Source organism: Rhinoderma darwinii, chromosome 5, assembly GCF_050947455.1.
Source record: "Rhinoderma darwinii isolate aRhiDar2 chromosome 5, aRhiDar2.hap1, whole genome shotgun sequence".
Lineage (NCBI taxonomy): Eukaryota > Metazoa > Chordata > Amphibia > Anura > Rhinodermatidae > Rhinoderma > Rhinoderma darwinii.
The window spans coordinates 176,271,564-176,343,652 of NC_134691.1; positions in this window are offsets into that span (position 1 = coordinate 176,271,564).

The following is a 72,089-nucleotide window of genomic DNA, read 5'->3' on the forward strand; positions in this document are numbered from 1 at the left end:
TTGGTCACCATCCCTTCCGAAATAGAGAATAAAAAGTGATCAAAAAGTCGCATGTACCCGAAAATAGTACCAATAAAAACAACAACCTGTTCTGCAAAAAACAAGCCTTTACACAGCTTTTTGACTAAAAAATAAAAAAGTTATGGCTCTCAGAATATGGTGACAAAGAAAATAAATTATTTGATAAAAAAGTGATTTTATTGCGCAAACATAAAAAAAACCTATATACATATGTATCGGCGTAATCGTACCGACCCACAGAATAAAGCAAAATTGTCATTTATAGTGCACGGTGAACGCCGCAAAAAACATTGTCAGAATTGCTTGCTTTTGGTCACCCAGCTTGCAAAAAAATGGAATAAAAAGTGATGACAAAATCGCATGTACCCCAAAATGGTACAAATGAAAAGTACAGATTGTCCCGCAACAAATAAGCCCTCACACAGCTCCGGTGGTGAAAAAATAAAAAAGTTCTGGCTCTCAGAATATGACGATGCAAAATGTGCAGAGTGTTCCAAAAGCGAATAAGATCGGGCGCAATTTATCAGTGCGACACTGGCCACACATCTATGAATTATTATTTATTTACCGCATTATTATACCCTCTTATTTTGCCCTGATGTACTCCACACAGATTACATATACCCCCACATTATAAACTGAAATACCAGCAAAACACCAAACAGAGCTACTACTAAGCAAAATCTGCACTCCAAAAGCCAAATGGCGCTCCCTTCCTTCTGAGCCCTGCAGCATGACCAAACAGCAGTTTACACCCACATATATGGCATCGCCATACCCGGGAGAACCCGCTTAATGTTTTATGAGGTATTTGTCTTCAGTGGCACAAACTGGGCACAACATATTATGCACTAAAATGGCATACCAGTGGAAAATTGCAATATTCACTTTGAACCATTCGCTGTGCATTAACCCATTTGCGCACTATGACTTAATTCCACATCATGGTGCGGGGGTTGATGTATGAAGCGAGCTCACGTGCTGAGCCCGCACCATACGCTGCGGGTGTCAGCTGTGTATTACAGCTGACACCAGGGACTAACGGACAGGAAAAGCGACCATGCAGTTACAGAAGCCTGTAAAAATAACAATATACTGCAAAACATTAGTATTGCAGTATATTGTGCCAGCGATCAAATGATCGCTGGTTCAAGTGCCCTAAGTGGACTAAGAAGATGTGTAGAAGAATAAAAGTTATTAGTAGTGAGAAAAAAAAATTTAAGTTAAAAAAAAAACTTTTCCCATTTTTCTTCTAAAGTAATGTAAAAAAATAAACAAAATTGGTATTGCTACGTCCGTAAAAGGCAGAAATATTACAATATACCATTATTTAACTCGCACGGTGAACACCGTAAAAAACGTAAATAATTTAATCCGCCAAAATCGCAGGTTTTTTTGGCACCTTAGCTCTCAAAAAAAATGTAATACAACTTTTTGACCACTTTTTATGTAAGACCTCCCACCACTCAATCAACCGAAAAAGAAAAAAGTTACGTCTCTCAGAATGTGGTAAAACAAAACAATTTTTATTTTAACAAATAGATATTTCTTTGTAAAAGTAGTAAAATATAAAAAAACTATATAAATTTGGTATTACCGGAATTGTATTGAGCCGCAGAATAAAGTAAAGTTTTTGTTTTTCCCGCACGACGAAAGCTGTAAAAATTAAACCCCCAAAAAATGGAATCTGATTTTTTTCCAATTTCAGCCCGCAAATAATTTTTTTTCAGTTTCCCAGTACATTTTATGGTACTTTAAATGGTGTCAATAGAAACTACAACTCCTCCCGCAAGAAATAAGCCCTCACACTGCTCTACTGATGGAAAAAATAAAAAGTTATGGCTCTTGGAAGGTGGGGAGTGAAAAACGAAAATAAGAAAGTAAAAAATGGATCAGTCCTGAAAGGGTTAATTAATTTCTAATGAAAAAAACCGTATGACCACATGTGGGGTATTTCCGTACTCGGGAGAAATTACTTTACAAAAATTGGTTGTTTTTTTCTCCTTTATCCTTTGTGAAAAAGAGAAAATTCAACATTTTAGTGGAAAAAATTGTGATATTCATTTTTGCGGCCTAATTCTAATAAACTCTGCAAAAGACCCGTGGGGTCTAAATGCTCACTATACCCCTAGAAAAATTCCTTGAGGGGTGTTTCCAAAATGGGGTCAGTTTTGGGGTGTTTTCACTGTTTTGGTACCACAAGACCTCTTCAAACCTGACAAGGTGCCTAAAATATATTCTAAAAAAAAGGAGGCCTAAAATCCACTAGGTGCTCATTTGCTTCTGAGGCCTGTGTTTCAGTCCATTAGCGCACTAGGGCCACAGGTGGGATATTTCTAAAAACTGTAAAATATTGAGTCGCATTTCTCAGGTAAAACTTTCTGTGTTAAAAAAAAAGTATTAGAAATGAATTTCTGCTTAAAAAAAATACAATTTGTAAATTTCACCTCTACTTTGCTTTAATTCCTGTGAAACGCTTAAAGGGTTCAAACACTTTGTGAATGCTGATTTGAATACCTTGAAGGGTGCAGTTTTCAAAATGGGGTGATCTATGGGGATTTTCAAATATATAAGGCCCTCAAAGCCACTTCAGAACTGAACGGGTCCCTGAAAAAATAGCCTTTTGAAATTTTCTTTAAAATATGAGAAATTGCTGCTAAAATTCTAAGCCTTGTAACATCCTAGAAAAATAAAAGGAAGTTAAAAAAATGATGCAAACATAAAGTCGACATATGGGAAATATAAACTAGTAACTATTTTGTGTGGTATTACTATTTGTACGTTTACATTTAGAAAAATGCTACTTTTTGCAAATTTTCTCTAAATTTTGGTGTTTTTCAGAAATAAAATTTTTTCACTAACATAAAGTACAACATGTCACGAGAAAACAATCTCAGAAACGCTTGAATTGGTAATAGCATTCCAAAGTTATTACCACACAAAGTAACACATGTCAGATTTGAAAAATCTGCTGTGTCCTGAAGGCCAAAACAGCGTGCGTCCTGACGGGGTTAATGCAGTATTTTTAATTAGTAACTAAATGCATGTCAATATTATTATACAAATTGTTATATAAAGATAAATGATAAAGAAATGTTTGCATCAGAGCATGTTAACAGTACACCAATATTTTAAATAAGAATTCTAGAGGAGTTTGTGTTGTATTGTTGTTTTTCACTGCAATAATTCATTGTATAAGATTGATATGCCAAGGCTTTGAGGTGTGAAGAAGTGTTCACAAACTTTATCATGACTACATTGCAGGTGTTTTATTTTTCATCTGGAAAATCAATATTCCTAAATAGCATACTATGGCAATGTACTCAAACTTGTCTGCATGATTTCTCCAGCATCTGCTGGGGAAATCAATTTAGTTTTTTTTGCAATGGGGAGATATTCGAGTCTATTTATTAGTTTCATGAATAGATATGTTCTTAAGGCAATTAAAGAAGGAAATCTCTCTAAATCTGAGGTACAATTAAAAACAGTACAGTTTATACAGTTATTTTTTTATTTAATTTAGTGCCATCTGTGTCTTCCAACATAAAATAAATAGCATGCATCAAGAAAATATTTAGCTTTCTGTTATCTCAAGAGCACTACTTTGTGGTACTTTGAATAATAATAATGTGACAGTTATTTAGCAAGTAACAGTATCGTATTAAAAGTATACACCATTCAGCCATAACATTAAAACCACTGACAGGTGAAGTGAATAACATTGATTATCTTGTTACAATGGCGCCTGTCAAGTGGTGGGTTATATTAGGCAGCGGGTGAACAGCCAGTTTGTGAGGTTGATGTGTTGGAAGGAGGAATAAAGCGCAAGCGCAAGGACCGGAGCGACTTTGACGAGGGCGAAATTGTAATGGCTAAACGACTGGGTCACAGAAAGTCCAATATAGCAGGTCTTGTGGGGTATTCCTGGTTTACAGTGGTTAGTACATACTACAGACTACTGTATTGGCACCTGTATTCTGCTGATGGATCTGCAAGGCAACTACTTGGAATCTGGATAGTCCACAGGGTTGTTATTGAGTCTGTCAAGTATGTAAAAGGAGAATTTCCAATAAAAACATTTTACTGGTGGTTCGCTATTTATGCAATTATATACCAATCCATAAGTGGTAATTTACTTCCAAAGTGACTTTACTTACACAAAAGATACATAGATATAAAGGACATTGTTTTAGGTACCGAGTATGGTGACAAGAGGACAGTAATGTTAATCGGATCAGGTATAATTACCCTTCTAAGGCCTTGGGTGAGGCCAGTGATCATGCTCCAAATGCAGATTAGAGATTTGACACTTCACTCCTCATGCACAGGCAGGTTCTAAAAATCACAAATACAATAATGGGTTACGGCCAATTGCACACAAAGCCCACAGCCCATAAACTCACAGTCTAACCACCTCTTTAGCTGTATCACCTTCCCATGTCCCAGACTGCTTTCCAGTAGTATCCAGGATTGAATCCTGACAGTACGCTCCTCCTTCCAGGATAACCTGGATAAGGGGTTGTTAGTCAGGATATCTAAGAGGAAACTTTTTTGCAGGCCTAGACGTATGAACACCATCCCCTGGTTTCCAAGAATTCTGCTAAGAGCCATACTCCTTCCACTGGATTAACCCCTTTGTGACATTTCACGTACAGTTACGTTGCTGCTGCTGCCAAGGGGTTAGTGCAATGTCAAGTAACTGTATGTGACAGGTAATGGAGCAGGCTCAGCTTCGGGCGCGCCATCGCCTGCGGGTGTCAGCTGTATATGAAAGCTTACACCCTGCTTTAACGGCAGGGACTGGAGCTATGGAGCTAGTTCCGATCCCTGCCGTTTAACCCCTTAGATGCTGCGGTCAATAGCAACCGCGGCATCTAGGTGGTTTGCAACCGATCGGCACCCCCATGACGCAATCGCAGTAGTTCGATGGTTGCTATTGCAACTAGAGGCCTAACAATGTCCTCCTGGTCTGCCAAGTGCGGAAGCCTATTAGGCCTCACCAGAGGCAGGACCTAATAGGCTTGCGCTGTCAGTGTATAACTGACAGCTCTAATACATTGCACTACATAGGTAGTGCAATGTATTAGAATAGTGATCAGAGCTTCATGCCTTTAAGTCCCGTAGTGGAATAAAAAAAATAATATTTTAAGGTTTATAAAAATGTTGTACAATAATAAAAAAATAAAAACTTCAAGTAAAAAAAAAACACAAATTGCCTTTTTGGCATAATAAGTCTTTTATTATAGGAAAAAAATGAAAACACTAAAAAAGTATACATATTTCATATGTCCGCGTCCATGACGACCCGAACTATAAAACTATTTTGTTATTTTTCCTGCACAGTGAACACCATAAAAAAATACAAAAAAATGCCAGAATCGCTGTTTTTTGGTCACCTTGCCTCCTAAAAATAGGAAAAAGAATGATCAAAAAGTCACATGTACCCCAAAATGGTACTAATAAAATCTTCAACCCATTTAGCAAAAAAACAAGCCTTTACACAGCTTTGTCGATGCAAAAATAGAAAAGTTATAGCTCTCAGAATATGGTGACACAAAAGGTGCAGGATGTGTTCCAAAAGGAGGATAAGATTGTGCACCATTTATCAGTGCGGCACCAGCCACACATCTGTGGATTATTATTTATTTACCACATTATTATATCCTTTTACGTATGCCCCACATTATAAACTGAAATACCAGTAAAACCCCAAACAAAACTACTACCAAGCAAAATCCACTCTCCAAAAGCCAATTGGTGCTCCCTCTCTTCTGAGCCCTACAGCGTGCCCAAACAGCAATTTGTGTCTTCATATATGTCTTTACCGTAGCTGGGAAAACTAGCTTAACAGTTTATGAGGTGTGTGTGTGTGTGTGTGTGTGTGTGTTTTTCGTGGCATATTGTGCACTATATTGGTATATCAGTGAAAAATTGCAACTGTGCACTGTTTGTTGCGCATTAATTTCTGGTAAGAAAAACAACCTATCTGACCACCAAGCTTTCTATTTAGATTGAGATTGGTTATGTTTGAAACTGTTTTGCTAGGCTGAGGTTATAAATCTGTCGGTCTATCCATCTATCAGACAGATTCTAATTGAGTTTTCACTTTTATATTTCTATTACTGCTGTCATGATGTTCTCTGTGTTTTATGTGTTTTCTGTTTCTTATATTTTATTAATTTGTATGCGCCTCATGCTATAATACAGCAATCAAATATTCTCTTTTTGCAGTTTCATTATATTATCTTGTTTTATTAATATCTTTTCTCGAAAAAGAACATTATGCAAGGCAATTCAGAATGAATCTTTAGCAATCAAGCTTGTCTTATCTAATCTACAAAATCAGAACCAATGCAACACATACAGTAAACAGACCAGCATGGTGCCAATCTGTAGATTTTTTTTAATTTTTTTTATAGTATTATTTTTTTTTAAATACTCCATTACTAAAATATAGACGTACAGACATATCAGAAACAGAGCAGCTCCACGCTTAACCTCTCCAATGTGTGCCAGATAATCCGCATGTAAATGCATACCACTGTTCAACAGGTACCTAACTTCTTACACCATTAGATTTCAGGTACATACCCACCATATTTTTTCCTATGGTCTGTAGGGAAAGGGGGGGGGGGTGTTATACTGATGGACAGTAGTTTGATAGTGAGGGGCAATGTGCGTCCCCACAGAGTGAAATCTATGCCACTTTCTGATGTAAATTATAGTGATATCACAGAGTGGGAACTCTTCCTAAGACATAACCTTTATATATTATTCAGATTAAAATACTCTAGGTAGTTAATTTGATACACAAACACCCCAGACACAACCAGGGTTAAATCAATAAGCAATCTACAATTATCACCATGCCTGCCCAGGAAGTCATCACAGACCATGTATAATGCCAAGCCGCCATCAACAGCTTCTACAAACAAGCATGTTTTGTAAAATTTATTATCTTCATGCACCATTTTCTTCCTCAACCAGGTGTCATCTTTATGCCCAGGAGTTGATTTCTGGCACAAATGGGCCTAAACAAATATAAATACCCAAAAGTCGTAATTCACCACACAAAATGGTGACTTTTGCTACTTTTGTACACCAGAATATCGTCGAAAGGTTAATAATTTCTCCCCTTCGTGTGGGGGATAATTCAAAGATTTATACACAATATCAGTAAAGAGCTATGCCTTAGCAAAACTTTTTATTGATCCAACACATCCAAAATAAAAAAAAGAAACATCTTTGCATATAGCTTTAAAAATAGGTATCCATATGGTCACAAACCCCAGGCTACTGTCCTTGGTGATAAAACCCAGAAAGGATAATACGTGTCACGGTGCGGGGTGTGGACCCACTGGGCCGTACCGCATAGTGGATAGGCAGCTGGCCAACCAGGTACAATACAATGTCTATAGTCCAGAAAAGGTACCTGTGACAATGTGGACAGTAGCGGTGATTTAGGCTTGAGATAAGGCTCCGGCAGCAGACAGACACCCAGTGGGTGTAACACTGCAGATGCAGCGGAAGACACAGCTCAACTTCAACTCTAGACGGCACAGATGCACGGTAGCACAGGATACAGGGTATCTGCAGTCATACTTCCATCTGTTCCATACTTATTGCTTATCTACCAGATGTATGGTATGTTAGTTACCTACTGTAATGACGGGGTAGGGAGACAGACAGGTGAGCCCTAATCTACCCGCCACTCAGTCCCTGCCTACTTGCAATGACCCGTCCTAGGCGACGGGGTACAACTGGGCGACGGTCCCTACGCTCAGTAAGTGCACGACAGACAAACAGACAAGGGTACACAGAAGCTAGGGAAACGGGGCAGCTGCCCACGGAAACACCGTGAGCAACGAGAGTAGTGAACGAGCCGAGTCAAACCAGGAGTGCACGAGGTACAAAACGCTGAGCAGGAGAGTGGTCAGTAAAGCCAGGGTCAATTACAAGCAGAGGATCAGTAGTTCAAGCAGCAGCAGCAGAGCCAGCAAACAAGCAGAGCAGAATCACAGGCAAAGGAGGAACAGGAAAGGCAGGTATAAATAGACAGTGGGCGGGAGCTAGCTCCGTCTGGCCAGGCTGTGATAGGCTCTCCCACTCCTAAGCCTGCCATCCTGAGTGGTGGATGAGTGGCGGAAGATGGAGTCAGTCTCACAGACATAGGAGCAGGTGCAGACTAATTACCCACGGGCGTCGACACAGAAGCTGTGTCTGGCAGATCCTTTACACCTACCTTGACTAACTCCTGTAGACTGACAAACACTATGGGTAAGTTTCCCTTTTTTTTGCTCTTAGTATTTATTTCTATGTTTAAGGTTTCTTTGAAGGGGTTCTTTGGCATATATGAAAGGAAAGATACAATTAAACTTACTTAGATGAACAAGTAATTACATAATAAATATATACAGATGTAGCGATCTTTAATTTGACTTTTAACTCGCTAAATACACAGTAGCAAGAAACATTAAGTTAACCTTTTAAAAGAGTTCAATGGCTTAAAGGGAATGTGTTGCCAGAAAAACATGTTTTTTTTTTAAAAATTAAACATTTAGTGTGTGGGTGATTAAACATTGTTCAAATTTGTTTTATTTTTTTCACGAGTCAGGAAATATTATAAATTAATTCTAAATTTATAATACTACCCATTTTTGGTCACTAGATGGAGCTATTCCCAAAATTGCAGCAGTGCAACATAGGGTTAAAAGCCCTCGCTCTAGTGAGCTCTCAGCATCCCCCCCTCCTTTATCCTGGCTAGTGCCGGGATAAACGAGGGGTTTGAACGGTGTAACCTCCTACACTGTGTGTCGCCATTTTTTGAGCTAACACACAGTGTAGTAGGTTTACATACAGTAGTAAACACACACAAACACGAACATACATTGAAATCTCTTACCTGCTCCTGCCGCCGCGGCTCCCTCCGGCCCGTCCGCTCCGTTTGCTGCCGCTGGTCCAAGTGCACAAATACGGAAGCCGCGACCGGAAGTAGTAATATTACTGTCCTTCCGCGACTTCCGGTCCACAGGAAAATGGCGCCGGACGGCGCCAATTTCGAATTGGACTGTGTGGGAGCGGCGCATGCGCAGTTCCCACACAGACGCCGTACACGGAAGTCAATGGGACGGGAGCCGTTCGCAGTCCCTATGGGACTGTGGCTGCCGTATTCCATGTCTGTATGTGTCGTTAATCGACACAGACAGAAATGGAAAAAAAATGGCAGCCCCCATAGGGAAGAAAAAGTGTAAAAATAAGAAAAAGTAAAACACAAACACACAAATGAATATAAACGTTTTTAATAAAGCACTAACATCTTTAACATATAAAAAAATAATTTGTGATGACACTGTTCCTTTAAGTGAGGAATTATCAAGCTTCCACAAGTTAATCAGAGTCAACATAAGGATTGCTTCATCTGTATATCTTTATATATCACTGTAAAAGTCATCACAGCTATGCGTTACATAACCCAGAGTTATATGGAATGTTTGATGGACAAAGATATGTTGTAATTTTGTTCAGCTAAACAATAAATATTAAAGCATATATATATATATATATATATTAAACAGAAATAAGCAGCACTCAATATTCAAATCTAAAATGGTAATGGGTGCAGGCGGGTAATCCCGATTGAAGGGATATAGATAAATATAGAAGAAATCCCACAGCACTCCAATGTAGTAAGAAAAATGGTTTATTCAGTCAACACAAGCTGCATCGTTTCCGTCAAGCTATGGGACATTGAAAAAGGTCCTATAGCAGGACGGAAACATTGCAACTTTTCTTACTACATTGGAGTGCTGTGGGATCTCTTATATAGTAGTCCTTCTCAATTAATTAGAATATCATCAAAAAGTTAATTTATTTCAGTAATTCAATTAAAAAAGTGAAACTCATATATAATATAGATTCATTACACACAGAGTGATCTATTTCCAGCATTTTTTTCTTTTAATGTTGATGATTATGGTAACAGTTAATGAAAACCCAAAATTGAGTGTCTCAGAAAATTAGAATACGAAATAAGCCCAATTTCAAAAATGATTTTTAATACTGAAATGTTGGCCTACTGAAAAGTATGTACATATCAGAGCAAAAACCAAGCTTGTAGAGCTCAGAGACAGAATTGTGTCGTGGGACAGACCTGTAAAAGGGTACAAAATAATTTCTGCTGCAATGAAACTTCTCAAAAGCACAGTGGCCTTCATAATTCTTAAATAGAAGAAGTTTAGAACAACCAGAACTCTTCCTAGAGCTGGCCGCCCAACCAAACTAAGTAATCGGGAGAGAAGGGCCTTGGTAAGACAGGTGACCAAGAACCCAATGGTCACTCTGGCTGAGCTCCAAGATAAACTTCCAGTAGGTCAACCATCATTGCAGCACTCCGCCATGGGCTTTATGACAGAGTGGCCAGAAAGAATCCTCTGCTCAGTAAGAGTCACATGAAAGCATGCCTGTAATTGGCAAAGAAGCACCTAAAGGTCTCTCAGACTGTGAGAAACAAGTTTCTGTGGTCTGACGAAACCAAGATTTAACTTTTTGGTCTCAATTCTAGGTGTCATGTGTGGAGGAAACAGGCACTGCTCATCACCTGCCCAATACCATCCCTACAGTGAAGCATGGTGGTGGAAGCATCATGCTGTGGGGGTGTTTTTCAGTGGCTGGGACAGAGAGACTGATCAGGGTTGAGGAAAAGATGAATGGAGCAAAGTACAGAGATATACTTAATGAAGACCTGATCCAGAGTGCTTTGGACCTTATGTTCACCTTCCAACAAGACAATGCCTTTAAGTACACAGCCAAGGCAATACAGGAGTGGCTTAGGGACAACTCTATGAATGTCTTTAAGTGGAGATCAATTCTATAAAGAAAGTCAGGAGTTATGTACCAACTGGTGAAAGTCTTAAAAGAGTTCTCTTCAATTTCAACACGTCTGAAAAATCTGGTAGAGTGTTTTAAAATCTGAGATACTTCCTCTCTAGAGAAGGTGATCCCCCAACTCCTGTTCCCATGCCAAAAAATACGTGGGCTTATCTGGTGACCTTTCGAGAAGAAACCCAGCATAGACTTTGGAGAGAAGGCCCCTACGGAGGGAAGGAAGCAGCATAAGCGTTTCTGACTAAGATGGTTCAAAGGTGTTAGGAAATTTAGCTGAAAATTGTTTAATCATATTATTGAAGTGTGAGAAATGTAAAAAGTGAATTGTATTACCAAGTTGTTCTGGAAGCAGAGAACTGTAATCAGACTGGCTCCTTTCTCTAAAGGTTTCAATAATTGTGATCTTGTATAATTTTTCCCATAGACTAAAAATAGTATTCAAGTGACCTAAAACATGAGGGACTAGGATCAGAGGCATAAGAGGGGAAATAGTTTTGGAAGGGTCTTTACAGGGCAAAAAGTGACGGAAAACGGCATTAGTGTCTTTGGTAGTAGGGCTAATGGCATGGGGTCTCTTAGGCTTGACAGTTCTGCTCCAAAGCTGAGTTGATAAATCTAGGTCCAACAGAGCTCTTTCTGCCACTAGGTTAGGATAGAAATGTTGTCATCTCTGGAGATGAATCCATCTACAGTAGTGAATGGTTTGATAATGTAACTGTGAAGCTGGAAAACCCATGTCTCCTGCAGAGGGTTTGAGGATAAGGAGTCTGTGGGGAAGTCTCGGTGACTGGTAGCCCAGAGCTACTTCGAGAAAATTTGTCTAATGGTAATTAAGGAGTGAGGGAGTTTGATTGGAACAGTTTTTAGGACATATAGCATTCAAGTTAGGATATAGGATTTAAAATAGTTAATTAGTAATTAATATTAAAAGGTCATCGGCAAATGCCTCAGTTGAGTGTGAGAGCATATCTAGTTTTAAGACATGTATTAAATTAGATTGAGCTATCTTCTGTAATAGGGTTTCTATGGTGAGTATAAAGATGGCGAGAGAGGGCACCCCTGTCTCATACAATTAGTTATTTCAAACAAGGGGGAAAGCATACCATTCAAGAGAAGTCTCGACCTGGCGGTCGTATAGAGAAAAAATAGCACCAATAAAAGGGGGAGGGAAACCAAATCTAACTAAGAAAGAGTACATAAAAGAACACCCAATCAATTGCCTTTTCAACATCAGTACCAAACAGAGCTAACGGTATCTTCTTATGTGAGGTTTAATTAATAATATTGATGAATCTGGTAGTATTATGTCTGTAACTTGATTCTATTATCTAGGAGCTTGGCCGACCATTTAAGGTCCGAGTTCAGAAGGGATATAAGGCATAACGTTTTGTCTTTACCGTATTTAGGAATCAATGTGATATGTGCTTCTAGAGCATAGGGGGGAAACTGGCACCATTGAGGAGATCATTACAAAGATTGAGAAATTTTGGCAAGAGGAGGTGGCAGAATTTCTTGTAATAGCTAATCAGGAAGCCACCTAGCCCCCGGGCTCTTGTCATTAGGGATATGAAGAAAAAATACCTAGTAGTTATTTTTACGTAAAGCGTAAATGTTTCTCCTTTGTGGATAAAGAGGGGAGTATAGTAGAGTACAGGAAATCCACAGTGAGCTTATCTGCATCTTGACGGTCAGGCTAGTTGTACAGAGATGAGGAGACGGCGAGAAATTCCTTCGTTATGCCACTTATGTCGGCGGCCGGGGCCCCAGAGGCATATTTAATTTCTTGAATGAAAGAAAGCTCTAGCCACCTTTTAATTAGATCAGATATAACTTTTGAGTCCTTATGTCCAAATTTAAAGACACTCCTCTGGTACAACTTGGTAGACTTAATATTAACCCCTTCAGGACCCAGCCTGTTTTGGCCTTCAGGACAGAGACGATTTTTTCAAATCGGACATGTGTTAATTTATGTGGTAATAACATCGCAATGCTTTTACCTATCCAAGCGATTCTGAGAGTCTTTTCTCGTGACATGTTGTACATTATGTTAGGGAAAAAATTTGGTCGATAATTTTGGTATTTATTTCTGAAAAACACCAAAATTTAGAGAAAAATTGCCAAAATTTGCATTTTTCTAAATTTAAACGTATCTGCTTGTAAAACAGATAGTAATACCACACAAAATAGTTACTAGTTAACATTTCCCATATGTCTACTTTATGTTTGCATTTTTTGAACGTTCTTTTATTTTTCTAGGACGTTACAAGGCTTAGAACTTTAGAAGCAATTTCTCATATTTGAAAGAAAATTTCAAAAGGCCATTTTTTCAGGGACCAGTTCAGTTCTGAAGTGGCTTTGAGGGCCTTATATTTTTAACAATCCCCAGAAGTCACCATATTTTGAAAACAGCAGCCCTCCAAGGTATTCAAATCAGCATTCACAAAGTGTTTTAACCCTTTAGGCGTTTCACAGGAATTAAAGCAAAGTAGAGGTGAAATTTACAAATGTTATTTTTTGTGCCGAAATTCATTTCGAATACATTTTTTTTTTCTAACACTGAAGGTTTTCCCCGAGAAATGCACATGTGGCCCTAGTGTGCTAATGGACTGAAACACAGGCCTCAGAAGCAAAGGAGCACACAGTGGATTTTGGGCCTCCTTATGTTTTTGAATATATGTTAGGTACCTTGTCAGGTTTGAAGAGGTCTTGTGGTGCCAAAACAGTGGAAACACCCCAAAAGTGACCCCATTTTGGAAACTACACCTCTCAAGGAATTTATCCAGGGGTATAGTTAGCATTTTGACCAGATAAGTTTTTTTGTAAATATATTGGAATTAGTCTGTAAATATGAAAATCTACTGTTTTTCTGAAAAAACATAGAAATTTTTAATATTTACAAGGAATAACGAAGAAAATGCATGCCAACATTTGTAAAGCAATGTCTCCCGATTATGGCAATACCCAATATGTGGTAATAAATGGCTGATTGGACCAACAGCAGGGCTCAAAAGGGAAGGAGCGCCATTTGGATTTTGGAGTACGGATTTTGCTGGATTGGTTTTCATTGCCATGCGTTGCGCCCTGGACGGACCAAAACAGGGGAAACCCCCCAAAAGTGACCCCATTTTGCAAACTACACCACTCAAGGAATTTATCTAGGGGTATAGTTCACATTTTGACCACACAGGTTTTTTGCTAAATATGTTGGAATATGATTGGCAGATAGTTTGGGGTTTTGCTGGTATTTTATTTTATAATGCGGGGGCATATGTAAGCTGTGCGGAGTACATCAGGGCATAATAAGAGGGTATAATAATGCAGTAAATAATTAATACTTCATAGATATGTGGCCGGTGTCGCACTGATAAATGGCGCTCGATCTTATCGGATTTTGAAACACTCTGCACATTTTGCATCGCCATATTCTGAGAGGCAGAACTTTTTTTTTTCCACCACCGGAGCTGTGTGAGGGCTTATTTGTTGCGGGACAGTCTGTACATTTCATTGGTACCATTTTGGGGTACATGCGATTTTTTTGATCACTTTTTATAAAAAAAATTTGCAAGCCTGGTGACCAAAAACAAGCAATTCTGACAATGTTTTTTAGTTTATTTTCTGAAGCGTTCACTGTGTGCTATAAATGACAGCTTTACTTTATTTTGCAGGTCAGTACAATTACGGTGATACCATATGTATATAGTTATTTTTTATGTTTTGCAGCGTTTGCGCAATAAAATCACTTTTTTTAAAAAATAATATATTTTCTGTCACCATATTCTGAGAGCCGTAACTTTTTTATTTTTTAGTCAAAAAAGCTGTGTAAGGGCTTGTTTTTTGCGGGACGGGTTGTAGTATTTATCGGTACTATTTTTGGATACATGCAACGTTTTGATCACTTTTTATTCTCTATTTTTGGAGGGGTGGTGACCAAAAAATAGCGATTCTGGTGTAATTTTTCATTGATTTTTCTTGGGGTGTTCATCATGCGGGAAAAATAACATTATAGTTTTATAGTTTGGGTCATAGCAACGCGGCGATACCAAATATGTGTACTTTTTTTAATGTGTTCATTTTTTTCCTGTAATTAAATTCCTATTATAGGAAAAAAACTCATAACTTTTATTTTTACACATTATTTTAAAACATTTTTATTACTTTTTTTTACTTGTCCCACTTGGGGACTACGAGACTTGCAGCTTTGATCGCTGCTAGAGTACATTACACTACCTACGTAGTGTATTATATTCTAACTGTCATTGTGAAGTGACAGTCACACTGACAGGAAGCCTCGGAGGACCGGCCGGAGGCTGCTCCTCCGAGGCTTCAGTACATGGCAACCCAGAGGTCATTGTCTGGGCAAGCATCGGCAGCCCCCACAATCATTTTGTGGGGGCTTGCTATGTGCTTCAAACCCCTTAAATTTGGCGAACACAATCTGTCACCACATTTATGGGGTTAATTGCCAAAATCAGCGGCTATGGTCCACTGACCGGCAAGACTGGAGTGTCAGCTGTCGGGGACAGCTGACCTCTCGGTTCCCGGACACTGTCCGTTAAGACAGTGTGCACCGGGAACTACTCCGCAAATGTACGTCCTGATGCAGGAAGCAAGCCCTCTGCAGGACGTACAGTTGCGGTGCAGCGCGTGAAGAGGTTAAGAAAGTCTTTTGAAAGTACATTTTTAAATTTAACCATATTTCTTGATTTTCATTTGTACTTTTTATTGTGCTTTATCTTTTTAATATATCCAGATCAAATTTAAACCATATCAATAGGTAAGCTTAGAGTAGTACAGGTGATAATATTCATAAAATTATTATTTGCATATAATTTCTGTATACTAATTTACAAGTCATCATATATGTTGGTGCTTATTGAGAAAATATGTTATCATCTACAACTAGTAAGCTTTTGATTTGATTTTTTTGTTTTGCTGTCTGTTTTGTTAATCTCCGAGCTTTCACAGTACATATCACACAGTAAAAAAAAAAAAATGCCTTGGCTTTAGTTTCTAAAGTACATAGTTGCTATAAATATTCTTTTCATTGACATATGGACAAACAGATGGATAGTTTTTTTTATGTAGATTGCAGAAAAAAAATTGTACATTGTATTGAACATGAACACCATGCCTTCAAAAGAACAGTTCTTTAGCTGAATGCAATACAAATAAATTCAGTCTATAACATTAACAATCTTGTGTCATTTATACAATCTTCCTATTTTAAATTTAAAAAAAAAAATTAATTGTTGCACATTACATTTCCCTGGCTAATTATAATCTTATGAATTACAATTGTGATAAAATATATGTTTTTCTGCATTATTTACATTTATTAAAGGATGATTTGGATATATATTTTTAAGAATGTAGTGGTGACCAATCAAGAAAATATATGGACATGAATGGCTACCTTCAGGACGTATATCATAGAGCTAGGATGTCTATCAAGTACATTATATTTGAACTTCTTTATGAAGACCCTGTGATCGTCTTTATGAAGCTGAATTGGACACTCTTTATGATTGATGCACTTGGCCACACATTTCTGACTACACCCATATGGTCAATGCGTCTTACAACATCAAAGAATCACCCACCCAGGTTTTAACGAGATTATATTTAACCCTTGAGAGGCTTTCAAAATGTACCCTACCTGTTAAAATACATGCTACCACAGCTGTGGGGAAGTGGGACATATCTGGTGGTCATGTCCTGTAGCACAGGAACACATGAAAAGGACTGAAAGTCTTTTTAACTTCAATGTGATTGTTCAAAGTAAATTATCTCATTGGTCTGCTGAAATTAAATATATGTATTTTGTGCTTAAAGAGGCTCTGTCACCAGATTTTGCAACCCCTATCTGCTATTGCAGCAGATAGGCGCTGCAATGTAGATTACAGTAACGTTTTTATTTTTAAAAAACGAGCATTTTTGGCCAAGTTATGGCCATTTTTGTATTTATGCAAATGAGGCTTGCAAAAGTACAACTGGGCGTGTTGAAAAGTAAAAGTACAACTGGGCGTGTAATATGTGCGTACATCGGGGCGTTTTTACTACTTTTACTATCTGGGCATTCTGACGAGAAGTATCATCCACTTCTCTTCAGAACGCCCAGCTTCTGGCAGTGCAGACAGCGTGTTCTCGAGAGATCACGCTGTGTCGTCACTCACAGGTCCTGCATCGTGTCAGACGACCGAGGACACATCGGCACCAGAGGCTACAGTTGATTCTGCAGCAGCATCAGCGTTTGCAGGTAAGTAGCTACATCGATTTACCTGCAAACGCCGATGCTGCTGCAGAATCATCTGTAGCCTCTGGTGCCGATGTGTCCTCGCTCGTCTGACACGATGCAGGACCTGTGAGTGACGTCACAGCGTGATCTCTCGAGAACACGGCTTTGTCTGCACTGCCAGAAGCTGGGCGTTCTGAAGAGAAGTGGATGATACTTCTCGTTAGAACGCCCAGCTAGTAAAAGAAGTAAAAACGCCCCGATGTACGCACATAATACACGCCCAGTTGTACTTTTACTTTTCAACACGCCCAGTTGTACTTTTGCAAGCCTCATTTGCATAAATACAAAAATGGTCATAACTTGGCCAAAAATGCTCGTTTTTTAAAAATAAAAATGTTACTGTAATCTACATTGCAGCGCCTATCTGCTGCAATACCAGATAGGGGTTGCAAAATCTGGTGACAGAGCCTCTTTAAAAGCATTTTTTTAATTGACTTTTATTAAAAATGGTCTTTACTTTTTGTGATGCAGCTTCTATGTATGCACTATACATAGAAGCTGCATATCAGCAATGAAAAAACAAATTTGTCAGTCTGCTGGACTGACGGCTCAGCTGACAGCAGCTCCTGTGTGCCGTCAACACACAGGATAGCCTTAAGGCCCTGTTCACACTGAATTTTTTGACATGTTTTTTAATGCGAAAATCGCTTTGGAAAAGGCACCAAGAAACGTCTGAAAATGGCGGGGGCGTTTTTTCCCGCGAGCGGAGAAAAACCCTTGCGGGAAAAAGTACTGATATGCCATATCTTCGGGCGTTTACGTCTCTGACCTCCCATTGAAATCAATGGGAGGCAGAGAAAGCATATTTCGCAGTGTTTCCACCCGTGGCGCCCAACGGGCGCGAGCGAAAAATGCAGTGAAAAATGCTGCTAAAAACGCGACAAACGGCGTGCAGGCAGATCAAAATCTACCTCAAAATTCCACATGAAATTTTGAGGCAGAATTTTCTGCTTGCAAAAAAACTCTGTGTGAACAGGGCCTAATACTGAACACATCATATAAGACATTATATAAAGAAAATATTTTTAAAAAATAGTTAGAGGCCCTGAAACAATTGGAAACAATAAATAGGACAAAATATGTAGAAAAAATTAACATAGTGCTGGATTATAAAAAAAATCTAAGAAAAACTATGATATGAATTTCTATATAACAGACATCCAAACATTTGTGTTATTTACTATCTCCCTAAACTACATAAAAATTCAACTGACCTTCTCCCCCTATAACAATAATGTCTGGGATTGGATCTCTTACGGCCAATATGTGCATTTCTTTTTGCAGGAACATGTAAAGGAATATGGTGTCTGTTCTGAAATCCTTAAAAAACATGAAAAAAAATATGTAAAAACAATACTGTGTATAGTGAATGTAATGTCGCTATATACAGTGATTCCACATGAAAGGAGTCAAAGCCATTAAGACATTTTTGATTAGGCATCAAACAATATGTGAGGAACAAAGATACTGTATTTCTAACAGAAAGTATCAAGTTCATGCTGTCCAATAACTACTTCTGGTGGCATTACTACGTTCATGAGGTTTATGCGATGAGGTGAAAATGACACTTGTCTATATGGCACCTCCAGAAAATGTAAAAAAAATGATGCACTATAAAGAAGACTGTCTCCTTATATAGGAATAAGAAATAGGGCAACTGGAACAATATCTGGATTGAACAATAATGAATGGAATATTAGACTTACATCGAACATAAGTAAAATATATTTCCTGGAACTGACAATTTTTGAGAACAAAGGGGAAATATGTATTAAAACATTCTTCAAAAAGACTGATTGTAATAGCTTTATAGGAGGTACCAGCTTTCACTTTACTCCCTGGCTAAAGAACCAGCTCTTGACAATAAAAAAATAACTGCACACGAAAGGAAGACTTTGAGGAATAAAGGACTACTCTGATAAGGAGGTTTGAAGTGAAGAATTATTCTCTGGAAGAAATGTATGGGGCATCAGAGGACGTAATATAAGTTGATAGGGAAACTAACTGAAAAACGAAGATAAGAGAAAAGTTACAAAATGGAGGCAAAGAAAATCCGAACCTTCCTTATCAATTTTTCAAGAGACAGTAGTATTATTAAAAAGATAGTCAAACTGAATTGGCATATTCCAAAATGTGACAAGACATAAGGACCTTTACTGCCTAAGGGGCCGTTCACATATCTGTTGTCCCTTTCAGTTTCCCTCCGACGTGTTGGAGAAAAGCCAGAGGGAAACTGATGCTAGAATGGATCCCATAACTTTCTATGGGATCTGTTTTGGCACATGAGACATAAGTTGTGGTGCCGTACGGTGCCGGATCTGTGCAGTTACCTGCAGCGTTTTTGTGACAGGCTCCTAAGAAACCTAAATTTGCCTACAGACAGGCATGTACACTGAGAGATCACCTTGTACGGAGTCACTTTGGGGAAATATACAGTAAATAAAAAATGAAATTAAGCTGTGTGGTCAAAATGCTAACTATACCCCTAGATAAATTTATAGAGTGGTATAGTTTCCAAAATGGGGTCACTTTTGAAGGGGTTTCCACTATTTTGGCACCACAAGACCTTTTCAATCCTGACATGGTGCCTAAAATATATTCTAAAAAAAAAGGAGGCCCCAAAATCCTCTAGGTACTTCTTTGCTTTTGAGGCCAGTGCTTCAGTCCATTAGCCCACTAGGGCCACATGTGGGATATTTCTAAAAATATTGCCTGGGTCTGCCTGGTTTTAACCCGATATCCACATCCGGAATAACACACAATACTAACTACAATCTTTCCTACCCTTCACTGAATATCCAGTATACAGACTCAGTGATTCAAACTGATGCTGACAATGGTGAGTTACTTTTTTCACCTGACTTGCTTCACATATCCCCGTAATCAATTACAAAGCTTCAGTCTGTCACATTCTGTCTGGCTTAACGCAGTAGCTGATATATAAAAGTATGTAGCCACTAAACCAGATACTGTACTTTATTACAATAATCAATTGGGCTTCTGATTTTATGACCTAATAATTGTCAATGGGCAACGAGGTTACAGATAAAAAATCATATCTGAGACTCTTTCATGATGTTGACTCAATTCATACATACATGTTCACAGTACATGGGAATGCATTGAGTCGCACACAGTTGTTAATAGGTTCTCTTGATTTCCCCCTTAACACCCTAGGATAAAAGACTTGAGTGAGAAAACAGTGTTCACACTTCTTACTTTGTACAACAAAAAATATTTTATAAGTACTTAAAAACGAAAAAATGTTTGGGAGGATTCCTCCAGCTCACCTTATCGCATGTGTGGACTTGCGCACGGGTCCTCGTGTCGGCACACGTATGAAATGGAAGGAAGACAAAGAAATGGATCCAGCGCTGTGTCCTTGAAGTCTTTTAAAAGGAAACTATTTCCAAGTTTTATTGATATATTAAGAAAAAATTAAAAACAATCGCATTGTAGGTAGATATTCTCAAATGAAATAATGGATTTATGGCGGTGTGAGCGGTGCCTACGCGTTTCTGACGCTTGCAGCGTCCTTAATCATGGCTTCTGTGATTAAGCCATGATTAAGGACGCTGCAAGCGTCAGAAACGCGTAGGCACCGCTCACACCGCCATAAATCCATTATTTCATTTGAGAATATCTACCTACAATGCGATTGTTTTTAATTTTTTCTTAATATATCAATAAAACTTGGAAATAGTTTCCTTTTAAAAGACTTCAAGGACACAGCGCTGGATCCATTTCTTTGTCTTCCTTCTACTTAAAAACGACATATAAAATTGCAATATTACATAAAATACATTAGTTGACTAAATTGCTCATTAGAAAAAAAACCTCTGGAGGTAGGATTATAACATTATAGCTAATTATTCCTTGGTAACTATCCCCCAAAAGCATGCTAGAAAAATAATACCATGTGTTCATTACAGGTCTCATGCAAATTGATTACTTTTATGTCACATCCATTTTATTTCAAAAACAAAAACCCACTCTTGGCATCAGAGATGAAAATGTAGAGATTTCCTTTTTAGGAAACTAGGATTCATTCTGAACAAACGCACTGGATATATGCATCCAGTAGATAATATCCTGCACATCCTGAATCCTTGAAAGGGCTATGTGATGGTTGTGTAAAAAAATAAAATAACCAATATTCACCTGTTAAATCCACCTACCGTTCCAACACCAATGCCACAGTAATCCCTGATGGTCTTTCTTTACTTTGATGCAGTGATGACATGCATATATGGCTTAAGACCACTGAGGCCAGTGATTGGCTGCAGCAGTCACATGGATGATTGGTATATCATCACTGCAGAAAAAGTAAACAAAGACCGGCGGGGACCCTCAGCGCAGCAGATGATTTAACGGGTGAGTATTGGTTATTTCTAGTTTTATCACATTTCCAACACTATCGGTAAACCCCTTTATCCCCAATTAGTACCAGTAGGTAAAACCTGTTTAAGGCCATGTTCAAACGTGGTGGAATTTTTCCGCTGCAAATGTTGGTGCAGATTCTGGGCAATTACGCAATAAATCTGCACCATTTGCATATTTGACAGGTAATTCAGACGTTGCAGATATCACAGCGGACTTGCCACAGATTTCAGTTTTTGCATTGCAAAGGCTGAAACCTGCAGTGAAATTCCCCTTCTCCACAATGTAATGAGCATGCTGCAGAGGGGAAATTCTGCACCGCAGTCTAATTTCCGCAGTTATTTTCTGCAACGTCTGAACTAAGTTTTCTAAAAATGTATAGAAACAAATGTAAAAAACGGCTGCTGCAGAATTCCACTGTGGACTGTTCGCAGCGGAATTCAACAGCAAATCTGCCACGTCTGAATGTGCCCAAGTGCTACGAGTACCAAAAAGTAATGTGCTCATTGTGTTAAAAATATGAAATATCTTCATTGATTTATCATCAGTGAATCCTCAACATGGCAGCTGTCAGCATCTACAGTTGACTACAACATTTCAATAATCCAATGTTTCAGTAAAAGCTTTACCCAGTAGCATTTTTAAAAAAAGGAAAATAAATTCATGCCTAGAACATTGCATTGAGTGAATAAACTCCCTGGCCAAATGTTTGGTCATCCAAAGCATCGCTTTTCATTTTTTCATAGTAGAGTCATTTCTTAAATGCTTGGTCCCATCAGGAAAATAACTGTTCATATGTCCTACTAGGGCATGTGTATATCATGGAGGGTGATAGTCTGCTCTTCACCTAAATGTATTATACAGAGAGGAACAGGGGGTCCTAGAGGCTCATGGGGTGCAGCACTAGTAGCCAGGGTGTTGCTAAGGTCTTAGAACATCCCGGACAATAGACTTAAGACATATATTTCCCCAGCAGACAGCATAACACATGAAATGATTAGATAAAGGGTCCAGCAGACAGTCTTCGCATACTCTGGGTCTCTTCATCTCCAGACGCAGAGTGGATTCTGATGTTATTCAGTGTCATGACTTTGTGTATGCCTGGACCCAACACAGGAGAAAGGTGGGTAAGAATACTGTCACTGTAGCAACATGGGCCATTGAAGTTTACTACAGAGGCCCAAGTTACTACAGTAACTGTGGATCAAAGTATTGTGGGTGGACATGGGCCATCTGTCTTTAGGGCCTGGTCGCAACTGCGCACGTTGCGACCCCTATAGCTAGGCCACTGGAAAGGAAAGTCACTGTCCCTCTGGGTGACTGTAATGAGCATGTGACGTTATATTGACATATAACTATGAGTTGGTATTTTCATGAAATTAATTTCCATGGTCAAGCAGCTGCACACAAGCCTAAGATCACCATGGACAAAGCCAAGTGTGGGCGGGAGTGGTGTGAAGCCAGACCGCCTCATCCAACATTTGTGCCTAACCTCACAAATGCTCATTTGGCTAAATGGGTACAAATTTCCCCAGACACACTCTAAAATCTTGTGGACAGCCTTCCCAGAAGAGTGGAGGCTATTATACCCACAAAAAAGAGCCCAACTTCATATTAACATTCATGGTTTTAAAAGAAGATGCCCAACAAGGTCATACAGGTGTGATGGTCAGGTGTCCCTATACTTTTGGCCAAATAGTATGTATATATTTTTCGTTTTTTAGGTCAGTTAATTTAAATATGACTGCAGTTAGTTACCAGGGTGATTACGATAATTTACCTAATGACGAAACAGTTTTTTTTAAAGTAATACAATGAATGAACTTATACAATTTGTTAAGTATACTGCGCTACTACATTGCAAGGCAATGTCTTATTAGGCTATGTTCACTCGATTAGTAAAAAAGTCTGAACATACGGAGCTGTTTTCAGGGGAAAACAGCTAGTGATTTTCAGCCGTTTTTTTAGCAATTCGCGTTTTACACTGTTTTTTACGCCCGTTTTTGGAGCTGTTTTTCTAAAGAGTCAATGAAAAACAGCACCAAAAATGTCTTAAGAAGTGTCATGCACTTCTTTTTATGGGGCGTCTTTTTACGTGTCATTTGTTTCAAAACTGCTGCGTAAAAAAACGCCCCGTCGGAACAGAACACCATTTTTCCCATTGAAATCAATGGGCAGATGTTTGGAGGCCTTCTGCTTCTGATTTTTCAGCCGTTTTTTGGGCGTTTACAGCCCAAAAAACGGCCAAAAATAAGCCGTGTAAACATACCCTAATAGTGCTACCTGAAGGGATCAGAAAAGGAGTAATTTTAGTTTAAGTTTTCCTGCCTCTTTAGGTCTAATTTGCTGTTACTTAGAGCAACTACTTTAAAATGGCTTTTTTATTTTTTAGAGAGAATATGATTGCGTTTTTGAACCAATACAACTATGGTCATTACTATTTCTACAGGTTTAAAATCTATGAAGGCAATACAACTTACTATATTTTTAGCAATTACCTTTTTGGTATTGACTGTACTAAGAAAGAAAATAGACCGTTCCTAAAAAATCTCAGATTTTATTAGACAAAAAGTACAGAAATCCATCAAGTGATTGCATATCTATATAAAGGGATAGAAAAAAGAAATTGTGCTGTATTTTGATTAAGTACCTCTGAATGCAGCAATCACGGCTAAAGTAAAGAACCATCCCTATAACCTATAAAATGCTTTCTACATGTTAAACATCTAATATGTTCTTGCAAAAGGTACAAAAATAGTTTTTTTTTAACATATGTGGGCTTATCAATACTTAATATTCATTAAAACAGTATACAAAGGTGATGTAAATCATCAGAAAACCCTAACAACATTGACTTGAACTCCTTGGTGCCATTCTCTATATGTTGCTGCCACTAGGTAGGTAAAGGCCAAGCTCCATAAATGTATGGTGTGAGGATGGTACACAGAAGATGTGCCGGCTCCATCCACAGTTAGTGTCAGTTATATGTTACAACTGACGCTTTGCTAAAAATTATTATTACAATCACTGCAGTTTAGCCCCTCAGATGTTGCGGCTGTAAATTGTGGAGTGTATTATGTAAGCGATCAAGCGATAGCATGTCTATGTTTCCTACTGGGACTTAAAAAAAAAAAATGGAAAAAAAAATAATGAAATAAAATAAAAACAACACAAAAAACTTTTTTCCCCATAAAAAATGCCTCATGTGAAAAAAGTACACAATATTGGTATTACCACAACAGTAACAATACTAACAGATTATTTATCGAGGATGATAAATGCAACTCGTACCACAAAAAAAAAAAAAAAGATATTGCTCTCAGAATGTGGTGAAAAAGAACAATTTTGTTATTTTAACAAATAGATTTTTCTTTTTAAAAGTAGGTACATTTAAAGAGGCTCTGTCACCAGATTTTGCAACCCCTATCTGCTATTGCAGCAGATAGGCGCTGCAATGTAGATTACAGTAACGTTTTTATTTTTAAAAAACGAGCATTTTTGGCCAAGTTATGACCATTTTTGTAGTTATGCAAATGAGGCTTGCAAAAGTCCAAGTGGGTGTGTTTAAAAGTAAAAGTCCAAGTGGGCGTGTATTAGGTGCGTACATCGGGGCGTTTTTAATACTTTTACTAGCTGTGCGCTCTGAAGAGAAGTAACATCCTCTTCTCTTCAGAACGCCCAGCTTCTGACAGTGCAGACCTGTGACGTCACTCACAGGTCCTGCATCGTGACGGCCACATCGGCACCAGAGGCTACAGTTGATTCTGCAGCAGCATCAGCGTTTGCAGGTAAGATCGACTTACCTGCAAACTCTGATGCTGCTGCAGAATCAACTGTAGCCTCTGGTGCCGATGTGGCCGTCACGATGCAGGACCTGTGAGTGACGTCACAGGTCTGCACTGTCAGAAGCTGGGCGTTCTGAAGAGAAGAGGATGTTACTTCTCTTCAGAGCGCCCAGCTAGTAAAAGTATTAAAAACGCCCCGATGTACGCACCTAATACACGCCCACTTGGACTTTTACTTTTAAACACACCCACTTGGACTTTTGCAAGCCTCATTTGCATAACTACAAAAATGGTCATAACTTGGCCAAAAATGCTTGTTTTTTAAAAATAAAAACGTTACAGTAATCTACATTGCAGCGCCTATCTGCTGCAATAGCAGATAGGGGTTGCAAAATCTGGTGACAGAGCCTCTTTAAAAAAGTATATATAGAAATTTGGTATCACCGTAATCGTAATGAGACACAAAATAAAGTTAAGTTGTCATTTTTATCGCACGGTGAATGCTGTAAAAACAAAACCCAAAAAACAATGGAGAAATTTAGGTTTTTTCCCAATTCCACCCCACAAATATATATTTTTTTCCGTTACACAGTACATTATATGGTACTTTAAATGGTGCCAATAGAAACTACAGCTCCTCAGGCAAAAAATAAGCCCTTACACCTCTCTATTGACTGAAAAATATAAACGTCATGGCTCTTGGCAGGCGGGGAGTGAAAAACTATACCGTAAAAACTAAAAATTGCTGGGTCGTTAAGAGGTTAGAAGCTTTTATTTCTTTGTTTTCCAGCCATTCCTTGGTGGATGTACTGGTATGCCTAGGGCCATTGTTTTGTTACAAGGTCTACTTTCGACTGAGCTGCAATCTTCTTATCTCACATTCTCATCAAGCTCCATCTGGTACAATTAAAAACAAATAGTGGATTCTATGATGGTGAGCTGCACAGTCCCTGATGCAGTAAAGTAGCCCGAAACAATAACATTTCCAGCACCTTGCTTTATAGTTGGTATTCGGTTTTTCTGGTGAAATGCTATCTTTCAGAGAGTTTTTTGGCACTGATTTTGATGCGGAAACCCCGTCGGAATCAGCTTCAAAAGACGGCTGAAATTTCCCCTCCATTGATGTTAATATTAAGATTGTTTTTCCACCAGGCGGCGTCTATCTACATGCGGGGAGGAAAAGCGGCATGTCCTTTCTTTCCACAGCTTCTGCCTCTGACCTCCTCTTGAAATCAATGGGAGGCAGAAAAAAACCGTGGTGCTCGTTTCTAAGCATTTTTTTTGCCTGTGGTCCTTGCAATAGCTTCAATGGGCGCCAACAAAAAATGCGGCAAAAAAAATGCAGAATAATACGTGCAAGCAGTTAAAAATCTGCCTCAAAATTCCTGAAGTAATTTTGAGGCAGATTTTTCGCCTGTAAAAACTAAATTTTACTTGTCTGTCAGACACAAGTCCTGGTGTTTTTGATTAGGTATTTATGGGTGAACTTTAGCCTTGTCTTGATGTTTTTACTGGACAGCAAAAGTTTTCCATGTAGATCTAATTTTTGTAGCCTCTTTATAATGTTAGACTTATTCAATAGTGATTAGAGCTACCTGTAATGACATTTTGGGATTCTCAGGCCTTATTCAGATGAGTGTATTTTACGTCCGTGTGCTATACTTTTAAATAACTGACAGCACGCTGACCCATGCAATTTAATGGGGCTATTGACATGCTCGTGTTTTTTCACGGAGTTTGTGTGCATTGCGTGAAACTCACAAAATGTCCTATTTTGGTCCGTTTTGTGTACCACGACACTCATTGAAGTCTATTGGTGCATGAAATAAACTGACATCACACAGGTGACATCTGCATGCTGTCCATTTTTCACACATCATTTGGTAAAGAAATGCTGAAAGTAAGAGCAGGACGCTTTTTAAAAAAAAAAAAAATTAATGCGAGGCGATTTCAGACATTTTTTGGCACGGTTTTCGACCTGGCCCCGCGTCAAAAACAGCACCAAAAAACTCTGTGTGAACTAGCCCTAAATGTCTGAGGTTAAAATAACACAGCTTCCTCCAAGAACCTCTTTTACCATATTCTAATCATTTGCACCTGATTTAGTGCACCTGAGTCCAATTAACTCCATTAACACATTTTCAAGTACATGTACGTGATAAGTGTCATAGGGAAGTATGGAGGGCTCTCACGGGCTGAGCGCCATCCATACAATGCGGGTGTCAGCTGTGTTTTACAGCTAACAGCCCAGACTAACGACCGAGAACAGCGATCGTGCTGTTCCTAGCCGTTTAACACCTCAATCGTGACTGCAGCATCTGAAGCTTTGAAAAGAAGGGGGGCAGACACCTCCGACAGCTCATCGGCCCCCCAACACTGCGATCTGGGGGCGCCGGTGGTTGTGATGGCAGCCCGGCTGCCTAATGAAGGCCCCCAGGTCTGTCTTTTGTGTGCCTCTGTTAAGCTGTGTCTCTGGCACAGCTTAACAGAAGCCTGCGAAAATGACGATATACTGCAATAAATTAAGTCCCCCAGAGGGGCTAATAAAGTGTGTAAAAAAAAAGTTTCATAAAGTTATTAGTAGTGAAAAAAAAATAGAAGTCAAAAGTTCAAAAATCCCCCCTTTTACCATTTTTCCTCTAAGTAATGTAAAAAATAAAAAAATAAACAAAATTGGCATTGCTGTGTCTGTAAAAGTCTGAACTATTATAATATACCATTATTTAACTCGCACAATGAGTGCTGTAAAAAAAAAACTAGAAAACGCGAAAATCACTGTATTTTGGTCACCTTAGCTCGCAAAAAAATATGTAACAAAAAGTGATCAAAAAGTTGTGTATACCAAAAAATGTTAACAATAAAAACTACAGCTTGTCCCACAAAAAATAAGCCCTAACACCACTCTATCCACGGAAAAATTAAAAAGTTATGGCTCTCAGAATGTGGTGAAACAAAAATATTTTTTTTTTTAACAAAAATTATTATTTTTTTAAAGTAATAATATTTTAAAAACAACTATATAAATTTGCTATCACCGTATTCGTATTGAGCCAAAGAATAAAGTTAAGTTGTCATTTTTACCGCAAGGTGAAATCCGTAAAAACAAAAATCAAAAAAGCTATGTAGGAATCGCTGTTTTTTGTTACTTTCAGACCGCAAATAATTTCTTTTCAGTTTCCCAGTACATTATATGGCACTTTAAATGGTGCCATTAGAAACTGCAACTCCTCCCGCAAACAATAAGCCCTCACACCGCTCCATTGACGGAAAAATAAAAAAAGTTATGACTCTTGGAAGACGGGGAGTGAAAAACTAAAACAAAAAAATGAAAAATGGCTCGGTCCTTAAGGGGTTAAAGTTGTCTAACCCATTAAAGGGAACCTGTCATCAATATTATGCTGCCCTCACTGAGGGCAGCATAATGTAGTGACAGACATGCTTATTTCAGTGGACTATTACTTATGTGCTAATGTGAACCATTTTCTGAGAACTTACCTTCAGAGCCCAGCAGCGCTGCCAGAGATGAGTTTGACATATTCATGAGCTGCCGCTGGTTCCGCCCACTTTTTGCTGATTGACAGAATTCTCCCTATGCACAGACCTAGCAGAAAGTGGATGGAGGCAGCGGCACCTTATGAATAAGCAGGACTCATCTCTGGCGGCGTTGAGAGGTAAAATATTGCAAAAGGTTTTTTTTTTTTTTTTTTTTGTCTCCCTAGTGGATTTTACTATGTGAATAATGTATCGCTCATGCAATACACTGCAATGCATTGCATTTTTTTCATGCTGTGCACATAACGCTGAAAGTGTCGCACCTGGACCTGACTCAGGAGCAAGGTTGGTATGTACACTGTCACTGTAGTAACAGGGGCCGGTATAGTTTACTACATAGGCCCCAGTTACTACAGTAACTGTGGATGGACTTATTGCTTGTGGCCTCTGGTAGGGCTTAAAAATAAATCACAGAAGGAAGACCTAAAGTTCTTTACTAGGCCTCTGGCTGCTATAGTAAACGCTCGGCAACCCACAATTTGGTTGCAAGGAACTGATCAGGGGACAGAGGGAGCCTCCAACCTCTGTCTAACCGCTTAGATGTCATGGTCGCAACTGACCACCGCATCTGAAGGGTTAAATGGCTGGGATCGGCATTTGCTTACATTTTACACAAAGTCAAATTTTTTATTATTTTGTCAAATACATCACCGTCATCAGCATATGCTCTTTAAATGAAGTTCAAATATTGATATGTCTACACATGTTTAAAAAAAAAGAAACTTTAAATGTGTTGTCCTTTTCACATGACTGTATATATACAGATATACATGTTCAACAATAACTTCAAAACGACTGACAGTTGACGTGAATAACTTTAATTACCTTGTTTCAATGTCACCTGTCAAGGACTGGGATATATTAGGCAGCAAGTGAACAGTCAGTTCTTGAAGTTGATGTGTTGGAAGGTTCACTGAAGTAGCAATTGAGTAAAAAATACCTTTTAATAGTAACTTGTTAAAAACAGGGGTAACACACCACTGTGACATAAGCCCCACCGTGATTATTAAAAAATGTATTAAACAAAAAACACTGAGTCATTATGATACATATATCTCGGTGTTTGTAACGATATTTTGTCTGGAATCAGCATATATCCAGGGCACACCAGTAGTACAATCCCCAAATAAAGCACAGGTGTCCGAATAAATCGGATCTCCTAGTGCTGGGTGTAACACAATATGACTGTCCCCAATGCAAACATTCCATAAACAATAAACGACCCTACGCGTTTCAGATACTCATCCTCAGGGGTCCGTATCTTGGTAACTCTGGCCTCTTCACCAGCGATAGTGATATTCAACAGCAGATATTCTGCTGTGCGTCACGGCAAGATGCACGTATCGATGTCAACGGCATACTTCATTGCAGGCGCTAGGTTACTATAAACGCTAAAACTCCACCCCTCGTATTAGGCGGCAACACATGAACTGACCAATCCCAGCACCCTCTCGATTCGTGACACCTGCCCATGTGACCCCCCGCCGTCAGCTGACAACCAGGGGTCATCATCGGCCGCATCAACCCGAACGCGCAGGCGCAGTAGAAGCCAAGGACAAGTCGCCCGGACTGCCAAACACGAGGAGGTAAGCGCTACACGATAATGTATTATAAGTATATCTTGCGGGACAGTTAAACACCGCAAGTGGACTACCTCACAGAGCAACTCAAAAGTAAATAAACACATGTAAGGTGGACGAAAATACTAGATCCCTCATGTCAGGAGGGACTAACAGGCGATTTCCAAATATATCGGCTGACCCATATGGCCATCTCAAAACTAAGTATATTAGGCAAATATGAACTCACCCACCCTATAGGCAACCCAGTGGAGATAGGCCACCCATAGGGGAATGGTAAGGCATGTTAGATAAAACATGTGTAATTAGTCTGCTCATTTAAACCTGCTGGTTGTATACATTCCAGTCTATGGATCCATTGTGCTTCTTTGCGTAAAATCAGGTTGTCCCAGTCCCCTCCTCTTTTAGGGGGTCTAACAAGTTTAATTGCTTGAAACTTTAAGCATGCTGCCTGACCTTGGTGTTTAGCATGCACATGCTTAGATATTGGGGTGTCCCTAACATGGATAATATCTCCAACATGCTCCCTAATACGGCGACGAAATTGTCGTGCTGTTTTACCCACATAATTAAGGGGGCATGGACATGTGATTAGGTAGACCACTCCCGCTGTCTTGCAATTGACATAATCCCGAATATTGTATTGTTTCTGTGTAACGACACTAGTGAAGCTATTCCCTTTAAAAATGAATTCACAGGCTTTACAGCTACCACATCTAAAAGTGCCTGGTATTTGTCTATCCAGCCACGTACCCCTAGGTGAGATGGGGTCAAAACAGCTATGCATGACTCTGTCCCTTATGTTTTTCCCTCTCCGATATGTGACAGACGGCCTCTGTGTGATCTGATCTACTAAATCTACATCAGAACTGAGAATACGCCAATACCTATTCAGTATCTGCATAATATCATTTTGTTTGGAATCATAGGTGCCTATGAGTCTCGTGACCTGTTCTTCTTTCCGTTTTTTAGGGACCAGGAGACATTGATGTGTTGGAAGCAAGAAAACTGGGCAAGCGTAAAGATCTAAGTGACTTTGACATGGGGCCAAATTGTTATGGCTGGACAAATGGAGTCACAGCATCTCCAAAACGACAAGTTCTGTGAGGTCTTCCCGGTATACAGTGATGCCTACTAAAAATGGTCCAAGGCAGGAACTAGTGAATCGGTGTTATTTGCACCTATGGCTCATTGATGCACGTGGAAAGCTAAGGTTGACTTATCGGGTCCATTCCCACTGAAGAGCTACTGGCTATAATAGAAAGGAGTCAGAATGATGACTGCATTGCAGCTTGCTGTGTTTGGCGCTGTGCAGCTGCAGAGTAGTTAGAGTGCCCCTGTCCTCCACGTATTGTATTACATTATGTGGATGGCCGGATGCATGTGCGTCACTTACCTAGTTAAGAGATGCACTATGGGAAGAAGACAAGCCAGTGGAGGCAATGTAATGCTATGGGCAATGTTCTGCTGGGAAACCTGGGTCCTGGCATTCATGTGGATGTTACTTTGACATGCACCGCCAACCTAAACATTGCTGCAGACCAAAGTACACCCCTTCATGGCAACAGTATTCCGTAATGGCAGTGGCTTCTTTCAGCAGGGTAATGCTCCCTACCGCACTACAAGAATAATTCAGGAATGGTTTGAGGAAGATCACAAAGAGTTCAAGGTGTTGACTGGGCCTCCAAATTCCCCAGATCTCAATCCGAACGAGCATATGTGGGATGTGTTTGGAAAACCAAGTCCGATCCATGGAGGCTTTACCTTGCAACTTACAGAAGTTAAAGGATCTGCTTCTAACATTTTGGTGCCAGATACCACAGGACATCTTTAGCCCATGCTCTGATGGGTCAGAGTGGTTTTGGCAGGTTGCGGGGATCTGCATAATATTAAGCAGGCAGTTTTAATGCTATAACTGAAAGGTGTATAGCCAAGAAATAATTTATCTATCATAGTTTAAAAAGGTAACATTTAATGCTATTTATCCCTGCCTTTAAAGTCTAAAATTGATTTGAAACGACTGAATACTTACAAGCATTTATTATTTGCAGAAAAATGCAAAGTAGTTAAAAATGTAGCGTAATGACAATGTCCAGGCAGCACATATTATTTAATAACTCTATAATGGAAAAATTTAGAATTTTCTGCTCACACACAATAGCATTAAAGTGTTATATCTAAAAACCAAGATCATTTTTCAGTTTGTAATGGCAAACAATATTTTCGCTTTGGGGCCATCTTATTTGTTTTTAATGTATTTCTTAAGTTTTCTGTCTCCTTGTAAAGAATATTATTTTCTTTCAAGGCTCTCGAGCAGACTAACATTAGGCTAAATCTTCAAAAGTATGAACTGATTAAATCTAACGCTGGTGGTTTCTGAGCCCTGGTGTTTTTAGTAAGCCTTTCTACGTTTTGGCTAGTAGCGATTAGAGAAAAGAAGATAAATAATGATTTTTTAATGCACTCATTTTTTTATTTTTATTTTTTTGCAGATTAGATAGCATTTTAAACAATCCCAAATATAGTGGTATTATCTAATTTGCAGAAGAAAGATCTGATGAGAGCTCATGCATGCTACCTTATCACTGCTTTGAGATGTACGGACCCATAAAATAGCACCTATAGACGTCTATAGGGCCTTACTCTACCTCTTTATGACTTTGATTTCATACAAGGATGTCATGCCATATTCCATCGAACGCTGAAATATGGCGATATTCTCCATATTATGGTAACATAAGGAGACACTATATTATGGCACATGTGCCTACTGATTCAGAGTACATAGCCAAAGTAACTCTCTGTGCCTTTGCAAAGACATCATGTACATGGCTCCACCATCACTGCCCTGCAGACGACATCATGAAATGTAAATATGATTTATAACATCTTGTATTCTATTGATGGACTTTTTAGAACTAATAGAATATCATTGCAACCTTTGTCAGCAGCAAGACAGCATATAGCCTGCAGATTCAGATTGTTACTATACTACACAGAGTAAAAATGATCTAAGGCAAACTAAAATGAATAGGACAAAACAGTAAAAAAAAAGTCTTAAATATATATTGCATAGATTGTAGACCAGTGGTCAGCAATAGAGATGAGCGAACTTATCAAAAGTTTGGTTCGGCTAGTTCGCCGAATTTCACAAAAAAGTTCGGTTCGGACCGAACTAGTTCGGACCGAACCTGTCACTTCCGTGCGCCGAGCATGCTACCGTCCAGGGTGCTGATAGAGTTAATGGGCTGCACTAACTCTTTCAGCAACCTTGACAGTACATGCTCGGCGCGCGGAAAATAAATGTAATAAAAAAATAAAAATTATACGTTCGTACTTACTTTCCTCCTGTCCGGCCTCCAGCGATGACGTTTCATCCCTTTCGCCGCTGCAGCCAATCACAGGCTGTAGTGGCGGTCACGCACGTCAGGATGACGCTTCATCCCACGTGACCGCCTCTGCAGCCAATCACAGGCTGCAGCGGCGACATGGATGAAACGTCATCGCTGGAGGCCGGACAGGAGGAAAGTAAGTATGAACGTATTATTATTATTTTTTGGCATGTATGTATGTTGGCATGTATGTATGTATGTATGTATGTATGTTGGCATGTATATATGTTGTCATGTATGTATGTATATCTGTGCATGTATGTTGGCATGCATGTATATATGTGCATGTTTGTATGTATATTTGCATGTATATATTTGCATGTATGTATGTTTGCATGTGTGTATGTTTGCATGTATGTATTTTTGCATGTATGTTGTCATGTATGAATGTATGTTGTCATGTATGTATGTATATATGTGCATGTGTGCATGTATATTTGTATGTATGTATGTTTGCATGAATGTATGTATGTATGTTTGCATGTATGTGTGTTTGCATGAATGTATGTTTGCATGTATGTATGTATGTATGCATGTTTGTATGTATATTTACATGTGTGTATATATATGTATGTATGTATGTATGTATGTATGTATGTTGTCATGTATGTATGTATGTATGTTGTCATGTATGTATGTATATATGTGCATGTATGTTGGCATGTATGTATATATGTGCATGTGTGTATGTATGTATATTTGCATGTATATATTTGCATGTATGTATGTTGTCATGTATGTATGTATGTATGTGCATGTATGTTTGCATGTATGTTGGCATGTATGTATACATGTGCATGTTTGTATGTATATTTGCATGTATATATGTTTGCATGTGTGTATGTATGTTTGCATGTATGTATGTATGTATGTTTGCATGTATGTATGTTGTCATGTATGTTTGTATGTATGTTGTCATGTATGTATGTATATATGTGCATGTATGTATGTTTGCATGTTTTTATTTTTGCATGTATGTTTGCATGTATGTTTATATATATGTGCATGTATGTAATTATGTTTGCATGTATTTATGTTTGCATGTATATTTGTGCATGCTTGTATATATGTATGTATGTATCTTTGCATGTTTGTTTGCATGTATATATGTGTGTATGTTTGCATGTATGTATATTTGCATGTATATATGTGCATGCTTGTATGTATGTTTGTATATATGTATGTATGGCCATGTATGATACTGTCTGCTGGCGCCATGTATCTAAGTCAACTTCACGGCAGGCTTCTATACATGGTATAACAGTCAGTATCACACATTAAACGGAATCTAAGCCTACGACATGTTTTATTTAATTATTTTTTTTTTTTTACAGGTTTGGTGTTTGGACTACGTCGGTTTCGAGGACTACTTAGATGACGGTTTTTTTTCTACAATAAAATGGTTAATGAGGGTTGTGTTGGGGGTGCTTTATTTCAATAAAATATTTTATCTATATCTTTGTCTTTGTCTTTTCAAATTTTATTACTACCACTTTAGTAATGGCCGCTGTCTGAGTGACAACATCCATTACTAAGGCGAGGCTTAGTGTTAGCCGGTGCAGAGGCTAACACTAACCACCATTATTACCCCGGTACCCACCACCACCAGGGGTGCCGGGAAGAGCCAGGTACGATCCAGTACCCGACCATCTGTTGTGATGGTCGGGCTCTGGGGCGGCCGCAGGCTGGTATATTGAGGCTGGGAAGGGCCAAAAACAGTGGACCTTCCCACCCTTGTAATGCTAGGCTACTGCTGCTGTGTTGTATCTGGCTGGTTATAAAAGTGGGGGGGGACCCCACGTCATTTTTTTAAATTATTTATTTATTTTAATATTTTTTTTAAAAAAGACATGGGGTTCCACCCAATTTATCATAACCAGCCACATACAACACAGTGTTATTAGCCTGGGAATGGACAAAACCAGTGGCCCTTCCCACCCATGTAATGCCAGACTGCTGCGGCCTTGTATATGGCTGGTTATTAAAAATGTGGGGGACCCGTCTATTGCTAAATTTGTTAAATTCAAAAAAGAAAAACGACGTGGGGGTCCCCCCCATTTTTATAACCAGCCCGATACAACACAGCAGCAGCAGCCTAGCATTACAAGGGTGGGAAGGTCCACTGATTTTGGCCCTTCCCAGCCTCATAATACCAGCCTACGGCCGCCTCAGTACCTGACCATCACAACAGATGGTCGGGTACTGGATCGTACCAAGCTCTTCCCGGCACCCCTGGTGGTGGTGGGTACCGGGGTAATAATTGGTGGTTAGTGCTAGCCTCTGCACCGGCTAACACTAAGTACCGCCTTAATAAGGGATGCTGTCAATCAGCCAACTGCCATTATCTAGGCACTAATAAAGTTTTAAAAAAAAACACAAAGACAATTCTTTTTTATTGAAATAAGAAATCCCCAACAAAACCCTCGTTAACCATTTTATTAAAATTTGAAAAAACTTAGATCTACGCAGTAGTCCAACGAATCGAAGATGTAGTCCAATCGGTACATCAAAATCTGCAACAACATAAAAAAACAGTTATCAATGTGAACAATACCAATACTTCTACTCACCTACACACATATATACACGCACACACAAACAAACAACCATACACAGACACACACATATATACACAAACACAACAAGATATACACACACACACACACACACACACACACACACACATAAACAGACAAACACAGACACATATACACGAACTCACACATATACAAACAAAAACACACATATCCAAACACACACACACACACAGTTATACACACACATACACATATACACAAACACATATACAAACAAAAACACACATACCCAAACACACATATACACAACCACATATACACAAACACATATACACAAACACACCCATATATACACACAAACACACACCCATATACACAAACACACACAAACATCTACACACAAACATATACACAAATACACCCATATATACACAAACATATACACACACACATATACACAAACACACATATAAAAACAAAAACAGACAAAGTCACATACCCAAACACACATATATACACAAACACACACATACACAAACACGGTTTCTTTTAAATGCTGCTGGGGAACCCACTCGATCCACTATATAAGGCTGCGCTACAGTGCAGCATTTAAAAGAAACAGGATCCTGACCTGTCCATAGAGTTTAAGGCAGCACAGAGTATTTCAGGAGATGAGCATGCAGATTCAGTGCTGCTGTGAACTCTGCTCTTACCATTACGTAGCTCTCAGTCTGTTACCTCTCCTCCACTCCTGTCCCCCAGAACACCTTCACATGATTGGCAAGTCACCACATAATGGTAAGAGCAGAGTTCACAGCAGCACAGAGTATTTCAGGAGATGAGCGTGCGGATCTTGCGCGGGGTGGTGACTTGCCAATCATGTGAAGGTGTTATTGAGGACAGGAGTCGAGGAGAGGTAACAGACTGAGCTACGTAATGGTAAGAGCAGAGTTCACAGCAGCACTGAATCTGCACGCTCCTCTCCTGAAATACTCTGTGCTGCTGTGAACTCTGTTCTTACCATTACGTAGCTCAGTCTGTTACATCTCCTCCACTCCTGTCCTCTATAACACGTTCACATGATTGGCAAGTCACCACCACGCACAAGATCCGCACGCTCATCTCCTGAAATACTCTGTGCTGCTGTGAACTCTGCTCTTACCATTACGTGGTGACTTGCCAATCATGTGAAGGTGTTCTTGAGGACAGGAGTGGAGGAGAGGTAACAGACTGAGAGCTACGTAATGGTAAGAGAAGAGTTCACAGCAGCACTGAATCTGCACGCTCATCTCCTGAAATACTCTGTGCTGCCTTAAACTCTGTGGACAGGTCAGGATCCTGTTTCTTTTAAATGCTGCACTGTAGCGTAGCCTTATATAGTGGATCGAGCGGGTTCCCTAGCAGCATTTAAAAGAAACAGGATCCTGACCTGTCCACAGAGTTTAAGGCAGCACAGAGTATTTCAGGAGATGAGCACGGGCAGCCGTTCGTTTTTCCGAGCCGTGCTCCCATTATGCACACGACCGTAAAAACACCCGTTATTGCGGGTCGTAATTACGACCCGCAATAACGGGCTCATAGACTTCTGTTACCCACGGGTACCTTTCCGTTTTCTCACGGGAAGGTGCCCGTGCCGTTAAAAAAATAGAACATGTTCTATTTTTCTATTTTACGGGCCGTGCTGCTATAATTATAATGACAGCACGGTTCGCAAAAGCGGCCGGCTGCCCGTGGCCGGCCGGCCGTGCTCGTAATTACGAGTCGTAATTACGAGCACGGCCCGTAAAATAAAAAAAAAGAACATGTTCTATCTTTTTAACGGCACGGGCACCTTCCCGTTAGAAAACGGGAAGGTACCCGTGGCTAACAGAAGTTTATGGGCCCGCTATTTCGGGTCGTAATTACGACCCGTGATAACGGGTGTTTTTATGGTCGTGTGCATGAGGCCCCGTAATGACGGGTGGCTACATGTGTGCACCCGTCATTACGGCAGCGTTGCTAGGCGACGTCAGTAAGGGTATGTGCACACACACTAATTACGTCCGTAATTGACGGACGTATTTCGGCCGCAAGTACCGGACCGAACACAGTGCAGGGAGCCGGGCTCCTAGCATCATATTTATGTACGATGCTAGGAGTCCCTGCCTCTCCGTGGAACTACTGTCCCGTACTGAAAACATGATTACAGTATGGGACAGTTGTCCTGCAGAGAGGCAGGGACTCCTAGCATCGTACATAACTATGATGCTAGGAGCCCGGCTCCCTGCACTGTGTTAAGTCCGGTACTTGCGGCCGAAATACGTCCTTCAATTACGGACGTAATTAGTGTGTGTGCACATACCCTAAATAGTCACTGTCCAGGGTGCTGAAAGAGTTAACTGATCGGCAGTAACTGTTTCAGTACCCTGGACAGTGACTACCGATCACAGTACCTGTAAAAAAAAAAGACGTTCATACTTACCGGGAACTCCCTGCTTCCTCCAGTCCGGTCTCCTGGCCGTTGCCTTGGTGACGCGTCCCTCTCGACATCCGGCCCGACATTCCTTGATGACGATGCAGCCCATGTGAGCGCTGCAGCCAATCACAGGCTGCCGCGGCCTCTGCAGCCAATCACAGGCTGCAGAGGCCTCTGCAGCCAATCACAGGCTGCCGCGTCAGAAAAGGTCGGACTGGAGGAAGAAGAGGGACTCGTCACCAAGACAACGACCGGGTACTTATGAAATGCTTTTTATTTTATTTTTAATCAGCAGCCTCTTTTCTCTATCAGTGATTGATAGAGATAAGTGGCTGACGATTTGTATAATGTTTTTGACCGGGTTCGGTCAAAACGGGTTCGGCCGAACCCGGTGAAGTTCGGATTCGCTGCGAACCGAACTTTTCCGGAAGTTCGGACCGAAACCGGGTTCGGTTGTCCCGGTTCGCTCATCTCTAGTCAGCAACTATTGACCTGCTGACATTTTTATGATTTTTTTCTCAAATTATAAATCCATAAAAATGAATCACTTACATATATGTACTCCAAAATAGAACAAAAAATACAACTTATCCAAAGGCCTCATTATGTGACCATAAAATTAAAAAAAGTTATTAAAACTGAATTGCAAAAACAAAAAACAATTTTTGGGTTTGTAAGGTCAGAATAGTCCTAGTCTTTAAGGGGTTAAATAGCCTTTTAGTGAATATTTCCATAGTACAATATTAGTTTTGATCAAATATTTTATTAAGTCTTTTGATGCTTTATTCTTATATCTGGAAAACATCATAGGACCAATATCAACACATATCAATTGTTTGTTTATCATGCAATACATTCATTCTTTCATGGTACTTTTAGTAAACTTTAATTAGTTTGGTTTTAGGATATAAGAACATTAATTGTCATTTTTGGTCCACAAATCAAATTCTGCAAGGCAAATAATAAAGCTGTGGGTGGAGTATTTAGCATTTGTCCAAGATGCTGAGCAGTAAATATCTTTTTTTCTATTAAGATGCATTAAAGGATATTGATGGTAGTAAACTCCAAATAAATTAAAATATGCTCACACATAATTGAAATGAATAATACTTATCACTTAATTATATTTGGTAATGAGGTTTCTCAGCATTAAAACCACTCCATAATTCATGTTACTTCATTTAACACTTTGACATGATCATCATTTTAAGGGCAATTTATGAAATAAAGTGGTTATAAGTACCTATGAATAAATTAACACATAAAAGTATTTAATAAAGTCAGTTGATTGTGATGTGTAAAAATATGCTAGAGACCAACATAATATTGTAGTAATTTTTTATAAAGTCTGGGATACGTATATGCATTATAACACTACACCGAAATCAATAGATGTCCAAAAACAAAGTGAGTTTTACAATTATAACATACTATATATCTAAAATATTTTTTTACTATTTATTGTAATTATATTCTGTTTATTAGAAAGAGATACAGTAAGTTGCGTAGTTACATAGTACAGTTAAAAAAAGACATATGTAGATCAAGTTTAAGAAAGGAATGAGAGAATGAGAAGGGATATGGGTAAACTATATAACTTTCTGTTTCCTATAAGACAATGTCCTCCTGATCCCAAGTGGTGATCAGACTGGATCAACATTCAAACAAGAATTCCTAGAGTCCTTTATGAAAATGGGCACCACATTTGCCCTGCGCTAGTCCCCTTGCCCTATACCGGTTACTAGAGAATCTCTGAATATTATGAAGAGGGGGACAGAAATAACTAAACTAAGTCTTTAAAAACTCTGGGCTGTAACCCATCTGGTCCCGGGGCCTTTTGCATATTTATTTTATTTAACTTAGCTTGGATCATATCTGCATTTAGCCAATGGTTCCTCCGCAACCATTTTTCTGTTTTCTATTTTTGCTTTTTCCTCCCCACCTTCCAAAAGCCATAACATTTTTATTTTTCCGTTGATAAAGCTGTTTGAGGGGGGGGGGGGTTTGCGTATAAGTTGTAGTTTTCCATGGAATTATGTATTGTACAGACCCATATAAGGAACTGGGAAACTGACAAAACATTTTTCGTGGCTAATAGGAGACAAACAGTAATTCACCCATGTTGTTTGGAATTTCCCCTTCACAGCATTCACCGTGCAGTAAAAATTACAGGTTAACTTTATTCTTCTGGTCAAAAAGATTATGACAATACCAGATTTATATAGTATCTTTTTATGTTTTACTACTTTAACAAGGAAAAAACTAATTGTTTAACCCTTTCCCGTGATTGGGCGTAACTGTACGTCCGAAATCAAAGTGATTTCCCGCAGAGCTGTGCGCGCTTTATCTTCAGCGGCTGTCAGCTGTTATACACAGCTGACATGCCGCTGCAATGGCTGTGATGGCTGTTACCGCCGATCGCAGCCATTTAACCCCTTCAATGCGGCTGTCAATGACGTCCGCCGCATTGAAGTGGTTTACAGAGGGAGGGAGCTCCCTCTGTAACCCCCGGGCCCCCCCGCGGTGGATCGCGGGTGGCGATTGTTGATATGGCAACCAGGAGGCCGTTACTAGGCTTCCTGGTTGCCCAGGCAGGACCTAATACGCTAACTGTCAAATGAAAAATGACAGTTGCGATGCACTGCATAAGTAGTGCAGTGCATCGTAGCGGGGATCAGAAGACCAGATCTTCAAGTCCCCAGGTCAGTGTAAAAGAAAAAGTAAAAAATGTAAAAAAAAGTGAAAGTAAAATAAATAAATAAAAGTTAATAAAAAATAAATAAATAATAAAAACAACACTTGTCCTGTTTCCCTGATCAACTCCTTTATTATTAAAAAAACATGAAAATATGAAAAAAAAACTATACATAATATGTATCGCCACGTTCGGAACGGCCTGATCTATAAAAATATCACATTTTTTTTACCGCACGGTGAACACCGTAAAATTTTTTAATAAAAAACAATGACCGCATTTTATTTTTTGGTCATCTTGTCTCAAAAAAAATGTAATAAAAAGTGATCAAAAAGTTGCAAGTAAAGCAAAATGGTACCAATAGAAACTACAGTTTGCCACGCATAAAACAAGCCCCCCCCCGCAGCGATATCAACGAAAAAATAAAAAAGTTACGGCTCTCAGAAAATGGCGACACTAAAACATGATTTTTTTTAGAAAAGAGTATTATTATTGTGGGAACGTAGTGAAACGTAAAAAAAACGATATAAATTTGGTGTCGCTGTAATCGTATCGCCCCGCAGAATAAAGTTAACATGTTGTTTATACCGCACGGTGAAAACTGTCAAAAAAAAAACAAAAAAGAAACGTGCTGGAATGGCTGTTTTTTGGTTTCCTCATCTCCCCAAAAATTTAATAAATAGTGATAAAAAAAAAATCTCATGTACCCCAAAATGCAACCAATAAAAATTACAGCTCGTTCCACAAAAAAGGCGCCCTCACACACGCCCTAACGGAAAAATAACACGTTATGACTCTCAAAACGCAATGGTGCAAAATGATTCTAAATGACGGGCCAGACTCATTTTTAGGTCCAGTAGAATTTCACTAAATACCCCACATCGTCATTTGCTGGACCCCACAGGTGGACCCCGTAGACGCAGCAGAGATGAGGAAACTTTAGGGCCTTGTGCGGCTTATAGGGCTAGTGAAGAAGTCAAATATAAGGCAACGCTGGAGTGCAGATATTTTGTATAATACCCAATAAACTCGGCCTGTGCATAAAGGATTGGTTCAAAGCGTACCATACCAATCCATGGATTATTCATTCACCCCATTTATTACATCATCCTATTATGACCTGTTGCACTCCGCCCAGTTTACTTAAGCCCTGATGTACTCCGCCCAGCTTACATATACCCTGATGTACTCCGCCCAGTTTACATATACCCTGATGTACTCCGCACAGATTACATATGCCCCCACATTATAAGCTGAAATACCACTAATACACCAAGCAAAATCTGCGCTTCAAAAGCTAAATGGTGGTCCAACTGAGCCTGGCAGTGTGCCCAAACGGCAATTTATGACCACATATGGGGTATTCTGGAGAACCCGCTTAAAAATGTATGGGATGCGTGTCTACGGTGGTACAAGCTGATGTACTACGCACAGCTTACATATATCCTGATGTACTCCGCGCATATTACATATACCGTGATGTACTCCGCACAGCTTACATATACCCTGATGTACTCCGCCCAGCTCACATATGCCCCCACATTATAAAAGCTGAAATACCACTAATACACCAAGCAAAATCTGCGCTTCAAAAGCCAAATGGTGGTCCAACTGAGCCTGGCAGTGTACCCAAACGGCAATTTATGACCACATATGGGCTATTACTGTATTCTGGAGAACCCACTTAACAATTTATGGGATGTGTGTCTACGGTGGTACAAGCTGGGCACAACACATTGGGCACTGAAATGGCATATTTGTGGAAAACAGAAATTTTCAATCTGCAACATCTATTGTTTACTCATTTTTGCAAAACACTTGTGCGGTCAAAATGCTCACTACACCCCTAGATCAATTCTTTGAGGGATCTAGTTTCCAAAATGGGGTAATTTTTTGGGGGGTACCACTGTACTGGTACTATAGCTCAATGCAACATGGTGTCAAAAAACGAATCTTATAAAATCTCCACTCCAAATACTAAATGGCGCTCCTTCCCTTTAGAGCCTTTCTGTGTGTCCAAATAGCAGTTTATGACCACGTGTGGGGTATTTCCCTACTCTGAAGAAGTTGCTTTACAAATGTTATGGTGCTTTTTCTCCTTTATTTGTTGAGAAAAGGAAACATTTTTAACTAATGCTGCGTCTTATTGGAAAATAATGTAATTTTTCATTTTCACTGCCCATTTCTAATAAAATATATGACACACCTGTGGGGTCAAAATGCTCACTACACCCCTAGATGAATTCCTCAATGGGTGTAGTTTGCCAAATGGAGTCACTTTTGGGGAGTTTCCACTGTACTGGTACCTAAGGGGCTTTGCAAAAGCGACATGGTGCAGAAAAACCAATCCAGCAAAATCTGCTCTCCAAAAGCCAAATGGCGCTCCTTCCCTTCTGAGCCCTGATGTGTATTCATACAGTACTTTATTACCACATATGGGGTATTTCCATACTCTGGAGAAGTTGCTTTACAAATGTTATGGTGATTTTTCTCCTTTATTTGATGAGAAAATGAAACATTTTTACCTAAAGCTACGTCTTAGTGGAAAAAAATGAATTTTTTCATGTTTACTGCCCAATTCTAATGAAATCTATGAAACACCTGGGGGGTCAAAATGCTCACTACACCCCTAGATGAATTCCTCAAGGGGTGTAGTTTCCTAAATGGAGTCACTTTTGGGGGGTTTTCACTGTACTGCAAACCTCAGGGGCTTTACAAATGCGACATGGTGCAGAGAAATGAATCCAGCAAAATCAGCACTCCAAAAGCTAAATGGCATGCCTTCCCTTCTGAGTCCTGCCGCTTCCCCAAACAGCCGTTTATGACCACATGTTGGGTATTTCCATACTCTGGAGAAGTTGCTTTACAAATGTTGGGGTGCTTTTCCTCATTTATTTGTTGAAAAAATTAAAAATTTTGAGGTAAAGCTACATCTTATTGGAAAATAATGTAATTTTTCATTTTCACTGCCCAATTCTAATGAAATCTATGAAACACCTGTGGGGTCAAAATACTCACTACACCCCTAAATGAATTCCTCAAGGGGTGTAGTTTCCTAAATGGAGTCACTTTTGGGGGGTTTTCACTGTACTGGTACCTCAGGGGCTTTACAAATGCGACATGGTGCAGAGAAATGAATCCAGCAAAATCAGCGCTCCAAAAGCTAAATGGCATGCCTTCCCTTCTGAGTCCTGCCGCTTCCCCAAACAGCCGTTTATGACCACATGTTGGGTATTTCTGTACTCTGGAGAAGTTGCTTTACAAATGTTGGGGTGCTTTTCCTCATTTATTTGTTGAAAAAATTAAAAATTTTGAGGTAAAGCTACATCTTATTGGAAAATAATGTCATTTTTCATTTTCACTGCCCAATTCTAATGAAATCTATGAAACACCTGTGAGGTCAAAATGCTCACTACACCCCTAGATGAATTCCTCAAGGAGTTTAGTTTCCAAAATGGGGTATTTTTGGGGGTGTTTCCTTTGTTTCGGCACCACAAGACCTCTTCTAACCTGACATGGTGCCTGAAATATAATCTAAGAAAAGGAAGGCCCTAAAAGGCTCTAGATGCTCCTTTGCTTCTGAGGCCGGTATTTCAGTCCAGTAGCGCACTAGGGCCACATGTGGGATATTTCTAAAAACTGCAGAATCAGGGCAATAAATATTCAGTTGTGCTTCTCGGGTAAAAACCTTCAGTATTACAGGAAAAATGGATTAAAATAGAATTTCTGCCAAAAAAATGAAATGTGTAGATTTCCCCGCTACATTGCTTTAATTCCTGTGAAACGCCTAAAGGGTTAAAAAAACTTTCTGAATGCTGTTTTGAATACTTTGAGGGGTGAAGTTTTTAAAGTGGGGTGATTTGTGGGGGTTTCTAATATATAAGGCCCTCAAAGCCACTTAACAACTGAACTGTTACCTAAAAAAATGGGCTTTTGAAATTTTCTTGAAAATGTGAGAAATTGCTGCTAACTTATAAGCCTTCTAATGTCCTAGAAAAATAAAAGGATGTTCAAAAAATGATGCCAACATAAAGTAGACATATGGGAAATGTTTTTTGTGTAGTATTACTATCTGTCTTACAAGCAGATACATTTGAATTTAGAAAATGCAAATTTTTGGCACATTTTCTCTAAATTTTGGTGTTTTTCACACAAAAATATTGAATATATCGACCAAATTTTTTCACTAACTTAAAGTACAATATGTCACGAGAAAACAATCTCAGAATCGCTTGGATAGGTAAAAGCATTCCCGAGTTATTACCACATAAAGTAACACACGTCAGATTTAAAAAATGAGGCTCTGTCATTTGGTCCAAAAGTGGCTCAGTCCTGAAGGGGTTAAAATAAAATTTGTTATGTTTCACCATATTCTTATAACTTAGTGATATAGCCATATAGCCAATTGTTTTTTTTTATTTTTCCCTCGATTAAACAGTATGAGGGCTTGTTCTTTGCGGGATAAGCTGTAGTTTTTATTGGTACCATTTTGGGGTACAGGCAACTTTTTGATCACTTTTATTTCTATTTTTGTGGGAGAAAAGGTGACAAAAAAACAGCGTTTGTAGTATTGACATTTTTTTTTCACTGTGCAGGTTAAATAATGATATATTGTCATAGTTCGGACTTTAACAGATGCAGCGATACTAGTTATTTATTTATTTTTTTACATTGTTTTTGGGGGAAAATGGGAAAAGCTCTTTTTTTTGTATATATATATAAAAAAAACTTTTGCTTTTCTATTATTCTCCCTAGGGAAAATAAACCAGTGATCGTTGGATTGCTTGCATTATATACCGTAATACTAATGTATTGCAGTATATCGTGATTTTTACAGGCTTCTATAAAGCCCTGCCAATGGCAAAATTTAATAGTAGCACAAAGCTTGCATCGGCGCGATGGCCGATAGGTCATAGGAGGGGGCCACACCTTCTTTCTTACCGCTACCGCTCATTGCAGTAAAGTGTCGGCTGTGACATACAGGTGACATGCTCATCATATGTAACATGCTCTTGAGCTTCAAATTATTTGCCCCAATAATGAAATATTACATTTATTATATATTTGAGTTGTTTGTTTGAATAAGTAAATGTATGCATTACTTAAAACAAACACATGGTATGAATACTAAAAATAAATTATGTAAACATTTGCTCTTAATATCAGACAAAATGTATGATAGTATCTCCTACTGTGTGCTATAATTGAGCATTCTCTGTACATACACAAGACAAGGGGATGTTTATGGTATAATATAAGGTAAAATAGTAAAGAACAAAGGAACTATATTTTCAAAGATGCAGAAGATGCGGTTGCACCCCGGGCTCTGAAACCTAAAGGAGCCCAAAAGGTCTTTGCCCCATATGAAAAGACCACTACTATAAATTATGTTAAATAGTTGGGGGCCCTGTTACAGATTGTGAATTGGGGCTAAGGAGCTTCAAGTAACAACGGTGTTCAAAGTCACTGAACATCATGCAGGTAAATAGATTTATACTATTCTATTTTCTTGTGCCCACCACATCAAATAATTCTGATGGTCTACCATCTATCTATACAGGACATGTGCTTTTAATTGTATCATAAAAATTGTTAATATAATTGTACATAAAGGACATATCATTAATATGGTCTCATGGGTTATTTGTGAATCAACCCATAGAAATCGACTCTAGTGGCAAGTGATTGGCCTCAAGGTCAACTCCAAATGCTGGGCCCAAAAGGATCCTCTCTTACCCTTGTGGGCTATTCCAACCCTTGGGCTTATAATAATGTGGTTGAGAACCACAATATTAACTGACTAAAAATAACACAATAAAAACTGCACATTTTACTCACTAAGTGCAATGTTGGTACTATTTATGCATTTAGCCAAAATTTGGACTGGATCCAAATTGCTGTTGCGCCTTCTTTTTGGCACAAATTATTATGGACAAATTTATCAATTAAATGATAAAAAAACAGATGTTTGCTACGACCCTGACATGGTGGTATGGCTTAACGGAAAAGGGGCATGGCAAAAGATGCACCAAACTGCGCCAAGATTTTGGAACGAAAAGTGATTTAAAGCAAGCCAACCAATAGGTGGTATAAAGTTAGACAGAAATGTATAAAGGTGTACCAAAATTATCATGCAGCATGAGCACATCTTGTCTAGTATGAATTTAAGACAATATTAGTAAATCTTCCCCACTCCTATACTGTGTGAACAAAGTTTAATTAAGTAACCCCTTCCTGTCATAAACAACTTTCAGATTTAAATTTTCATTTCCCCCCCCCCCCACACCTTCCAATAGCCATAACTTTTTTATTTTTTCATCAATAAAATCCTATGAGGGACAAGTTGTAGTTTTTTGTAGCACAATGTAATGTACTAAGAAATGGTAAAAAAACATATTTGTGGGGTTGAAAATGAAAAAAACAGTTCCTTCATTGTTTTTTTTGCGCTTTGTTTTCACAGAATTCACTGTGCAATTAAAACAACATGTTACAGCCGACGCCCGCATCGTGAAAAAAAAAATGAAAAACCCACTTTTTCCCCTTACAAACTGCTTTACTATTAAAAAACCAAAATAAAGTTAAAAAGTTACACATATTTGGTATCACCGCATCCGTAACGACCCCGACTATAAATCTATTACATTACTTAACCTGCACGGTGAACACCGTAAAAAATGAAATAAAAAACGACAGAAAAATTGCTGTTTTCTGTGAATCCTGACCTCAAAAAGTCGCATCTACTCCAAAATGGTACCAATAAAAACTACAAGTCGTCCCGCAAAAAGCCCTCATACAACCGCATTAGCGAAAAAATAAAAACGTTACGGCTCTTCAAATATGGAGACACAAAAACAAATAATTTTGAAAAAAAAGCGTTTTTACTGTGTAAAAGTAGTAAAACATACAAAATGGATGCAAAAAAGCGTGGCGAAATTTCAGATTTTTTTCTATTCCCCCCAAAAAAAAAGTTAATAAAAGTTAATCAATAAATAATATGTACCTCAAAATGGTGCTATTAAAAAACACAACTTGTCCCGCAAAAACAAGACCTTATACAGCTATGTCGACGCAAAAATAAAAGAGTTATAGCTCTTGGAATGCGACGATTGAAAAACGTAAAAAATAGCTTGGTCATTAAGGTCTAAAATAGGCTAGTCATTAAGGGGTTAAACTTTTCACTGATGCCCAGGGCTCATGGCTGATAGTGTTTTTAAGTTCTGTGCAGTTTGTGCCACACTAGGGCAGGAGCTGTAATTTATTTCTCCTGCCAGAGGTGATTTCTATGTTCAGCTCAGAGCTCAGGATCAATGTCTATTACTGTTCGAATGTTTAAAAACAAAAACAAAATCATCTTTTCACATGAAGAAATAAAGCACCCAAATTTCAAACAGTGAAAAAACTCTGTACAAACGGAAAATCATATTTTTCCGGTCTCTCACAAACACACATGATTGTTTACATACTGTACAATGATATCAGGTACAACTGTCAATAGTTGTTACTGTATACTCTCCACAGATATTCGTTTTAGCGAAATACGTTTTGAATTTAGTGCCCTCTTAAAACATTGCATTTTTTTAAAATTTCAGAGTAGATGTCTTATTGCATTGCTATATGGAATATAACACAATAATTGAACAAGATACAGTAGCTGACAACTTTGTTATGTCTTTCAGATGTTCATGGAACTTTCAATAGATCATTTTAATATTTAATAAATAATAGCATGTTGTTGACATACCTCTCAAAGCAAACATTCTATAAATCTAAGGATATAATAAACTCAATTGATACCAATCATTTTGACTTTTCATAAAACATTAAATCCCTTGTTCTAAAGCATCTAACAAAACAAATGAAATTATTCTTCATAGCATGTATTTCAATTTGCCTCTCTTGTCATCTCATGCTTCATAAATAGAACTGCAATGACAGTATCTCATTAGAACATCTACAAGAAATCATTGGAAATTGTGTTGTGATTGTTATCTCAATAATCCTGGAGATGTTACATAATTCAGAACGCATTGTGAGCTGACAAATCCATGTCTCATTAATGGCGGTTGCCCAGTAGTATAACAAATGCAACATAGTAGTATTAGTAAAATATTTACTCAATGACACTTCACACAAAGCGCACTGCTTTAAATTACTGTTCAGGTTTTTTTTATTTTCAAGAGATACTTCTATATTTTTATTTCATCTATCAATGCTTTGCCCTAAAACTCCTAACCCCTTCCTGCTTTGGCCGCTTTTAACCTTCCTGACAGAGCCTCATTTTTCAACATCTAACATGTTTCATTTTATGTGGTAATAACTTCTAAATGCTTTCACCTATGCAAGCAATTCTGAGATTGTTTTCTCGTGACACATTGGACTTTATGTTACTTGCAAAATTTGCTTGATATATTCAGTATTTCATTGTGAAAAACACCAAAATTGTGTGAAAAATTTCAAAAATTAGCATTTTTCTAAATTTAAATGTATCTGCTTGTAAGACAGGCAGTTATACCACACAAAATAGTTGCTAATTAACATCCCCCATATGTCTACTTTAGATCGGCATCGTTTATTGAATATCGTTTTATTTTTATAGGACGTTACAAGGCTTAGAACTTTAGCAGCAATTTCTTACATTGTCAAGAAAATGCCAAAAGGCTATTTTTACAGGGGCCAGTTCAGTTGTGAAGTGGCTTTGAGGGCCTTATATATTAGAAACCCCCAATATGTCAGCCCATTTTAAAAACTTCACCCCTCAAAGTATTAAAAACAGCATTTAGAAAGATTCTTAACCCTTTAGATGTTTCACAGGAATTAAAGCAAAGTAGAGGTGAAATTTACAAATTTCACTTTTTTTTTTCCAAAATTTATTATAAATCCATTTTTTTTTGTAATACAGAAGGTTTTTACCAGATAAATGTAACACAATATTTATTGCCCAGAGTCTGCAATTTTCAGAAATATCCCACATGTAGCCCTAGTGTGCTAATGGACTGAAGCACCGGCCCCAGAAGCAAAGAAGCACCTAGTGGATTGCGGTGCCAAAACAGTGGAAATCCCCCAAAAAGTGACCCCATTTGGGAAACTAGACCACTTAAGGAAATTAATTAGAGGTATAGTGAGCATTTTAACCCCACAGGTTTATTGCAGAAATTATTGGAATTAGGCCTTGAAAATTAAAATCTACATTCTTTCAAACAAAATGTAGGTTTAGCTAATTTTTTCTCATTTCCACAAGGACTAAAGGAGTAAAAGCACTGCCACATTTGTAATGCAATTTCTCCAGATTTAAAACATTACCCCACATGTGTTCCTAAATGGCTGTTTGGACACAGGGCATGGCTTAGAAGGGAAAGAGCACCATTTGGCTTTTAAAGCTCAAATTTAGCAGGAATGGTTTGCGGAGGCCAGGTTGCAATTGCAAAGCCCCCGAAGGGACAAAACAGTGGAAACCTCACACAATTGACCCCATTTAGGAAACTACACCCCTTGAGGAATTCATCTAGGGGTGTAGTGAGCATTTTGACCCTGCAGGGGTTTCATAGATTTTATTAGAATTGGGCTGTGAAAATAAAAACAATCCTTTTTCTTCAAAAAGACATAGCTTTAGCTCAAAATGTTTCATTTTCTCAACAAATAAATGAAGAGTAGAACCACAAGATTTGTAAAGCAACTTCTCTGGAGTACGGCAATACCCAATATGTGGTCATAAACTGCTGTTTGGGCACACGGCAAGGATCAGAATAGAAGGAGCGCTATATGGCTTTTGGAGTACAGATATTGCTGGATTGATTTCATGGAACCATGTTGCTTTTGCAAATCCCCTCAGGTACCAGTACAGTGGAAACTCCCCAAAAGTGACTTCATTCACGAAACGACACCACTTGAAGAATTCATCTAGGGGTGTAGTAAGCATTTTCACCCCACAGATGATTCTTAGATTTTTTTAGGCTTGGGCAGTAAAATTTAAAAAAAACATTTTTCTTCAATAAGACTTAGTTGTAGCTCAAAATGTTTAATTTTCTCAACAAATAAAGGAACAAAAGAACAACAATGTTTGTAAAGCAATTTCTCCTGAGTACGGCAATACCTCATATGTGGTCATAAACTGCTGTTTGGGCACACAGTAAGGCTCAGAAGGGAAGGAGCGCCATTTGGCTTTTGGAGTACAGATTTTGCTGGATTGGTTTCTGGTCGCTATGTCGCATTTGCAAAGCCCCTTTGGGACCAAAACAATGGAAACGCCCCACAAGTGACCCCATTTTAGAAACTACACCCCTCAAGGTATTCACCTAGGGGTGTAGCGAGCATGTTAACGCCGCAGGTGTTTTGCAGAAACTAGTGTGCACTCGATGTTGCAGAGTGAAAATTGGATTTTTTCCATAAATATGCCAATATTTGGTGCCCAACTCATGCCACAATAACAAGACAGCTCTCTAATTATTATGCTGTGTTTCCCAGTTTTAGAATCACCCTTCATGTGGCCCTAATCTTTTGCCGGGACTATGAACTGGGCTCAGCAGTGAAAGAGTACTATGCGAAATTGAGGCCTAATTTGGCAACTTACACAGTATTGGTTCACAATTGCAGAGGCTCTGATGTGAAATAATAAAAGAAACCGCCTAGAAGTGACTCCATTTTGGAAACTACACTTCTCAAGGCATTTATTAAGGGGTGTAGTGAGCATTTTCACCCCACAGGTCTTTTCTATAAATGATTGCACTGTGGATGGTGGAAACATTAACATTTTTCCCTAGATATGCTATTTCAGTGGCAAATATGTTGTGCCCAGCTTGTGCCACTGGAGACACACCCCCCAAAAATTGTTAAATGGGTTCTCCCGGGTATGGCCATGCCATATATGTGGAAGTAAACTGTTGTTTTGGCACATTGTAGGTTTAACAGTGGAGGGAGCACCATTTGGCTTTTGGAGCGTGGATTTTGCTTGGTAGTAGTTTTGATTGGAGTTTTACTGGTATTTCAGTTTATAATGTGGGGGCATATGTTAGCTGGGCAGAGTACATCAGGGGCATAGTCAGGTGGTATAATAATGGGGTAAACAATAAAATAATCCTGGGTGGCCATGTACAGAAGCCTATGGCCCTACATATGTAGTGCAGTGTATTGTACAGGGGATCAGAAGATCAGGCCTTCAAGTCCCCAAGTAAGTGTAAAAAAAAAAGTAAAAAAAATGTATTAGAAAAATAAATAAATACACGTTTTAAGTAATAAAAACAAGAATTGCCCTAATTGGAGAAAAAAAAGAAAAAAAAAAACATACATGTTTCGTATTGCCGCATTTGTAATGGCCTGAACTATCAAAAATATTATGGTTTTTTTTTCCTGCACGGTGAACACCGTAAAAAAATAAAATAAAATACGACAGAGCTTTTTTTTGGGTCACCCTGTCTAAAAAAAAAAAAATCGAATGACTCAAGCGGCGAGATTACCTCTTTGCACTGCTTGCATCATTGAAAGGCGCTGATTGACAGGGCTGATTGACATAGTGCCCTGCTGATCAGTGCCTTTCATAGACGCAGACGGCGGGAAGACGGCATCGTGCCGTTGCGTCTATGAAAGGCGCTGATTGGCAGGGCAGAATTACTTGTCCTGTAAGTCAGCGCCTTTCAACAACGCAAGTGGCGCAAGGATGTCAGAAGAGAGTAGGTCTGTATTGACACCAGATGGCGTGGGAACGGGATTAAGGTGAGTATATAAAGTTTTTTTTTATCCTAATAAAAATGTAAGTGACATTATCTACAGTGGGGGCTCTATCTACAGAGGGCAGGCTCTATCTTCAGGGGGGGGCTATATACAGAGGTTGGCTCTATCTACAGGGGGGTGCTAACTACAGAGGTTGGCTCTATCTACAGGGGGGGGGCTATATACAGAGGTCGGCTCTATCTACCTGGCAGGCTATATACAGGGGTGGGCTATATGCAGAGCACTATAGGGGTAGCTATATGTGAGGCACTATATACAGGGGTGGGCTATATGTGCAGCACTATTTATAGGGTGAGATATATTTATGGCACTATCTACAGGGGTGGGCTATATGTTGGACACTATATACAGGGGTGGGCTATATCTACAGTGGGGCTATATACAGGGGAAGGCTATATATGGAGCACTATAGGGGGACCTTTATGTTAGTCACTATATACAGGGGTGGGCTACATGTGGAACACTATTTATAGGGTGAGATATCTGTAGGGCATTAACTACAGGGATGTGCCTTATGTGGAGCACTATCTACAGGGGGGCTATATGTGGGGTACTATCTACTTGGGGGGCTACATGTGGGACACTATCCACAGGGGTGGCTATATGTGGGCACTATCTACAGGGCTGGCTATATGTGGGACACTATCTACAGGGGACTGTATGAGGGGCACTATCTACAGGGGCTCTATGGGGGTCACTATCTACAGGGGGATCTATGTAGGGCACTATCTACATAGGGCTCTATTGGGGGCACTATTTACAGGGGGCACGGTGTGTGTGTGTGTGGGACACAGTGTATGGTGCTATTATAATTAGAGCTGGAGTGTATGGTGCTATTGCAATCAGGGACAGTGTATGGTGCTATTATAATTAGAAGTACAGTGTATGGTGCTATTATATTTAAGTATATTTAAGTGTCTGGCACCATGATAACTTTATACTTGTTTATAGGTGCAGAAATGTTTGAACAGTGAGAAGCTGAAGACATCTGAGTTGCAAACTGCAGAAATGGGCTGTTGCCGGAGCCAGATGATGGGTGGTATGATTGTTTTTTTTTTGTGAAACAGCAATTCCAAGCATATCTTTATCATTATTTGGGTCATGCTGGGAGCTGTATACAATTTAGTGCAAACCTATACTGCACTAAATTGAGCTGTATATGTGCTGGTCTTGTATTTATGTACTGAGCTTTGTTCTGGCACTGTATATATGTAGTGATCTTGTTTCTGGGACTGTATATATGTACTGAGCTTGGTTCTGGTGTTGTGTATCTGTAATGAGCTTTGTTCTGGTGCTGTATATAAAACTATATTGCTTGTAAAATGTACAAAAGGCTTTATGCTCGAGTTACATAAAAAAATGTGGAAAAAAAATTACACCTTATTGATTGTTAGGGAAAATAAACATGGCGAAGGAGATATCAGGAAAGAGGTTTGGGGGGGCGGCAAAATGAATATTTGCCCCTGGTGCTAGAGAACCTAGCTACGCCTCTGCCAGGGTGGGATACTTGCTGTGTATCTAAGCTTATATGTGATGCTGTCTTTTGGACTATGTATCTAAGCTTACCACAAGGCAGGCTTAGATACAGCACTCCAGCAGACAGTAAACTTATACAGTATAAGACTACTGTCTGCTGGGGTCCTGTATCTAAGCCTGCCTTGTGGTAAGCTTAGATACATGGTCCAATATACCATATCACACATGGGCCCTGTACCTCTGCCCATGTGTGATGCTCTTGGACCCTATATCTAAGCTAACCACAAGGCAGGCTTAGATACAGGACCCCAGCAGTCAGTAATGATGTTATACTTACCCAGCTCTTTGGTGCAGCGGATATCCCGATCAATCCAGCATCGTGACATCATGTGTGGCGCACAGCGTCATGATGTGAGAAGACATAAATTTCTATAGTGGTGCGGGGGCCGCGGCCCGGTAGCGATCACGACCGCTGCGACCCCTTTAGCGGGCGTCGCCTTGAGCCCCCGGTGGTGCGTTGCTAGCGACACCCCTGACCCACACTACTACCAATATTTATCTATGGAGATTGCACCTATGTCCACATACTTTGGCAATATAGTGAACTTCTGTATGCCCTAACAGATGCATGTCCTTTTTTTTGTGCACAGGCAATAATTTATTCTATTACACAGGTATTATAATGCGTAACATTTCAAAAGTAAATATAAATTTACCTTCTGTTTAGAAGTTAGACATATTCTGATGTTATTCATGTTTTAAAAATCTTAGGTAAAAGAATGTGCATATGGTAGAATATGGCATCACTGGAGAATTGTCTATAAAAGGGACTAATACCCTGAGGTACAAATGCTCTCGTGATTTTATTAAACTCCTGATAGGAAAAGAAAAAAAGACTCCAAAACAACTGGAGAAAAAAATGACCCCCTTCAAAGTATTTTAACACAAGAACTGTCACAGGAAGATCCAGTGAAGATACTATCTACTAGATACAAACTACACGAGAATGTAACTATGTCACTTGGGTGTTCTTATCATATCTTGTAACAGAAATATTTGTGATTTAAAAGACATAGTTAGTTAGCACCTCCTAACAAAATAAAATAAATAGGCAGGTGCTAATCTACGGTGACTGGAATGCAAAACAAACAAACAAACAAACAAACCATCAAACAAACAACATACATTGGTCTCCCTCGTTCTTACTATAAAACATTTTTTGGAGGTCCTACTTCCTCCCCTACTTCAGACTTGCAACTCTCTTCCAGCTGTCAGGCACTACCCCGCCAGTCTCTCAAAGTTCAGATATCTCTCACACATATAGAGCGTAAGAACCTTACCCATTGCAGCAGCTTTCGCCCCATCTTTCTCCTCAATGTCAATAAAAAATTGTTTGCTAGCTTACTAGCTCAGAGACTGTGGGATATCGTACCCAGGCTAATGAACCCCAAACATATTTTGCAAATTGCCAAACATTGCAAACAACAGCTGATCAACCTATGCAGAAATGCAGAGAAAGTTTTTGACAGGGTCGACTGGATCTTTATCAGGGAAGCCCTAGACAACAATAAATTACCCAGCCCATTTGTAGATGCTATTTTTTTGCTGTGTACTCCCAACCCTCTACTAAGATCCGCATTAATAACTCACCTTCTTAAACTTTTAACATTCTCAATGGGACCAGAAAGGGAAGCCCTCTGTCTAATATCCTTTACATATTATCTATAGAGCTAATACGTCAAACAATCCGGATATACAAGAACTTAGTACTAAACATCACAACCAAATGACAGCACCCTACGCTAAAGATGTAATGTAGGTCATAATTAAAACCCCACAGGCCTTTCATAATCTACAGCACATATTTGCCTCGTATGGTTCCTTGTCAAACTTCAAGATAAACCCATCAAAATCTGAAGCAATGCCTCACATGCAGAGCACTCAATTACCAACCTTGGCATGATAATCAGCCAAAACTGGAATGATCTTTATAACTTAAATTATAGGCCATTCTTGCCCAAGATCCAATCTATCATAGACTCATGATCGGTCCCATTTTTATCATGAATTGAAAATAAGAATCTCCTAAAAACCATCATTGTACGAAAACTTTTATACTTATTACAACATTTTTACTCCAAATTCGTAGACCAACAACAAAATACCTTTGGTGTGACAAAATTCCTGGCATCAGTTTTAACATTCCTACAAAACACAAACATTGTGGTGGAAACGGCCTCCCTAACTGGCGACTATATCAGGACTCCACTCATGTCATGCACTGTAATGACAGGGTAAGGAGACAGACAGGTGAGCCCTAATCTACCTGCCACTCAGTCCCTGCCTACTTGCATGACCCGTCCTAGGCGACGGTCCCTACGCTCAATACGGGCACGAGAGACAAACAGACAAGGGTACACAGAAGCTACGGGAAATGGGGCAGTTGCCCACGGCAGTAGTGAACGAGCCGAGTCAAACCAGGAGTGAACGAGGTACCAAACGCAGAGCAGGAGAGTAGTCAGTACTACAAGCAAGACAGCACAGCCAGGAAACCAGACAGAATCACAGGCAAAGGAAGAGCAGAAAATGAAGGTATACATAGACAGAGGGCGGGAGCTAGCTCCGTCTGGCCAGGCTGTGATAGGTTCTCCCACTCCTCAGCCTACCAGCCTGTGTGGTAGCAGATGGAGTCACTATCAGACCTAGGAGCAGATGCAGACTGATTAATCACGGGCGTCGACACAGAAGCTGTGTCTGGCAGGACCTTTACAGTACCCCCCTTTGATGAGGGGCCACTGGACCCTTACTAGGTGGACCTGGCTTATTGGGGAACCGAAGATGGAACCTCCTGAGCAATACTCCAGCGTGAACATCCCGGGCGGATACCCAAGTCCTCTCCTCAGGCCCGTATCCTCTCCAATGAACCAGGTACTGGAGGGAGCCTTGAACCATCCTGCTATCCACAATCTTGGCCACCTCGAATTCTACCCCTCAGGGGTGAGGACAGGGACCGGAGGTTTCCACGAGGTAGCCAAGGACGGGGAGCAGCGTTTCAGGAGGGAGGCATGAAACACGTCGTGTATTTGAAAAGACGGGGTAACTCCAGCCGAAAGGAGACAGGGTTAAGGACCTCAATGACCTTGTACGGCCCTATATACCGGGGAGAAAATTTTTGGGACGGAACTTTAAGACGCAAATTTTTTGAAGACAGCCACACCAGATCCCCGACCACAAGCAAGGGGTTAGCAGAACGTCTTCTATCTGCCTGAGTTTTTTATATGCTCTGGGACGCCTCTAGGTTTTTCTGAACCTGGGCCCAGACTGTGCACAGTTCCCGATGAACTACATCTACCTCGGGATTGTTGGAACCACCAGGTGAAATGGAGGAGAACCGTGGATTAAACCCAAAATTACAGAAAAAGGGGGAGACCCCCGACGAGTAACTGACCCAGTTATTAAGGGAAAATTTGGCGAGGGGAATGAAGGAGACCCAATCATATTGACAGCAGAGATAAAACACCTTAAATATTGTTCTAGAGACTGATTAGTCCTCTCAGTTTGGCCATTAGTTTCAGGATGGAAGGCCGAGGAGAAGGACAGATCAATCTCCAACTTTTTACAGAAAGCTCTCCAAAACAATGAAACAAATTGTACCCCTCTGTCAGAAACAATATTGACAGGAACCCCATGGAGACGCAGGATGTGTTTGACAAACACGGTAGCTAACGTCTTGGCATTGGGTAGTTTCTTGAGGGGCACAAAGTGGCACATCTTACTAAAGCGGTCTGCTACAACCCACACCACCGACTTGCCTTGAGATGGAGGCAGATCGGTGATAAAATCCATGGAGATATGGGTCCAAGGTCTCTGGGGAATGGGCAAAGAACATAGAAAGCCCGCTGGTCGGTACCTGGGAGTCTTGAACCTAGCACAAATTTCACAAGCGGCGACGTAGGCCTTAACGTCTTTAGGCAACCCAGGCCACCAAAAGTTTCTAGCAATTAGGTGCTTGGTACCCAGGATGCCTGGGTGGCAAGATAGTGCAGAGTCATGATTTTCCTTGAGTACCCTTAGTCGGAATTGCAGGGGAACAAACAGCTTGTTCTCAGGAAGGTTCCTGGGAGCTGAACCTTGATCAGCCGCAATTTCGGAGACTAAGTCAGAATCAACAGAGGATATGATTATACCTGGGGGCAAAACACAAGCAGGATCTTCCCCCGAAGGAGGGCTGGCCATGAAGCTACGCGACAGTGCATCAGCTTTAATATTTTTAGACCCAGCCCTATAGGTGACAAAGTTAAATCTAGTAAAAAACAACGCCCATTGAGCTTGTCTCAGGTTAAGCCTCCGGGCAGATTCTAGGAAAATCAGATTTTTGTGGTCGGTAAGGACAGTTACCTGGTGCCTAGCCCCCTCCAAGAAGTGGCACCACTCTTCAAATGCCTATTTAATGGCTAAAAGTTTACGGTTGCCCACGTCATAGTTACTCTCAGTGGGCGAGAACTTCCTGGAGAAGTAGGCACAGGGACGGAGATGGGTGAGGGACCTGGTACCCTGGGACAAGACATCACCCACTCCCACCTCGGAGGCGTCAACCTCCATTGTGAATGGCTCCATTTGGTTAGGCTGAATCAGCACTGGGGCAGAGATAAAGCACTTCTTAAGGATCTCAAAAGCCTGGACCGCCTCCGGAGGCCAGTGGAGGAGATCAGCACCTTTGCGAGTAAGATCCGTAAGAGGCTTAGCGATGACCGAGAAGTTAGCAATCAATCTCCTGTAATAATTAGCAAACCCCAGGAAGCACTGTAACGCCTTCAGGGAGGCAGGTTGGACCCATTCAGCCACAGCCTGAACCTTGGCAGGGTCCATGCAGAATTCATTAGGAGTGAGGATTTGACCCAAAAATGGTATCTCCTGCACCCCAAACACACATTTTTCGGTTTTAGCAAAGAGTTTGTTTTCCCGAAGGGCCTGGAGCACCTTCCTGACATGCTCAATGTGGGAGGACCAGTCCTTGGAAAACACAGGTATGTCATCAAGGTACACTACAAGAAATACCCCCAGGTAGTCTCTTAAAGTCTCATTTATGAAATTCTGGAAGACCGCGGGAGCATTACACAACCCAAAGGGCATGACGAGGTATTCAAAATGACCTTCGGGCGTGTCAAACACATCTTCCACTCATCCCCTTCTCTGATTCGGATAAGGTTATAAGACCCCCGAAGATCAAACTTAGAGAACCTTTGGGCCCCCTGAACCTGATTGAAGGAATCAAAGGAAGGGGATACTGGTTCCTTACAGTGATCTTATTCAAGTTTCGGTAATCGATGCACGGCCTAAGACCACCATCTTTCTTCCCTACGAAGAAGAAGCCAGCACCTACCGGAGAAGTGGAGGGGGGAATGTAACCCTTGGCCAGGCTTTCCTGGATATATTCTCTCATGGCCTCACGTTCGGGACAAGAGAGATTAAAAATCCTACCCTTAGGGATCTTAGCTCCTGGTACCAAATCGATAGCGCAATCGTATTCTCTATGAGGAGGTAACACTTCGGAGGCCTTTTTAGAAAAAAACATCAGCGAAGTCCTGAATAAACTCAGGTAGAGTGTTTACCTCCTCAGGGAGAGAAATAAAATTAACAGAAAAACATGACGTCATGCATTCATGAACCCTTTTAGTAAGATCCCCAGTATTCCAGTTAAATGTGGGATTATGCATCTGCAACCAGGGAAGGCCTAAAACCAAATCGGACGATAATCCCTGCATCACCAGTACAGAACACTGCTCCAAATGAATGGAGCCAACAATGAGTTCAAAAACAGGGGTATGCTGCGTAAAACAACCATTAGCAAGTGGAGTGGAGTCGTTACCCACTACTGGGACAGGTTTAGGCAAAGCTAGAGACATAGCAAATTCCACAGACATAATATTAGCAGAAGACCCTGAATCCACGAAGGCACTGCCGGTGGCAGACCTTCCCTCAAAAGAGACCTGAAAGGAAAGCAAGATCTTAATAGGTTTCATATTTACGGGAAATACCTGTGCGCCCAAGCGACCTCCCCGATGGTCACTTAGGCGCGGAAGTCTCTCCAGCTGCTTATTCCTACGCCTTGGACAGTTGTTCACTTGATGCTTGTCATTCCCACAGTAGAAGCAGAGACCATTCTTCCTGCGGAGCTCTCTACGCTGTTGGGGAGACACGGAGGCCCCGAGTTGCATTGGTTCATCCGAGATTCCCGTGGAAGAACGAAGCAACGGAACCTCGTGAGGCACCAAAACGTTCAAGTCTTCGTTCCCTGAGACGTCGGTCAAGACGTACCGCTAAAGCCATAACCTGATCTAGAGAGTCAGAAAAGGGATAGCTAACTAATAGGTCTCTCAGGGTGTTCGACAGACCCAATCTAAACTGGCACCTCAAGGCAGGGTCATTCCACCGAGAAGCTACACACCACTTCCTAAAGTCAGAACAGTACTCCTCAACGGGTCTCTTACCCTGACATAAGGTCACCAGCTGACTCTCGTCAAAGGCAGTCTTGTCAGTCTCGTCACAGATAAGCCCGAGAGCAGAAAAAAAAGTCAACAGAGGAAAGTTCAGGGGAGTCAGGAGCCAAGGAGAAGGCCCATTCTTGGGGGCCGCCCTGGAGCCGGGACATAATTATACCCACTCGTTGGCTCTCAGAACCTGAGGAGTGGGGTCTTAATCAGAAATAGAGCCTACAACTCTCCCGAAAGGATAAAAAATACTCCGGTCCCCTGAGAACCGGTCAGGCAACTTGAGGTGGGGTTCAAGAGGTGAGGTGGAGGGCACTACCTGGTTATCATCACGCTTGTTGTACCTCTGAGCTTGGGCTTGGACCTGTAGGCAGAGACCCTGCATTTGCTGAGCCAGGGTCTCAATGGGGTCCATAGTTGTGTAGGAACCAGGGTATAAAAGGTATATGGGCCTGTGATTATGTAATGACAGGGTAAGGAGACAGACAGGTGAGCTCTAATCTACCCGCCACTCAGTCCCTGCCTACTTGCACGACCCGTCCTTGGCGACGGCGTACAACTGGGCGACGGTCCCTACGCTCAATACGTGCACGAGAGACAAACAGACAAGGGTACACAGAAGCTACGGGAAATGGGGCAGTTGCCCACGGCAACACCGTGAGCAACAAGAGTTGTGAACGAGCCGAGTCAAACCAGGAGTGTACGAGGTACCAAACGCAGAGCAGGAGAGTAGTCAGTAAAGCCAGGGTAAATTTGAAGCAGAGGTCTATAGTACTAGCAGGACAACAGAGCCAGGAAACCAGATAGAATCACAGGCAAAGGAAGAGCAGGAAATGAAGGTATAAATAGATAGAGGGTGGGAGCTAGCTCCATCTGGCCAGGCCGTGATAGGTTCTCCCACTCCTCAGCCTACCTGCCTGAATGGTAGCAGATGGAGTCACTCTATCAGACCTAGGAGCAGATGCAGACTGATTAATCACGGGCGTCGACACAGAAGCTGTGTCTGGCAGAGCCTTTACATGCACATTGTGAAATGGGCTTGAGCAGATTCCAGTAAACTCTGGGTTGATTAAGAAGAATACCTTCTATAACTCTTATACCCCCCCCCCCCGTTCGCTCTTCTGGAAAGCTACAGTCTCTACCTTCCCTCTCCAATCCAGAATGAGATAACCAAAACCTCCCTAAGAATATGTAATTCCATTAGAAACGACCCCAGTTCCAGCCTTATTATGAAGGCAGCTGATATCTACAGAGTGCACCTTCCTAAATATTCCTCCTCATTACCTAAAGGCAAAAACAAGGCTCAATCTGTACAGAACACATATCCTCTGAGGCCCCTGGATTGCATTACCTCATTTCTCACACCTGAACTCTTTGTTCTCCCCTTGAAAAACCCCACACATATGAGAATTGACGACTGTGGGAAAAAGGTATGACAAGAACAAATCTGGCTCCCTTGTGTCAGGTTTTGGGAAACTACTGTATACATGAGGGAAATGTCCTCTTAGTCCAAGAATAAACTGAAAATCAGTCTCCATTAGGATTCCCTCATTTGTGATGTGCACACACTGCTTATTAATGCCTGCCCCCCCTTCTTAATTCCCGCATACACCTATTCCGGTATCCCACATTACCTGGTTGAATTGCTTGTTATTCATCTGTGTGGCTAGATATCTGACAAATTCTGTTATGCCTAATAGTACATGGTAGATTATAGATAAATTATTCCTGTCAATGACCCTGCACTGCAGTTAAGCTTTCTTTATTTGCCATATCAACTTTACTATCTATGAGGTTGTTGCCATTGATGCATATATGTTCTACAACTATACCATGACTTTAAGCCAACCGAGCAATAACCCCAAATATACCAATGGTCATCGTTACTAATAGATCAAACCAACAAAGAAAAAATAGTCACGACCAAATACTTGAAAAAATACAAAGAAATCCTTTATTGAAGTCAATTGGACACATAAAAATAAACAACATTAAACACAATAAAACCGTATAACCCTCGCAAATAAAAGATGGAATCAGAACATAGATGCAGTGGATCAACCAGATAATAACCCGGTCGCAGGATCCCAAAAAAATGCTGAATTATATAAATATTACATTTTTAGAACTGGCAGTAGAAATTAATTTTTTTTGCACAGATTGGTATATAGGCTATAAAAAAGTATAAAGGCAATGAAAATATCACATTTGAGCAACAAAATACCTACACCTGTCAAGTATGGGAGTAGCCAGGAGATCAAGAACGGGGGTCCGCTGCTAGACCCGACACGCGTTTCGCTAATGCTTCGTCTGGGGTAGATGTCCAAATCGCCCAGAAAGCCCTAAATAGTCCCTCCTCTTAAATGGTTTCATGTGTGGAATCACTTAGATTAAGTGGTTGCCGTTTTCCATAGGATGGCTCAGTGTCTCAACGGTGGTCACCAATGACCGCCGCCGATACACCCCGCCAGCCCTCGATAGCGTCCTATTGTAATCACAGTGATACCTGACCACTCCTTAATCGTACAACCCCAGCAGCCGAGCCAACCAGGGAAAAGAGGGGTAGAAACATCACTCCCCATTCTAGGTGGCGCGGGGACTGACGGTGGACAAAAGGAGTGGAAAGTGGAAAAACTTAACAGTAAAAGAATATAAGATCCAGGTATACCCACTATGATAATCCCGAGGATCCAGCATGAGAAAATATATATATATGTATAGAAAAAAACGAATGGAAAACTAAGTATACCGATACATGCCGAGCCAGAGCGTCCTGTTGCTAGGCAGCAGTACAGCACAAGAGCAGCGGTTGCTGTCCAAAGTGCTGAAGCTGGTAAAAGGGCAGTCAGAGCAACGGCTGCTGTCCAGAGTGCTGAAACTAAGCAAAGAAAGTCCAACATAGTCGAGAAGATGAAACAGAGTACCGGAAGAAGGTTAAAGTGCTGTGAAAGTGAAAAAAAGTGAAGAGCAGTGAAAAAAAAGTGAAGAGCAGTGAAAAAAAAGATATTTTATTATTAAACCAAAAAGTGAAAGAACACGTGAACATGCAAAAAGAAAAGAAAGTATAAATATCAAAAACAATATATATATATATATATATATATATATATATACACATACCCAAATTGTTGAGCAATCAATAAAATAAATGTGCACAAAGGGTCCAAGAAATAGGTGTATGACAAAATAATACATAAGGGGATTACCCCATAATGGTCAAATAAACCCAATAGGTCTCTTTATGACTATGTGAAGTTAGCTATTGTAAAGGGGTTTAACCCATCCAGAGCAATAATATAGATAAACTAATAATGTCAGTAGTGTTAATGCTACGGACAAACTAATACCTGTGAAAAAAGCATAAACATGGTGAATACCATAAGATACAAACAGTACTAATACTACAGTGCCGAAAACCCTGTATAAAAAACACATGTAAGTATTATAATTAACAAATTGTACAAAACCACTGTATATCAATCTGTGCAAAATAGTAAGATACAGGAAACAATACAGAGCGAACGGCCCAGTGCAAAAGTGCAAGATATAAATGTACACAGCTTATAAAGGAGAGACGGTATGTATCAAATGAGTACTTCTATCCATCACACCAAATGGAATACAATTGTGAAAGCGGATATCGTATAATCAATAGATCATCATATTGGAAACTGTTACACATTGCGCACCATCGTTCAATAACGCCGGTGTCCAATAATACCGACATCGATACTAGTCATAGATGTAACCCCGGAATCTAAAACTGGATCCATAGTCAGAAAATCACAGAATGCTAGACTGAACCAACGGTGTGAGGTAGTGTCAAACGAGCCGTACCGGAGCCTAACAAACAAATATACGAAAAGGATCAGTATCTATACGTCAAAAAATACAGTCAACCTCGATACAGATCAGTCCCGAAAATCTTTCTATAAAAAGAAAGAAAAAAAGAGAAGGGGGAACACTGGGCATGGGTGGAACAAAAAAATACAAAAATAAAAAATCATAAAAGAATAATATAAAAACAAGATTAAAAGAGCGATAAAAATATTGGTGGATGCCAATATGAAGGTGGTAATATGAAAAATAAACAAAGATGAAGAATAAATGAAACGACAACGCTAGAGGAATGGGACAAAACTGTTATATTTGTTAAGGCCATGGGGACATATGGTTCCCAAACTCATAATCCACATGGTCTCCTTCTGTCCTAAAGTCTTCTTCCAATTTCCTCCTCTTGGTCCGATTAATACACGGTCAATGGCTCTTACTTTCAGAAGTGATGCATCACAATTATGGTCAGACCTAAAATGATGTGGAATAGTTTTAAGTAATGACACATCTTCAATGCCAATAGCCACTTCTATACTCAGCACGTGTTCACGTACCCTCCTACGAAATTTTCTGGTTGTCATGCCAACATAGGTTTTGTCACAGGGACAAATGGCAAAATATATGACCCCTGTGGTGGCACAATCAATGTGGTGAGTGATCTTAAATTCATGTCCATGATTAGAGTCATAGAACATTGTTGCCTGTTCGATGTTGAGGCAGGCAACACAATGCCCACATCTGAAACAACCCCACTTCGGACCCTTGGAGCCGAACGCATATTGGGGTTGTAAACCCCTGTGGTAACTGTGTACCAATAAATCTTTAACCCGTTAGTGACCGGCCCATCGTGTTTCTACGTCGGTCACTAACGGGCCTTATTCCGATGCCATAGACTTTTTACGTTGCGGCATCGGAATAAGTAAACAGAGCAGGGAGCTGTCAAATCTCCCTGCTCTCAGCTGCCAGAGGCAGCTGAGGGCTAGGAGCGTCCCTGCTCTGCCGGGTGAGATCGATATTAGTATCGATCTCACCCGTTTAACCCCTCAGATGCGGTGCTCAATAGCGAGCACCGCATCTGAGTGGTTTTGGAGAGAGGGAGGGAGCTCCCTCTCTCCCCCACCGACACCCGGCGATACGATCGCCGAGTGTCTGTGTCTCCAATGGCAGCCGGGGGCCTAATAAAGGCCCCCAGGTCTGCCTGGAGCGAATGCCTGCTAGATCATGCCGTAGGCATGACCTAGCAGATGCCTGTCCGTTTTAAACGGACAGGCATAATACACTGCAATACAGAAGTATTGCAGTGTATTATAATAGCGATCGCAGAATCGCATATTATAGTCCCCTAGTGGGACTAGTAAAAAAGTTAAAAAAAAGTTGAATAAAGTTAATTAAAAAAAAATGTGAAAAAAAAATGAAAAACCCACTTTTTCCCCTTACAAACTGATTTACTATTAAAAAACCAAAATAAAGTAAAAAAGTTACACATATTTGGTATCGCCGCGTTCGTAACGACCCTGACTATAAAGCTATTACATTACTTAACCCGCACGGTGAACGCTGTAAAAAATTTAATAAAAAACAACAGAAAAATTGCTGTTTTCTGTGAATCCTGACTTTAAAAAAATGTGATTAAAAAGTGATCAAAAAGTTGCATCTACTCCAAAATGGTACCAATAAAAACTACAACTCGTCCCGCAAAAAAAAAGCCCTCAAACGTTACGGCTCTTCAAATATGGAGACACAAAAACAAATAATTTAGAAAATAAAGCGTTTTTACTGTGTAAAAGTAGTAAAACATACAAAAACTATACAAATTTGGTATAGTTGCAATCGTAACAACCCGCTGAATAAAGTTATTGTGTTATTTATACCACACGGTAAACGGCGTAGATTTAGGACGCAAAAAAGAGTGGCAAAATTTCAGATTTTTTTCTATTCCCCCCCCAAAAAAAAGTTAATAAAAGTTAATCAATAAATAATATGTACCTCAAAATGGTGCTATTAAAAAATACAACTTGTCCCGCAAAAAAACAAGACCTTATACAGCTATGTCGACGCAAAAATAAAAAGGTTATTGCTCTTGGAATGCGACGATTGAAAAACGTAAAAAATAGCTTGGTCATTAAGGTCCAAAATAGGCTGGTCATTAAGGGGTTAAGATTCTTTGCTCTCCTAAAGGTAATGGAGGGATGTGGGCATTGTGTTGCCTGCCCCAACATCGAACAGGTAACAATGTTCTATGACTCTTATCATGGACATGAATTTAAGATCACTCACCACATTGATTGTGCCACCACAGGGTTGGTTTTATACCATGACTTGTTTATGCAAGAAGAAAAAAAAGAAAATAACAACAAAAAAATAAACAAGCAAGCAAACAAACAAACCTAAGGCCCTGTTCACACTGAGTTTTTTGCAGGCAGAAAATTCGATTTTGATCTGCCTGCACGTCGTTTTCCATGTTTTTCGTGGCGTTTTTTGCTTGCGCCCATTGCGCAAAAATGCAGCAAAAAAACGCTTTCTCTGCCTCCCATTGATGTCAATGGGAGGTCAGAGACGTAAACGCCCAAAGATAGGGCATGTTGCTTCTTTTTCCCGCGAGCGTTTCTTCCACTCGCGGGAAAAAAAAACCCTGCCTCCATTGAAATCAATGGAAAGACTTTTCGGATGTTTTTGCCATGTTTTCCCGATACGGTTTCTGCGTCAAAAAACGTGTCAAACAACTCCGTGTGAACAGGGCCTAAAGATGCAGAAGCACACAGTGGGCAAACATTCTATATTATTATTTGAAATTGTATTCCTGCTATATTTACTATACTTTTAAATGTAAGGTTCTTAATGCATATTTTGATCAAATCATATTTGTTATCCACGTTGTAAATAAATTTATTACCATGAGCACCCTGTAGTGGACATTCTTTCATCCTATCTAGTGGACATCACAAGATATTTTTTTTTCAGCAAATGAAAAGGTTCCATGTAGAAACCACTTTGATACTAGTGACATGTGACACAGGGCCATTATATTTGTTGATTTGTCATTAAGACAGGTTAAATGCAGTTTATACTTTCCTATCCATGAGTCATCTTGATTGAAACATAATACATTTCTTAATAACTGCCCTCACATTTGTACTTGGACAATTATTATTATGTATATTTTTTTTTTGGGGGGGGGGGGGGGTAATCAAGTTACCTACCACTAAAGGAAACAGCAATGGCTATGGCTTGCGTGACTTTATAAACCAAAACGTTCCTGAAGCAGTGGGAATGACACATTTTTCTCATTGAGCTAATTAAATACATACACTATATTGCTAAAAGTTTGTGGATAACTCTACTAATTATTGAGTTCAGGTGTTTCAGTCGAACCCATAGCACAGGTACATAAAATCCATCACGCAATCATGCAATCTCCATGGACAAACATTGCTAGTAGTATGAAGTACTGTACTCATAAATGTGGCACTGTCAGAGGATGTCAACTTTGGAACTTTGCAAAATTTCTGATCTGGTCGATCTGCTCATGTCAACTGTAGGTGCTGTTATAAAGTGACAGCATCTAGGAGTGGACCATTGGAAAAGAAAGTTGTAGGTGAAGATACAGTCGCAACTTAAAACTGAACCAAACCAGAGCTAGTCATGCTCCATACAGTAAATTACAAGTGTGGCAGGTCATAAATCTAGATGCTAATATAGACACGTCTCTCTCAATTTTGTAAGGGTTCCAGCTAGGAAAATGAAGGATGAGCAACCTGCCTGATGGTGCAGCCAACCAGGTCGCAGAAGATTTAAGTCATACAAAGACATTTTAGACAATTGTAGGCTTTAAACTTTGTGGCAACAGTTTGGGGAAGGTAATTTCCTGTTTTAGTATGACTGTGCCCTTGTGCACAAAGCAATGTCCATAAAGCTATTATTTGATGAGTTTGGTATTGAGGGACTTGAGTAGTCTGCACAAATCCCTGCCCTCAAACCCATATGGTAGGTGTCCAGATACCTTTGGCCATAGTGTAGAAAAAGTGCAATTTTGGGATGGTAAGTCTATGATGTGATGATGATTTGGCAGTGATAGGTTGGAGAACTGAAAGTTTAAAAAATATATATATTAAATGATAGCAAGCTGAATATAAGTTGACATACAAGTTTACTGGAAAAAAATACTTTGTGGATATTTCTTAGGATGTAGACACCAATGGCTTCCTACAAGCAAATGTATATAGGAAGTTATAACTCTGCTGTATTCCTGAGTGGAGACATGCCCCCGGCACTCTCAGCAGTGATATATAGCTGTGCATGTATACATGGCATCCCGTCAATCACCGGTGAGAGGGATAGGGGAGTCTGCTGTATTTTAGGCTTATGTTTATTAGACAAACGGCACCATTTTTTATTGCTGTTTTGGCCTATAATAGAGTGGGCCTGTCCCCATATTACGCTGCCTTTACATAGGCATAAAGATTATTTTCTTTGGTGTATTATTTGGCCTCTACCAGTAGAATGATGGTAATCTAAAGAAAAATGTAATAAAAGCCAGGATATAATGAATTTCACAGCTGCAGATTTAATAATTATTTTCTTCTTGTAACTTTATATTTTGTATTAACAAAACCAGAAATAAAAATACATCTGGAATTCCACAATTACTCATATTAGGCATTCCTATGGCCTAGAGAAGATAGTGCATTTATTTATGTATCTGGGTAGTTTATATATCAGTATTTGCCCGAGGATTCAGAGATCATACAGTAATGAAACATATAGATCATTTGTGATAGGAAGAGAAATCACTGAGTTCAAAAGCTCAAATTACGTTTTTTTAGAAGCTATTGTTGGCAAGCAATGAGCATTCTAACCTTTTCGTTATTACAACAAAAAATAAAATGAATACATCCCACTGACAATATTCTAGAAAACTTAATTTAATCTTTTGAAAAGCAACTTTATATTGGACTACCTTTACCACTAGTAGTGTTTTCTGTTGTTGTTTTTAAAAAAGTAAAAATAGTTGGATTAATGTCTTGGTATCTGACCTATTCTGAATGTTTTACATGCCCCAAGCATTTTTTATATCATAATTATTTTAAACATAATTCAAGTATACAAACAACATAGACTGTAAGAAACAGATGTAAATGGAGCACAACTTCTAATGTAAACATGGAACCTTATTACTCTTCTTCCTATGCCATCTGTTATTGATTACTTTTTTCTACAGAGAAAAATTAAAGATTGAAATGTATTTGTTAATGTTGTTGTTCTGGTCGACTTAAAGCCCTAAAGTAAAGTTATTATTTTTCTACAGGTAATATCTCCATCTGTCTGTTCCACAAGAAACAGTTAACCTACAGTATTACTCACAGGGAAATATCATTGTTTATGAGGATGTACAAAAACAGGTAGAAAGAACACGGGGCATGATTTCCCTTGAAACCCATTCACTTTCTACTGAAAAGTGTATAAATCGTTAAAGTATTTTCAAACAGTATTTTGATCACTTAGGAAATTTTAAAGGCTACGGACACTTTTATATGCTTTTATTTATTATTAAATGTATAGTTTAGGTGGTTTCTGCAGCTTTTATTAAAAATGTTTGATTGGTTTTAGATGCAGCCTATATGTATCCTCTATAGATAGAATCTGCATCAAGCCCTATTAGCCGAATCCTTCAGTTCAGCTGAGCTGACAGATCAGCTGAGATGTGTCCTGTGTGTGCCTTCAACTTAGATGTGATCGATATTATGGTGATTCTGTGCGTTAGAGATACACAGAAACTTCTTTTAATTGAGCCGTCAGTTCAGTTGAACTGACGGATTTGGCTAATCGCTTGATGCAGCTTCTATGTATGAAGGTTACATAGAAGCTGCATCTGATAGACAATTGAAAAAATGTAATAAGACAATGTTTAAAAAGTCAGAAATCAACTAAAACATATAATTAATAAATAAAAATAAATTAGAAAAAGCATACAAAGGTGTCCATAGCCTTACGGTCCACATTTAAATATAGAGGCACATTCTGCATGTACTCTGTGTGTCCAAAATATAGTATATTTGTGTATATCTTACACTAAAAATGTAATCAAATAAAAATTAAACAGCCATTTGCTCTGCCTATAGTTTCATGCACAACAAACAAACAAACAAAAAAAATAACACTTCATAAGCACTATAGATACATTATCTGTTAGGTATTGTATTTTTTAGACTGGCATCAGTTTTAATGTTCCAATGCTTGTTTATACAGTAGCTCCAGACACGGCTCTGTGCATTTTGCACTCATGACGTGCCAGACTGGGTTGTCAGGTAGAACATGTGAATGCAATATAAGCAAGCATTGTGAGTGTGCATTTATATCAAAAGTGCCTTTTTTTAAAGGGAATGTATAACCATATTATATTTTTTTTTTATAAAAGTTTTCTAATCCGTTTTTTATTTTCTAACTACATTTTTGTTTATTATTCTGTAAATAATTTTGGGGGTAGTTATCTTGCCTGAGCAGCTGCTTTGAGCTGTGAACAGCAGTTCCAGAGATTTTCTTTCTAGCAGCCACATGAACATAAGAAACCTAAGAAAATGACTGCTGACTTCTGAGGGAGTGCGTTGTGGTCATGCTCTGTGACTTCTGCAATGGTCACTGTTCAAGAAGGGGAGGAGTCAAGCCATCCCCATCACCTTTTGTCAATAGTAAAAGTAGAAAAGAGCAGGCAGCATTCAAAACAAGAATAATAGTAGTGTGTGGTGCAAGGCATCAAAGGGTTTCCGTCCAACAGGCCCTCAAATTCATATCAGTAAAAAACAAAAATAGACATCACTTGCGTCTTAATGCAAAAAAAGGTTATAGATCGTGCAACATTTCGGCTAAGCAGCCTTTCTCAAGCATAATCACCACAGAAGTGAGCAAAATATATTAAGAGTGTATACAACAAAGTGGACAGAATGTAGAAATAGTATGTAGCTTACTCTCTAGCCTGCTAGCCGCTCTCACT